The sequence below is a fragment of the Azolla caroliniana genome, unplaced genomic scaffold, assembly GCF_043228905.1.
Source record: "Azolla caroliniana isolate FFs.n. ecotype wild unplaced genomic scaffold, voAzoCaro1.0.p SCAF_21, whole genome shotgun sequence".
NCBI lineage: Eukaryota > Viridiplantae > Streptophyta > Polypodiopsida > Salviniales > Salviniaceae > Azolla > Azolla caroliniana.
In genome coordinates, this window is record NW_028230456.1 from 11,804,552 (window position 1) to 11,876,640 (window position 72,089).

The following is a 72,089-nucleotide window of genomic DNA, read 5'->3' on the forward strand; positions in this document are numbered from 1 at the left end:
TCAAGAGTTTGAGTTTGACATTATACATCGACCAGGAGCACAACACGCGATTGCTGACTATCTCAGTCGGCTTGAGTCTGGAGAAGAAGCGGTTGGGGTTAAAGATGATTTTCCAGATACTCAATTATTTCGGGTGGAGGCCGTAAAAGCACATGAAGTGAATGAGGAAAAAGAGGATGAATGGATTTCCGAAATGACGATATTTCTATCAACAGGAATTCCGGCCGAACACATGACGACAGATGAAAGAAAAAGAATTGCAGTACGAAGTCGGAATTTTTGTTTATTTAATGACATGTTGTATCATAAAGGAGCGGATGGAATATGGCGAAGGGCAGTACGAAAATTTGAAAAATCAGCCATATTAACAGAGTCACATTGTGGAATTGCTGGCGGTCATTACGCAGGAGAAGCAACAGCCAGAAAAATATGGAATAGCGGGTTATGGTGGCCAACGGTGATGAAAGATGCTAACGAATACTGTAAGAAATGCGATTTGTGTCAAAGAATGGGGCAACCAACCGAAAAGGATCGAATGCCTTTTCAACCGGTTTTACCTCTTGAGCCATTTCAGAAATGGGGCTTAGATTTTGTTGGCCCATTCAAACCAGCAGCTGCAAGAACCGGTAATCGATATATCATAATTGCGACTGACTATTGCACAAAATGGGTTGAAGCAAAAGCTCTCAGGGACAATACGGCAGCATCCACAGCAAAATTCCTGTATGAGTATATATGGTGTCGATTCGGTTGCCCAATAGAATTGGTAAGCGATCAAGGCACTCATTTTATTAACAAGTTAATTAACGAATTAACCAATTACTATGCCGTAGTTCATAAGAAAAGTACGCCGTACTATCCCCAAGCTAACGGATTGGCAGAATCGACAAATAAAACAATTCAAACAATTTTAAAGAAGATAGTAAATGAAAATCGTACTGATTGGGATCAAAAGTTAAATAGTGCATTATGGGCATATCGTACTTCGTACAAAACATCCATTAAATCAACACCTTTCCGAATGGCATTCGGACTCGAAGCCGTTATGCCAATCGAATTTCAAATTCCGACACTTCGTATCCAAGCAACGAATAAGTTAAATGAAATAGAATCGGAGCAGATACGCAAAGAGGCTTTATTAGTATTAGAAGAAGAAAGGATTCAATCAATGTCAGCACTAGAACACAAGCAGAGACAAATCAAGGCATTCGTAAACCGACATCGAAGGAAATCGGAAGTGCAATTCGAAATTGGGAAACCGGTATTGGTATTCCAGACGAGAATGGGACTTATGCCTGGGAAACTCCGGTATAGATGGACAGGTCCAGTATGGATAATTAATAGTAAAAATGGCACGTACCAACTGGGATCATTAACCGGAGAGGTTTTACCGAAATGGGTAAATGGATTTCGGCTTAAACCGTATTTGGGAGATATGCCGGTAAATCCGTTTATTCAAACGGAAGAGTAAAAAAAAAAAAAAAAATAAAAAAAAAAAAAAAAAAACTAACTAACTCACTCAATAGTTCTTGTCAAAATACAATCTTGCCATAAACAGTATGAATCGACTATAAATAGAAAGAGGAATTGCATGATTATTAGTAACAAGTACAACCACTACACGAAGAGTGAATACTAATTAATTTCTACATTAATAGTAATTACTATTCTTTAAGTCATCATGCATAAATTAATATCTTTAAAACATATTTCTGTATCGTCTGTATCGCCAAAACAACGGAAACGAGTACAGATATCGAAACAGTCTGAGCCTCCTTCGTGCCCTGGATCGCCCAAACTCTGTTTTTCTGATTTTCATCGCTACAGAAACTGTGCAGATCTGCAACTGTCATCGACAAGTGATTCAGAACAAGGAAACACAGAAGTCATGCCGATTCCTGTATCTGAAGAACTGCGATTGTGGCTTCATGAGAGAAACTTACAAGGTTTCATCAAAATAGCAGAAGCGGAACCTCATCCGCAGGCGGAAGAATTGGTACAACAAATAGACATCACCAAAATCACAACAAAGAAAATACGAAATGCATTACAGATGCCAAGAGGAGGTTTTGAGGCAGTTAAAAAACCTTCATCAGAAGCACTCCAATCGTATTTCGGGGAATACTCACCCTCGGCAAAAGCATATCAGACTTATGGAGGTCGGGATGAGTTTTTTCATGAAGTGGCGAGGTTTTTACTAGAGGTGGGATTTGTCAGTCCTCGTTTTTATTGTATGCCGAAAAAAAGGGTTGGGTTTATTATAGCCGCATATGAAAAAGAGGATTTCAACTGGCCACTATTGTCGGGGGAAGCTCTGAGAGAGCAGCTACAAGGGGTAAAAACAGGAAAACCGATGAAGCAAATTTTTGGCCGTTGGTTATCAGTATTGTTTCCGATTCAAGAATCGGAAACTCCTGTTCAGTTAAGAAGACCACCGATAATACAAGCACCACGAAGACACCGACAGCTAGTACATGAAGAATGGATAGAAGAAGAATCGGCACATGCCGATAATATACAAACAAATATGTCTCAGTCGGAACCACCTAGACCAGAGTATTCCGAAAACAGACAACCAGAAACAGTTGACAATTTGAGAAACAAGCAACAGCCAACAGAAAATCGACAAAGAACAAGGATTAAACAAAAGGCTAATCGGCAATTCCAACCAGAAAACAGCGAGGGATCAGCACCAAAAAGGCAACGCACAAATGAAAACTCGAATACGCCTGTGGTAACAGAAGTACTAAAACCAGGAGATGAGAGCATTTCGACACAACCTCACCAAGGACAATCTTCAAAAGTAGCCATTCGGGAAGCACATGGATACTTGGATATCCCACCAGCAGCACATGAATTAGCGGCCATTTTGCAGTTCGGAACTTCATACGAACTGGTTGAATGGTTGGCTAAAAGACTGACAGAAGTATCAGAACGGCTGGCTCAAGAACATAATGACCGAATAATGATACAGAAAGCTTTACGAGGAGTGTTGGAACCTCAAGAAAAAGCAGAGATAGAGAAAATAGGCCGGAAAAGAAGTGCACAGCATAGAGGGGAGGCTATTGAAATGCCACCATTACATGAAGCACTGGTCGAAATTCATAAAGAATATGAAACGGCACGCAAAGCAGCCAGTGATATGGCTGAAAGATACAAAAGTGTATCAGCATCGGCGGAGGTGCTGAAACATCAGTTTTGTAACATACAAGCAGAAAATAAAGAACTAAAGGAAAGTCTAAACAAATGGGAAACACAGGCACGGCTTATGGTGTCGGAATCAGAATGGCAACAGAAATTAGAGGATACTGAGAAAGCACGACAAGCAGAAACAACAAGGGCTAACAATGCAGTATTTCGAACTATAGAATTAGAAAAACAAATAGAAACCATTCAGAATGGTCAATACAAAGCTCTCGAAGAAAAAAATCAAGTAATAAACGAATTACAGAAAAATCTAGAAGAAGCTAAGACGGCCAATCATACATATACCGAACAAATTGAAGAATTCGAAAGGTATATAGTGTCACAGGAAAGTCAATTGACAGAAAAACAGCAGAGTCTTGAAGAAGTCAACAGAAGAATGACGGAACAACAGGAGGAATGGAGTAGAGAGAAATCGGCATTCGAACAACAACTGGACGAAATTCGGAAGATAGCGGAACAAAGACGGCTGGATATATATGTAGTCGAATCCAAATTAATGAGAGCTGAAAGTGAGAACCGAACCACTATTACGGATTTACAGAAAGAGTTGCAAACCGCCCAGTACGTCGCAAGCATCACTAGGGACAAAGTGCAGCACATCATAGGTAAACATCGAAACCTAGCAAAGAAACTGATCGATGAATCCCTTGCGCAAGGATGGAAGTTATGGACAGCACAAGCGGCGGAATTACAGATATTGCGTGCCGACAAAACTAACCGTCAGGTACAAGGTGCAGGTTTTTTTAAAATGGCACAAAAGGATATTGACAATATCCAAGAGGATATCATGAAAGATATGGATGAAATTGCGGCATTTTACAGAGAAGAAATTCAACGTATTATGCAAGAATTCGACAAAAATGATATAGGCACTTCCGTCCAGTTGGATAAAATTGAAGCCGAAAGAACCAGCAAGACTCCTGGTATTCAAGCTGCCGGAAGAAGTGAACCAGAGCAGCCAACCGAATCACAACCTGCTCCGAAGGAGGACTGTGACACAGACGAAGATGAAGAAGAAGATATAGGTGGAATACATCCAAGGCCAGATGAACCTTCGATTTTTGATATTCTGAACGATTCGGATGAAGAGCTACAGGAATAGGCGTGGGTTCGCCGGACAAGGTCCTGGCCCACGTGCGTGCCAAGTGTTACCCGGACCCGGACAGTCAGTTTTACCGAACAGGTGGGAAAGCGTCGAAAAACAGAGTCGGTTCGGATCGACTGTTCGGATCAATGACTCAGCAGTAAAACGAAGAGAACTAAGTTAGTTAGATAATTTTGTAAATCTTGTTAGAGAGTAGGAATAGTTCTTGATGAGAAAAGACCTTCGGTATACCTATAAAAGGGAACCAAAGGCATTGTAAGAGAGGTCGTTTTATTTAGTAATATAAGTTTAAGTTAGGAATATCTGGTACGAATTCTGTGTGTCTCTGTTGTCTATGATCTTAAGTGCAAGCTTCCTAATTTATAGCTAAATAACGATCACGATAATTACCGATTAATATAGCAATTCCGTTCGTAAAACACAATTCCTTGTTAGAACGTTGAGTAGCGACGTTCACTCTTCTGTATCGGTAGTAGTTAGTAATTAGCCGATTAACACCTGTTCGCCTCGACCTCCAATCATGCCGACTTAGCCTTCGCCCGGATCGGTCTTGGCCGATCGAGTTCCGGTTTGGTCGGCTCCCTTTCGTAATTGTAACCGGCCGGTACATGTTTGTCCGCACAAATCCGGCCTTGCCGACTCTTCTTCGGTTCGGGCCCGGTTGACTGGACCCCGCTCCAATCTTCTTCCACCTCGTCTTCCAGTCGTGTCGGATTATCGACCGGTTCATTTTCCAGTTGGGTCGGTTCCCAACTCTCTCCTCCTTGTCGTTCCCGACCTCTCCGTCGGTCCTCTTGTATATCCCCGTTACGGGCCTCGCACCCTCATCTTCGCACGTGTTCGCTTCGGGCCATGCCTCCTCACGGCCACCGTCCTTCTCTCCAGTCTTATGTTGGCATTCGAGCGCAACCGCCGTAGTCTCCGGCTCCGATGTGGGTAAGGACCCGGCACCGCCGCTCGTTGTGTCCGTAGCTGCTTCCGTTCGGACGTCGTTGTCTGCGGCTAACCTGCCTCCGATTATGCAAGCCTCAATTATGCTTGCCGCCTCCCCTTCGTCATCGTTTCTGCCAATCGCCTTCCCACTTGATGTTTTGGGCCGCTGTGTCCCGAATCCGTAGTTACCGGCCTCCATGGCCGTCCCTTCACCGCAAGGCAAGAGGGTCGCTTGCTCCGCACCCTCTCCCATGTTGTCGTCGTACGCTCTTTCAGCCTCCGTATAGGCCCCCGTCTTCTACGTCTAGGGAGGCTTCTTCGTCCGCATCCTCCGATCGCCTCCGGCCCGACTCCATAACAAGCCCTTCTTCGGCTCCGATTTTCGCCTTCACAAGCTCGCATGCCTCCCGTATTAGCACCTCTAGGTCGAGCTCCTCCGAACCGTTTTGCGTTGAGCTCTCTTCTGGTGGTAGTGCGTACTCACTCGCCGTTCTCTCTTCTCCGCCGCTCGCGGGCCGTGTTGTGGCCGACCGCCTCGCATCATGTTGCCGGCACACCCACCGATCGAACTCATGTCGACCTCTTCCTTCCGGTTCCGTGTACCCATACGCCTCCAATAGGGCTCCCTCAAAGGACACCCACGACTCATGAGCTTCTCGTAGCTCCTTGACCTCCTTGTGCACTGATACGGCCGCCACTCAAGGAAAATACTCTAGATGCATCGCCTCGTCTACACCCCCTTTCTCCATCTCGGCCTTGTAGGCTCCCAAAATTTTTAGGACCTCATTCCCATTGAACCGTCCGACTCGATCGACCACCCTTTCGACGGCTTGTTGAGCCGCATCTCGCTTCACCATCTTCCGTCCGGCTTCCATCACGATCTTTTCCATCATCTCCTCAAAGTCGAAGTCTTCTTCCATCTCCATGCTCCCTTGCCGCCCTTCACGTCGGGTTCACCAAAGATATCGCATTGTTACGCACGTGCGTGTAGAAGGGGCGGGACCACGGGGGTCTTGGACTAGGGAGTGGAGGAGAAAGAATAGGACATGATATGGAGGCTTAGCTCAAGAGGAGAAGAGGAAAGAATAAGACCACGACATAGAAGGAGAGATCGGCGGAGGCAAGATGTTCAACAAGTTATATTAAAACAACGAATGGTTACAACAATGGTGGCCGCCATGGCCGCACCAAACGACAATATCAAAGAAAAACCCTAAAGGAAAACCCAATAAGAAAACCCTAACCAAAACCCTAAAACCGAATAGGAGACCCTCGACCTAAGTGGTATGCCTCTCTCCCTCAAAATAGGCAACCCCTCATAAGTGACCCCTGCCTTCCTTTTATAGCCCAAGGAGGGAGGGACCTTACAATGTGGGATAGAATATTTTTCTCTTATTTCTATGCACCATTTCCTAGTATACATGTGCACATGGTGCACACCACCGATTTGCCTATTCCACCCCGGTTTCCGCCTATGGACGAAAATCTTCACGACAACGAGCTGAAGGAAGGAGTCGGACTGAACCGAAAGGTATCTGGTGTGAACCGGATCCAGGGACATATCTGCAAATATGTTTCTGGTGTGCCTGGGAAGGCTATATTTGTAAATAGTCTTAAAGTCATATAAGTATAAATATGACTTAGGGCAATCACTTCATGATGTTGTTGTTGTTCGTTCTATCATTGTTGTACAATGAGAGAGATACAAAACGAGTTTCTGTTGTAACCGCCGGTTGGCGAAGACATAGAGCTTGTGGTAGTTGCCTTTGAGTCTCCTGTTGTACCTTCTTTCTCATATAGTGATAGTTGGAGTCTGTGGGCTCCCGTGGTTTTTCCCTACTAGGGTTTTCCATGTAAATATCCTGTGTCATCTCTTTTGTGTAAGTGTATGAACCTCCATTTCTGTTTTGTTCTTTCAAAAAGTGTTTGAGTTTCGGTTGTGGTCGAGTGTTATTCCACATAAATTATGAGGTACTATATGTATTTAAATGTTAAATACAGGTACGTAAACAACCACGATCTCAACATGGCTAGGTTGATCCGGCTCTCTCAGGTCTCGACTATCTTGAACCATGTAAGGATCGGAACCGGCCACAACCGGTTTCTCTTATACGTGTTCAGGTGCAAAGAAAACGAGTGAGTTAATGCACAAACAAGAAAAAGAGAATACGAAGAACTCAAAAACAAGACACATATATTTTACATGGAAAACCCGAAAAGAAAAAAACCACGGGGGTCCATAAACCCCGAGAAACAGAATCATTATAATCGAGCGGAAATACAACAGTGAGAATCTCAAGGCAATGACCTATGAGTTCTCCTTCGTCAGATTGATGGCAACAAAGTTACTCACGCTCTTACACACTCTCTCTCTCTCCGTTTCAATTATAGAGGCAACTACCTTCAGTAACTATACAATATTTGATCAACTACATAACATAATGATTGCCCTAGATGTATATATACTAATACAACATTCAGAGCTATTTACAAATATGGCCCACTAAGGGCACATTCTGATTATTTGCAAATATAGTCTCCCGAATCAACTATATAATCAATTTTCGATTTCGATTTTCCCATTGGTTCCATATGATTTCGCATGTACTCTTCCCATCCGGTGGGATCTATCGTCCCAACACTTTGAAGTTGGTGATTTGGTTTGGCTTGTATGCCGAAATATTGCCACCACTTGCTCTTGCACAAAGTTGGACTACAAGAAGTCGGGACCTTTCCTTGAATCATCGAGAAAATCAATCTAATTGTTTTTCGCTTAGAACCACTATTACATTTTAGTATTCTTAATGTCTTTTATGTATCCCTTCTTGAATCTCAACATCTATCTGAACTTTTGAAAGCTATCCTTCTCCTCCCCCACTAATCAAATTGTCGACAAGGGAGAAGAATGAGGTCAACAAGATACTCAACTCTCTCCTCTTTCATCGACAACTTTAATACCCTAATTGTTAAGAGTCTATTACTAATCAATAGACCAAAATAAAGTAAAAGAAGGAAAATAGATTGGATAGAAGAACCCGTTCCACCCGACCACCCCCAAGCTATGATCTAGACATAGCCAACCTACCACTGACGTCCCATACCATTGGATATTAGGATGACTAATACCTTGGAAGAGATTACACGATCGTTGAGACGAAATCGTGGCCCGCACCACCGGTGTCGCGAAAATACGACAAAGACACATGAACTTGAGGTAGGACCCCGGGGCCTCCGACCAGAGGATATCATATTCGTGCATTTATACTTTTAAGAATTAACGGAAATCACAATGTTTGACAAATTTCATTAAGAAAGGAAAAGAAAAATTACAATCTATCCCAAGATTAGGATTACAGAAGTTTAGGTTTAAAGAGATTAATAGATAAGAAAAATTTGGGTTTTTTTAGGGATATGGCCTCCATAACGAAAATTAGGGTTTTTGAGAGATAGCTTCCGTAAGGAAAATTAGAGTTTATGTAAGAGATAGCTTCCGTAAGGAAAATTAGAGTTTATGTGAGAGATAGCTTCCGTAAGGAAAATTAGGTTTTATGGCTTCGATCAGAAAATTAGGGTTTTTTCCCCAAAAAATGGCTTTGATCCCCTAAGGACCATTAGGATCTATGGATTATCGAGAGATAACTTTTCTCCTCCCTTCTCGCCCTTGCATGAAGGAACTCCAATTTCCATCTTGAGTTCAATTGCATGCATCCACATGACCTTTACTTTACATAAAGTTTGACTTTAGTTGCACGCGTTCACATAACCTTTACTTTAGTTTACTTTAGTTTACTTTAGTTTACTTTAGTTTACTTTAGTTTACTTTAGTTCGGCCACATGATCCTATCATCTGTAAAGTTCGGCCCGTGCATCCGGCCCGATCCGTCCGGTTCCGTCGCCAAAACCATTATGTGGTATGTTAGTTAAACCACATCCATCTATCTGAATAATTTAGCCCAAGCACCTTGAACATTCTGTGCTTCACACACAGACATGAAGTAATAGGTTCTGGCTCTCCTTATATACTATGGGATCCGATGTTGTCCTATCTATGTAGGATATCTCATAATTTTGTATTCCTCTTCTTCTCAAACTTCACACTCACATAACTTGATACTTAGTTATTCGTTTCATGTGTAGTAAAATGTGTTTGGAAGCTCTTGAAGACATCTATCTTTCCATATAAAACTATTTTAAGCTAATCTTAAACAATTATTTTACTATTTTTCATATCGTGTGTGAAGAACCACATGACACCGATATCTAAGACAACAACCTTCCGACATAATGTCCTTATGAGGGTAGCTAAGCCTCATATTTGTACCTTTTCCTAGGCCCCTTGAATAGATGTGCCTTTCTAAAAGGCTCTCCATTCATTGGTTGTCCAAATCATGATAGTGCATACACCTATCATTCCTTCTATCCAATCACATTAGTGCCCTTTTTTACATTAGTGAACATACCCTTCACTTCTGTAAATATTACTGACCTACCCTCACCTACGTTATGTGTACATAACATACTCCCCTACTTGAAAAGATTGCACTCTTGCAATATAAAGTGAGGAAAGTGTGCCTTAAGAGTATGCTCGTGTTCCCATGTGGCATCATCAATAGGTTTAACCATCCATTTGATTTTGAATAGCCGAATCTCTCTAGAACGCAAACGTTTAGTATGAGAATCAAGAATTCGTTCAGGAACATGGGGTTTGTAAGAAAAATCCTCTAATGTTACAAGATCCTGGATTGTGATGGTGTTATCACCAGAACCTAAAAATGGTTTTAGACGACTGACGTGAAAAACAGGATGAAAACCAACATTACTGGGTAAGGCAAGGTGATAAGTAGATGACCCAACTCGCTTAAGGATTTCAAATGGGCCGCAATATTGTGGGGAAAACATAGCACACTTGCCCGTAGAGAATGACGTAGAGTCAGTAAGGACACGCAAAAAAACTTTTTCACCAATAGTAAATGTACGAGGATGTCTATCTTGATCAGCATAAAATCGATCACGATCTTGAGCTATCTGGACATTTTCTTTGGCAATATGCAACATTTGGTTCATGTCTTGCAAGAGTGTCACTGGATTGCTTACGTTTCCCAATGAACTTGACATTCAGAGTTTTGGCGAACTCAATTTATTGTGGTCTTTCTTGGAAGTCCTATGGTACCAAAGTACAATGTTGACGGCTTCCTCGAAAGTTGTGGGGTCCAAGTCATGGACAATCCAATGGTAATCCCCATTGGGAATACCATTCAAAAACAAGCATCAAACCATTTCTCACCCGTAAGTCCCGATTTTTGGATATGGGTCCGAGCATGATGCGCATAATCCTCAAGAGAGGTATATGGCTTGCTCGACAACGTGAGCAAGTTTTGTGCTTGTTCAGTTTGAGAAGGTGGCTGCAAGAACTGTTCCTTAAAAACATCGACAAAACCTTCCCAAGTTGTGGGTAAGTTCTTTGCAATCCTTAGGTCGCGCCACTAAGTAGCCGCTCGGCCACCTAACTCACGACCAACATAACCAATTTTTACAGCATCGGGCTTGGGATGGAGCTCAAAGTGAGACTCCCAACAACCAAGCCAAGTGTTAATGGCCTCCTTAGTTCTTTCTTGCTTATGTCCCTTGAATGGCGTGACTATGAAAGAAGGTTCACCTTCTTTCTTGGACTCAATAGTCAATTCTTGGAATTTCTTTTCCAAAGCCATATTGGCTTGCCTCATTTTGGCCAATTGATTCAAGGTAGTAGTGAGCAATTGCTCAATAGTGATCTCAGCTTGTGTGCAAGATGCAGATTGGAGTTGAGAGATCTCGGTCAGAGAGATCACTCCAACAATGTTCAAAACTTGTTCCATGATGCAAGGTGTGTGTACGCAATATAAATAAGAAGGTTCGGAAAATACACAAGCAAAATGAATGCTTGAAATTTTGATTGGAAGAACTTTATCCAAGAAAGCATCTCACATCTTTACCCCTCTAGACATATGAGATGTGATTCGAGATCCGATAACTATGGTAACATTATGGTGTTTTAAAAACCATGGGGGAAAACATAGCAAAGATGTATTTCTCGAATCTCTATCTTGAATAATCATGGCGGCTCCCCGAGGCTCAACCATGGTTTGAACATCAATGTAATTTCCTAGTTAGCCTTATATTAAAATGCCAACTCAGCATGTATTGATATGGTCGAGAATGTGTATTACGTGCAAAAACAAGTGCACTCGCAAGTAATATTCTAGTCTTGCATGTAGCAAGCAAATGTAATGAAAAAAATAGAAAAATAAGTCACTACCTATAAGAATCAAGAAGTGACAAAAACAAGTTCAAAACCATGCGTTGTCCACTAAACAAAAATATCACAAATAAATGGATGGTGCGAGGTATGCACATATCCATCCCAGTATGGTGGTTGTAATTTGCACAATTGTGACATAAGACACAAATTGATACAAGTGGTGGTGTTGTGCGCAAAGATGTAGTACTCAAATCTATGAGTAAAACATCAATAGGGGAACTCATGTGATTTTACTCGAGTTGTAAGCCTCGATAATATGAGTTAAACCTAGATGACCCGTTGGAAAAAATCGTTCAAAAAACAACATGATGCCCACTCAATACAAAAAATAGTCTACACAAAAGCGTTACATCATAGGTAAACGCATGTAAATACTTTAAACATGAAAAAGAAGGGGGAAAATAGAGTTAATTGTGGGTGGGTAAATGACAATTAGAAGAAAATCGTACAAAGGTGAAACGACAATTTGTGTAATTAGAAACCCTAGGGTAATCAATTAGGTGTATGGAACATTAAGCATGCCTTAAGGTAATAAACCCTAGGGTAATCGACATGCACCTCCTCAAGACCACCACATCCCATAGAATCGTCCAAGTGATGGCTCAATAGAGAGTAGAGTGGCACAAGTAGGCGACATACACCTCGTTAAGACCACAACATCCCATAGAATCAGCCAAATGATGGCTCAATAGAGAGTAGAGTGGCACAGGTAGGCAACATACACCTTGTTAAGACCACAACATCCCATAGAATCGACCAAATGATGGCTCAATAAAGGGAAGGGTGTCATACTCAACATCATATGCAAAGGTGCCATGAGGTGAGCATGTGCGATTAGGGAAAGAATAATTATTACCGTAAGAGATGGCTCAAGAGAAGGGGGAGTGGGAGATACATCACAATATGCAAAAGGGCCATGAGTTGAGCGTGTGCGATTAGTGCAAACACGCTCAACACAATGCGTAAGTAGATTAACATCGTATCATGGTAGAAAGAAAAAAGAAAAGAAAAGAAAACGTAATACCACTTCCATATGACCAAGAAGAAAGCATCATAGAAAAGAAAAGAGAGATCGAGAAAGAAGAATACCGGGTTAAGAATGTTGTTTTGATCCTGTGAAATGAGCCTTGTTAGATCCCCATTGCTCACACGCAAAAAAAATCAAAACAACCAAAAAAAAAGTTAGTAAATGCTTTGATACCACTGTTAAGAGTCTATTACTAATCAATAGACTAAAATAAAGTAAAAGAAGGAAAATAGATTGGATAGAAGACCCCGTTCCACCCGACCACCCCCAAGCTATGATCTAGACATAACCAACCTACCACCGACGTCCCATATCACCAGATATTAGGATGACTAATACCTTTGAAGAGATTACACAATCATCGAGATGAAAACCTCGCCCACACCACCGGTGTCTAAGACAACAGTCTTCCGACATAATGTCCTAGGCCCCTTGAATAGATGTGCCTTTCTAAAAGGATCTCCATTCATTGGTTGTCCAAATCATGATAGTGCATGCACCTATCTTTGTTTCTATCCAATCACATTAGTCCCCTTTTTAACATTAGCGAACATACCCTTCACTTCTGTAAATATTAGTGAGCTACCCTCACCTACGTTATGTGTACATAACACTATTGGAATAGGTACCCCATCTCAGAAGCAACATGGGAGTAAGCAATGGCATTGATATAGTCCACGATTTTCATATGTGATATCCACATGAACCGAAACCAAGACAAAATTTGGGGGGTCAACCTTACAAGGAGGATAATGTCACAAACAAGTCTAATGGAACCTCCAAACTTCCATGTCATAACCAATGCATATCTACAAGATACTTCTATAATAAGATACTTATGCATTAAGAGGTTTTTCATTCTAGAAATCTCTAGAAAGTTCTAGAAACTTTTGAAGTATGTACTCTAAAAATTATAAAAGAATAGTGTGTGTGGAAGCGTAACAGACACAACTGTGTAACACAGATGATGAAGAGAAGGTTTAATGGAAAGCTTTGAACACGACACAATGTATGAAGGAGAGATAGAGAATGAGCAGAACACACAAAACTTAGATTCAAAAATAACTCTCAGTCACTCTATACAAGATGCGCTCAATCGGCGCTTTTTATACAAGTCCTTATGGACAGACAGAAGTACTGTCAGAGTACTGACACATACTTCAATGCTCATTAATGAGCCTCCTACACTAACTACCAAAATTATTCCTTACGAGGAATAATGCTCTAACGGCCTCTCGACTTACGCACCGTTACGGCCTTTGTGCGTACGGTTTTACGCACCTAGTCTACGCACTGGGTTACGCACCCGTTTACGCACCCAATGTTGAGCTTGTATCTCAACACTCCCCCTCAACCTCAACTTGAGGTTTCGCCTGCTCTTCTAGATCTTTGCTACGGCTTCTCCTGGCTTCACGCACTCCTCGACCCGTTCGAATCCGCACGCCTCGACCCTTCCGGTCGGCTTGTCTGCTCGTGTGGCCCTTCTCAGCTCCCTTGTTGTCATGGTGATGGTGCTTCTTCCGCTGCCCTTTCCTACGCTTGGCCCTTAGTTGATTCAGCATGTCCAAATCGAACATTTCGATTGAATCGGTCACTTCCGATTCATTTCCGCTCACGTCTGAATTGGTTGTCTCCAATTCATCTTCAGTCTTTAGGCCTTTAACAGTGTCAGACCACGTCTTGCTCTTGGCCTTATCTCCCCTTTTTTTGGCTATATTTGGCCCTTCCCTGCTATTACGGCCCCTGTATCATCTTCGGCATCTTCGGCATCTTCGGCCGACCCGAAATCGAATTCTTCATCCGACTCGGCATCGCGGTGATCAGTTCCGCTGCGATGATCACTTCTGCTCCTTTCAAGTTCACGTTCCTGGTTTTGTCTCCCCCTCAAGTTCGGCGTGTCGGGGTGGCGCAACCCAAGCGCATCCGAGAATTGCCATAACTTGTCGAGACCTAGCGGTTTGGTGAATACATCTGCAATCTGCCAACCTATCGGAACATACGCTAGTTCGACTTCACCAAAAAGGACACGCTCACGGACAAAATGGTAATGCACCTCAATGTACTTGGTCCGAGCGTGAAATACAGGGTTATTCGCAAGTTGGATGTTGTTGAGGTTATCGCAATAGATCGTCGTTAGAGCGGACACCTCCACATGCAGATCCTATAATAGCCATTTTGGCCAAATGACTTCACACGTAGTGACAGTCGTCCCTCGATATTCAGCCTCCGTGCTCGACAGTGCTACTATCGGCTACTCTTTACTGCTCCATGCGATCGCCGCACTTCCCATTGAGAATGCGTATCCGGATGTGGATCTACGATCGTTGGCATTTCTGGCCCAATCGGCATCCGTGTAGCCAACTAACTGTTCGGGTACGCCTGCCCAATACAACAACGCCATGTCTTTAGTGCCATTGACATATCGCAGTATCCTTTGCACGCACTGAAAGTGTTCGGTCATGGGCTGCGACATAAATTGACTAATCAGGCCGACCAAGTACTTGAGATCCGGCCGAGTGATCGTCAAATAGATTAGGCTTCCAACAATCTGTCGGAACCGTGTCAGGTCGCACGCCTTTCTTGAATCTCGGGGAAGCTTGACGTTTCTATCCAGAGGGGTCGAGATGGGCTGACAATCTGCCATCCCGAACCTGAAGAGCATATTTAGCGTGTAATGATGTTGGCTAATCAATATGCCTTCGGGGGTGCGGATCACTTCGATCCTAAGGAAGTAATGAAGGTCTCCAAGATCCTTCATGTCGAATGATGCTGCAAGCTGAGACTTTACGCTGCCAATTTCATCCACGTCGGCACCGGCAATGACTAAATCATCAACATATATAAAAGACAAACCGGTCCTTATCGACCTTGCCAAACGACCAATGAAGAGTCCGACTTCGTTGGCGCAACCCCCATCTTACGCAACCGTTGCGTAATCTTGGTGTTCCAAGTTCGCAGAGCTTGTTTAAGTCCGTATAATGACTTCTTCAATCGCCACACTGCCGAAGTGTTCTGTTCGGATAAGAATACAAGGGGTTGTACCATGTACACCTGTTCCTCGAGGTCACCTTGCAGGAACGCATTCTTCACATCCATCTGATGTAGATGCCACCCCTTCGCCGTTGCTACGACTAGCAAAACACGCACAGTGGTCACCTTCACGACCGGCGCGAAGGTCTCGTTGTAATCCACGTCATGCTTCTACGCGTAGCCTTTTGCAAGTAATCGGGCCTTGTAGCAGTTGACAGAGCCGTCGGTGTTGTACTTGACCTTATACACCCATCTACATCTGATCGGCTTCACACCCTTCTATGCGTCAACCAGCAAACCAAAAAGCTTCTATTCCATTACACGCAAAGCTCAACTTGCTCTCGTCTGTTTTTCTGTTTTTCTGTTTTTCTGTTTTTCTATTTTTTCTGTTTTCTGTTCTTACTTCTCTCACTCTTACTTACTACACTTTCTTTTTACCTAGGATTATAAGTGACTTATATATGCAGCTAATTAGCTGCCAGTAGCTAATTAGCTGTCTGTAGCTAAATAACTGTGCATAGCTAAATAGTTGTTTCACCTTTATGTCCTCTAGTAGCTAATTAGCTAATACCTACTATAGCTTATTTCTCAATAAGTATCACATACCTTTGTTGAGCATCTCAACAATTATACCCGTATCTCTTTACGGGGTTCTTTAGACGGGTAGATCGGTGTAATTCGTGATTACCCGATTTCACGGCCCTCTCGGCCGACTTCGACCTCTTCCGCAAAGGTTCCTTTTCGATTGGCCCGAAGTCAAATTCGCTCTGATCTGACTTGGCATTGTCGAACTCGTACTCCGACATCTTCTTCTTCCCCTTCTCTCTGCGCGTAAACCGTCTCCTCGGTTCCTTACATGGGGACAACATGGCTAAGTCTCCACTACTTGCCCGCTCTTCACATGGTTGACCATCTCGGCTCAACCCCTCACTCAGCACAATTAGCCAAAATGAGATCAGACTCTCTCCCAGAGCTCTGATTTCCTCATCACGCGATGGCATCTCAGCCTCGCTGACCTCTTCTTCAGGATTCGAAGTGGAGTCATTGGGTACTGGCGGCGAAGACAAGTACCACGAAGCGGACTCATCGAACACAACATCTCGACTTACACGAGCTTGTTTGGTTCAGGGGTTATTGCACTTATAACCCTTTTGTTCGTCCGAGTAGCCTACCAAGATACACACACTTCTCGGCTTTAGCGTCCAACTTCCTCCATTTCTCCTTCGGCACATGCACATACGCGATGCTACCGAAAACCCTTAAGTGTACCAAGTTTGGCTTCTTGCCAAAGTACAACTCATGTGGCGACACTCCTCCATTGGCAGAAGTTTGATTCTACAAGTAAACAACCATCCTTATGGCTTCAGCCCAATAGAACTTCAGTAGATGCTTCTCTTCAAGCATCGCCCTGCCGCCTCTTCGATTGTCCGTTTTGCTGCGGCGTGTATCCACACAAGAATTCACGTCAAATTCCCTCCTTCTGTAGATAACTCGTGAACTGGTTGGAAAAGTACTCCTTCCCACCATCGGACCGTAGGCTCTTGATCTTACGCCTAGTTTCCATTTCCGCAAGTCTCTTTACTTTCGGGAAACATGCGAAGACTTCGCTCTTTTTCGCAATCAAGCACGCCCAAGTGTGCCGAGAGAAGTCATAGATGAAAGTCACGAAATATCGACTTCCACCGAGACTCATGTTCTATGTTGGTCCCCATATATCCAAATGGATCACATCGAGCGTATTTCGACTCGGGTTATGCTCATTGGGCAATGGAAGTCGGTGATGCTTTCCCAACTGGCAGGCTTCGCAGACTTGGCCCTTTCAGCCACTGAATTTCGGCAAATTGAAAACAATGTTTTTCGTCTTCATTTCTCGAAGCTTCGGGAAATTGAAGTGGCTGAACCGCTTGTGCCATAGGTCGATATTTTATTTGACCTTTTGGCCTTTCACAATCATAACGGTGCCTACGTCGTTGGTCTCGAGGATAAACATCCTCCCTTCACGGCGCCCTTGCGCGATTATCGTGCCTTCCTCTTCTATAAAGCACCCAAGATGCGAGAATCAAACTTGCATCCCCTAGTCAATGATCTGGCCAACCGACACCAGGTTCTTGGTTATTGTCGGGACGTGTAGCACGTTCATGAGCTTCCTTTTTTGTCCAAGGTGATTGACAGGAACTTACCGACATGTTCGATGGTATGTGGAGTGTCGTCTCCAGTTTTGACCACTCCTTGTTTTTCCGGTCTCTCCAGGTACGAGAACCATTCCTCGTGACTCGTCATATGATTTGACGCTCTGGAATCAACATACCACACCTCATTTAACCTCGAGATGTTCATGGCCATTGAATTAGCTTTGTGTTTCATTATGAAGGTTGGGCCCGATCCATTTTCGACTCATTCAAAGCCTTCCGCATAGTGTGACCTTTGACGCTAGCTTCGGCTCGATCCAACTTTGTCGGAATCGGCTCGTTTCTTCCAGCCCTCATTCTCCCTGTGACCTTCCTTGCCATAGTACCAACAATTCGTCGCGGCCTTCTCTTGTTGATTTCTGGCGCCACCATGACTCCCCGTGCTTCCGAAGGGTTCAGAACTGCTTCCAGCATTTTGATTATGCCGCACGTTCTGCTCTTTTCGGCCGCCTCCATTGCGCACCGATACTCCATGACCACAAGGGCCTATCTTCCTCCGTGTACATCATTTTGTTGTTGGCGGGCGTACTTGTCGATGCACCCGTGTGATTTTTCTCTACGAGCAACATTGATTGAAGCTCGAAGAACAATGACATATTCTCCCTTGTGTAGACCGCCATTCGGAAAGCTCCGAACTTGGACGCTAACCCTCAAAGGCACACCTACACCATTTCATCTTCCTTGACATTCACGTTGATGGAGGCGAGAGAATCACAAATTTCCTTGATCTGGGCCGTGTAATTGGCCACAGACAGATCTTTCTGTCAGACATTGTTGAGCTCCTGTCTCAGCTGCAGCTTCCTGGTTGTTGTTCTCATGGCGAAAATCCTCTTGAGATTCGCCCACACATCCTTTGGCATCTTCGCATCCCGAATGTAGCTCAAGAGTTGGTCACTCACACAAGATGCAAGGCAGTATAGAACTCTGCTTGTCGCCTGTTCCCAGGTCGGGAAGTCTCTGTGTGTCAATTTGGTTGTTGTGTCGTTAGCTCCATCAACATAACTCCAATAGCCGTACCCAAGCAGGTACCGGTGCATCTTGTACGACCAAGATGCATAGTTTCTTCTTGTAAATAAATGGAGCCAGTGGTGTAATGCAGGGAAAGATAATTGTGTGTGTGTGTGTGTGTGTGTGTGTGTGTGTGTGTGTGTGTGTGTGTGTGTGTGTGTGTGTGTGTGTGTGTGTGTGTGTGTGTGTGTGTGTGTGTGTATGCACCTAAGGCAAAACAGAGAGAGAGAGAGAGAGCTTAAGACAGAGATAAAAGACTCTATATTACATTAACCAAAATGCTTCCAACAGTAACTAAGTTACAAGGGGTTGGTTTAAATACAAACTAAACTAGGGCAAGGGCCCTTTCTATTATTTACAAGACTAGCTTGGTATGTCCATGAGCTAGTGTGAAACCTATTACTATGGGAAGTTGAGTTCGACTCTCAACACGCCCCTTCGAACACAACTTCCATCTATCGAAAGGTTGTTTCGGTTCGGTCTTCGGAATCGGGCTTCCGGCGTTCGTAATCCTCGAACTAGATTGTTCGACTTTTCAGCTTCATGCTTGGTTCGATTAATCTATGAGTTGCGTACTCGGTCAATTTTGTACAGTGCGTGTGTCGCCTGCAGTACTCCCCCTTAAGCTTGGCGATGTGGATGTCGTGAGACAAGGTTCAATGTGAATTTCCTGAGCTTGTCGACTCCTAAGGCCTTCGTAAAAATATCACCAATCTAGAGGTGCATACTGATATGTTGTAGATCAATGTCTCTGGCTTGTACGTGCTCGCGGATGAAGTGGTAGTGCACTTCAATGTGTTTAGTCCGCACGTGGAAGATGGGGTTTCGAGTGAGGTAGATGTTGCTCATGTTGTCACAGAAGAGGTGAATTGGATCTGTAATGGATACGCCCAAATCCTTCAATATGCGCTTGAGTCATACGGCTTCGCATGCGGCGACTGTCGCGCCCTTGTATTCGGCTTCTATGCTCGACAGTGCAATTGTTGGCTGCATCTTACTGCTCCAGGAGATCATTCCGCTGCCGAGGGAGAAGACAAATCCAGATGTAGATCATCTATCCTCTTTGTAGCCTATCTAGTCCACGTCTGTGTATCCTTCAGTCGAATGGTCGTATTTAACTTATACATAATGTCATAATCCATCGTAGTACTGACATACCGGAGTATCCTCTGAGCGCAATTGAGATGAAGGTTTCGCGTATTCTACATAAATTGGCTAAGCAAGCCGGCCGAATAACTGAGATCAGGTCGCGTAATGGTGAGATCGATTAAGTTGCCCATTAGTTGACGATACTGAGTTGACTCGCACACGGCTATGCCTAAATCGGCATCCATCTTCAGATTACGATCCAGAGGGGTGGACATAGGTTTGCATTCGGTCATTCCGAACTTGTAGAGCAAGTTGAGAACGTAGTGCCGTTGCGAGATCATTATTCCGACTGGTGTCCGAATTACTTCAATGCCTAGGAAGGAATGGAGCTCGTGCAGATCTTTCTTTTGAATCTGCCGGAGAGAAGTGATTTGACTTTGTTAATCTCGGCAAGATCATTTCCTCTGATGACCAAATCATCCACGTAAAGGATTATGACAATCGGGCTATCTGACATTCGAAATCTGATCTAATGAAGATACTACGTGATCTTCGACTGCCACACACGGAGTGGTTGTTTGAGGCCGTATAGTGGCTTCTTGAGGCGGCACACGGCGTTCAGATGATTGCACGATTCAAAACCAGGTGATTGGATCATGTACACCTCCTCTTCCAATTCTCCTTGAAGAAAGGTGTTCTTGACGTCCATCTGGTGGAGGTGTCACCCTTTTGCTGTCGCGATTGCAATTACGGTCCACATAGTTGTCATCTTTGCCACCGGAGCAAAGGTCTCTTCGTAGTCTACATCGTGCATTTACGCATAACCTTTCGCAATGAGTCGTGCTTTAAAGAGATTTACGGAATCGTCGGCATTGAGTTTCACTTTGTAAATCCATCAACAGCCAATCTCTTTCTTGTGTGGCGTGTGAGGGACGAGATCCCATGTCTCATTTTTGCATAACGCTTCCATTTCCTCATTCATCGCATTGACCCATCGCAAATCCTTTACGGCTTCAAAAAGCGTCTCCGGCTCTCGTTGTCATGTTGTTACGCTCTCGCGTAGGAAACTAGGGCGGGACCACGAAGGCCTTGGACCGAGGAGTGCAAGAAACAAGGGGAGAGAGGAGAGCGCAAGCGTCAAACCGGCGGACGCCGGCTTCCAGCAAGCAGCGCTTACCGGCCAAATGGATCACGACCGCGTGTACAGAACGAACAAAGATGCACACCCACCAGACAGTGAAAGGGGAAAACATGCAGAAACACAGAGAGACGATGAACTAGAGAACTAATTCCAACTAGAAAGGGTTACAATGCCCGTGAGATTGCAACCGGCACGCCAGTAGCAAACCCAACACACAACACACTTGCACGCACACACTGGAGCCTCTGCCAGAAGCACTCGGGATTTCCTCGAAGTAGGGGCAACCATTCCAGAAACCTATAGAGAACAACGATAGAGAAGAAGAAAGCTCGGTCCGCATCCCGATAACACTCCGTCCTCGCCAAAACATTGTCGCTAGATTCCACACTTGCATGTCGGATCCAGGCGGGACCACCGGGGTCATGGACCAGGAGAGAGGAGGCTATCGGAGGCTCGAGTCCTTGGGATCTTGCCGCACTGCCAATTTCTTCTCGTCTGCGACCGATAACCGTCCGCGGAGTGAGAAGACGCGCACTCATCTTCACTGCCCTTCAGTTCGTATGTACAAGAGCCCAAAACAGGCACGGGTCACGGCCTGGTTAACCATGCCCGCGCACACGCACGCACACATATACACCCGGTTTTGACCGGCTCTTCGGCACCAATTAGAACTCAGCCTCACGCACATGATGTCGGTTCCGCACAGAGAGGGAAAGAGGGAGCTTGCACCCCGAGACCGGTCGGGGAGCATCTGGGCTCAGACGCGCGACGGGATCCTCGTGCGGGGCACGCCCCTTTTCTTGAACGACCACCTCTTTGTTCCGAACCGCCTACCAGGAGTGTTCAGCTCGTCGTCTCCTGTGGGTTTCGTACGCTAGAGAAGAGGGAGCTTGCTACCAGACAACCGAGTGCACAGTTCACCACGAACGATAGCGAAGACACCTTAACACCCGCACACACACACAGACGCACACGAACTCACATCTTCAACAGAACGGAAGACCTTCAAAAAGGACACACAGAAACCCTTACAGAAACAGAGAAAACAGAACAAGACGAAAGGAAGAAGAAACAGAAGTAGAACAGAAATTGTTGTGTTATGTTACATAGGAACAACAATGGAACCCGCAAAGGGGAACTCTATGAACCCTAAAGCATACAAATCAGGACAGAGCCTAAAGAGAGAGAAAGAGTAAAATAGGAACCCAAGCGAAAAACTGGGAACGGAACCCAAAAGAAATGGGAACCCCTATACAAAGGGCGCGCCCTCCCTTTTATAGAACAAGGTGAGGGTCGCGTGGAATGTGAGATAAACCCACGATACATGGGATTCTCTGTCTCGTAATTATTGCCATTCAGCACCATAAAGGCCCCCCTTCCGTATACAAATTTACAAGGATGGGTGCACACGTTGCACCTCGCCGATCCCTCCAATATCTCCCGGTTTCTCACTATGTGCCGGAAACTTCACGACAACGTGATAGTTGTTTCAGCCTTCGCCCCTCTCTTTTATAAGCTGCAGGGGAGGGCTGTCACATCCTGAATACATCATCTTTATTCTCTGTCCCCTCAGACAGAGATACGCATCGATTTCCTAGCTAATAAATGTGTACTACCTAGTATATTTACATCAACCAACCTATTCCTAATTATGTACAACTTATCAATACTTGTGCCCGCGCGTAAGGGTCGGTTCATGCACCTTTTACACTGATTCCGCCTAAGGCCGGTTTTCTCCATGACATCCACCCCCACCAAACCGCGCATCCACCGGTATGCGCCAGATTAGATCCTTTGCCGGAGAAGACCGGCCCGCGCTCACCCTTCGCTCTCCGAATCGTTGTCTGCTCCGGCCCAGTCGTTGTCGTGGCCTGCACTTGCCGGGTTCGGTTCACCTTCGTGTCGCTTCTTGAAGGCCTTGATCCTCTTCCCAGCTATCGGCACCGCTATCCATGTCCCATCGAGCTCTGCGAGATGGTAAGTGCCGTTGCCGTTTGTGCTCGTTACGGCATAGGGCCCGAACCACCTCCTCGCGAACTTCTGCACTGCCTTGTGTTGGTTGTCGAGGCTATTGTCGTACACCAGCACCTAGTCGCCTTCTTCGATCTTCTATGGTCGTAGCCGGTGCGTTCTGTCGAACCAGCCCTTGTTCTTCGTCCTTGCCGCGTGCAACTTCGTCTTCGCCTGCTCCACGTCCTCTAGTCTTCGCTCGAGCTGTCGAATTTGCGCCGCCAACAGCTCTTCCCGGCTCATCTCGTCTCTCCAATCTATCGCCGCCCACGAGGATATCTTCCGCTCCATCAACATGATCGGCTTTTGCCCATACATCAGCTCTGCCGCCATGAACCCGGTTACCGAACTATGCATAGTTCGGTTCGGCCACAATGCGTAAGGTAGAAATCGCGGCCAATTCCCGACTTGCCCTTTGCATGCCCGTACTAACGCCTTCACAATCGGCCCGTGCCCGCTCTCTACCTTCTCGTTCGCCTCCGGATTGTACGCCATAGTGAGGGAAAGCTTAACCCCTAGCCGGTTGAACAGCTCGTCGGCTTCATGCGCATCCAGCTCCCCCCGATTAGCCACGATCTTCCCCACACACCCGTATCGACACACCACCTCTTCAATTAGGAATTGGCACATGGTTGCAGTCGTCTTGTTCGGCAATGCGCGCCCCTCCACTTGATTCGTCAAGTCCTCTAGCGCTAGCACTAGGTACTGCATCTGCCCTACCCCCATCGGCATCGTCACGAAGTCCACCATCCATTTGAAGTGGATGATTGGTCAGGTGTAGCTCGTCTTGATGTCGAATCGTGGAGTGCATCTGGCAATTCTCGCAAGTCGTTACGAACTTATGAACGTCCCGGTACAATCCCGGCCACCAATACTTCTCCTTCAGCTTTTCGAACGTGGCCCACGTCCCACGATGTCCGGTCCAAGGACTCTCGTTATACGCTGTTAGCAACACCTCCTGCTCTTCCTTCTTCGCCACTACCCGGAGTGGGACGCCGCCTCGCTTCTTCAGGTGTTTCCATATGCTTTTGTCTTGTAGGAAGAACCGGTACACTTTCTTCCGGATCCGATTAGCCTCTTCTCTCGTCCATGTCACCGTTTTTAGGAACTTGCCAATCCGGAACCACTCCCCGTTGTACTCGCCCTCGTCAAACTCATTAAGCATCGGAGTGCTCCCCTCCCTCGTCGTCACGTAAGCCGACTCGAAGATATCCACGCTGACTTCTTCGTCCTCCGAAACCATGTTGTCTTCGTCATCAAACCGCGCTCTCGAAAGAATGTCGGCCATGGCATTGTCCTTCCCGGAGATGTACGCGATCCACCTGAGCATCGCCAGGTCCAGTGTCGCGCATCTGGAAACCATACCGAGGATCGGTAGGCAATCCATCTCGATTATTACCTCCGTCCCGATCAAGTAGTCTTTGTAGCCCTTGACCGCCAAAACGATACACCAGAGTTCGCGTTTAACCTAGGCGTATCCTCGTTGTCGCTCGCTAAGTACTTTCGCTCCAAACCGGATGGGGAACCTCGTGCCATCCTCGTCCTCCTGGTTGATCACCCATCCTATCCCAGTCGGGCTTGTGTCTACTGTCACGTAAATCCTGACCTCCTTACCATAAACCACTTTTCAGAGTGTCGGTGCCGCGGTAAGCATTTCTTTCAATCTCCGGACCGACTCTGTATGTTCCCCGATCCACTCGAACTTGCGCCCTTTCTTCAACAACCTGTAGAGCGGCTCCGCGACGTGTGCGTAGTTCGGAATCCAGATGTGGTAGAACGCACACGCGCCCAAGAACCTTCGGACTTCCGTAACCGACTTGCAGTCTTCCTTCATTGAGGAGATGGCGTCTACCTTTGCCGGGGATGGTTTCCGGCCATAAGGCTCCGAAGAAGGTGAGCCGCGCGCCCTCCAGCCTTTGTAGCACCTTCTCGCATTTGCCGATGTGGTCCACAACGAATTTCCGGCAACTGTCAGGTCCAACCGATTCGTCCATATCTTCCACCGGATACCCTTTGATCGGGATGTCGTCCAAGAACGGCATGGTGATGTCCGGGATGCAATCCTTCCGCACTTTGTTCATTGCATTCACCATGTGCACCACCAAGTTGGTCCCTCCTTGCGGAAGGGTACACATCCGCACTAGACCGAGAGTAGTCCGCATCGTTGTAATGTTCCTGCTCTCTACGGCTAGTTGGAATTGGTCGTACCTCGAGTACAGATCCTCGACTGAATAAATTGACCTTCTGGCGAAGGCCTCTGCAAACTCGTCAATGGTCGGCCCGATTCGTGCATTCCAAATGCTCACCTTGTTGACTAGTTGTAGGTCCTGAATAAAGCGCAATGTGCGGTTCTTCTTCGGCATGGTAAACCACCGATTCGAATATGGGGCGCTCAACAGCTCGAGGATGCCCATCTCCACCATCTGCTTCACCAGCTCCATCAACTTCGGGATGTGAGCTCTGGGTACCGGAATTGGCTTGAGATTCCACGGCACATGTGGTACCGTGAAGATAACCATTGGCTCAATGATCATCAGGTCTACGCACCCGATCTCCTCCGATGAGAATGTGAAGACCTTCCCGTGCCTCCCGAGCATTCTCCAAAACCGTTCCTCCTCCGCCAGTAGTAGAAAGCCACCCCCACCGACCTTCAACTCCCATAGCGTTTTGTCGGTGAACCGGTGTCCTATGCCGGCCGGATCCCGTAAACTTGGGTCCAATGTGACTTCTTTCATCCGTTCCTCGTTGCCCTCCGGCAAGGGTGCCGCGACTGGCCTCACCTTCCGGTCCACAATCTTGTACCTCGTATCCACTCGGGTCGTGTGATCCAACTCGACCCTTTTTCCGAAATCAGCAATGGCTTCATACATCCTTTCCGAACAAACCGGAATCATCCGGTCTTCACAAGCGCCTTCCTTAATTCTCCCAAGGTGTCATCCAAAGAGACCGCCTCCATGGCGCTGCCAATCTCCTCGTCAGGGCCAAGGACTCCACACACCCTAAGACGTTCCTCTGCCTGCTTCTTTTCTCAGCCACTAATGCCGGTTATCATACAACCTCTGTTGTCGGAGAACCAAAATTTCCTACCTATGGTACATGTGTGGGGTTCCTCCAAGGTGTCTGGACTATCGCGGCCCCACGCCTTGATAGCCCTTTCTAAAAATCCCCTCGGTTATCGCCGCTGAGGGTCTCGCGGTTACGCTCATGGTTCGGTCACACTGTCAAAAATTGGACGGAGTGTCGCCCATCTTGGCTCCTCATGCATGCGTATGCCAAACCGTTATCCATCACCTTTGTCTCCATGCGTGCCACCGTAATATATAGTTCGTCGAGTATCACCGGGTCCAAGGATGTCTCCTGCGCGAAGAAGTGTTGGTCAATCTTGACATCACCGATTTTCACACATACATTCAGGCAGGCCCCGTGCAACTCCTCCATGGCGCGTGTCGCCGCGCATATCTTCCACCCGTGCTTGGTGTTGATCAACCACTTTCCCTTCATCACGTTGATTTCGGATCCGTGGTACATCAACGCCACCACCGGCTCCTAAACGTCCCCGATCCGAACGGGGGTCTCCATAGTGGCTCTAGCCCAATGCAACCTCAAATAGTGGCTTTCCGCCAACTCGTCTTCCAGGTGCGTTGTTCACACCTCCACGGGCTTCTCCGGTTCCGGCTCCGTCGAGAACCATTTCCACTTCACCAAGTCCACGATGAAATCGTGGAACTCCTCCTTTGCAATTCCGAGCACCTCCCTCAGTGACAGCTCCACCTTGCTGTCAAGGATTCATTCTTCAAGGACCTTTCGCAAGTCCGCTGTCCTCTCTATCTCGGTGCCCAGCCGGTAACTGGCCTGCTTCATCCGATCTTGCAGACCAGAACGTAGTATCGGCATCCGCCGATTGTCGGCGTTTGAGCCGGTCCCCATACATCTGAGTGTATGACGTCAAGGAGGCCTTTGCTTGTGGAGCTCTCCTTCGGGAATGGGAGTCGATGTTGTTTGCCGACGGTCGACTCGTTTCGATTCGAAGGCCGGAAGTCCGATTACGACTCCCTTTGATTGCATTCCGTGAAGCCGTTGGAGGTTTACGTGGCCGATTCTCTTGTGCCACAACTTGATGTTTGTCTCGGTCTTGAGACCTTTGGTGTACATGGCAGATTTTACCTCGTTCGAGCCGAGGATGAACACGTGGCTGTCTCTCCGTCCCTTGGCTATGAGTCGGTCGTCTTTCTCGATGAAGCAACCTTCATTGTTGAAGCGGACTTGCATGCCTTGCTCCATGATTTGGCTGACCGAGACCAAATTCTTTGTTATTGTGGGCACATGCAAGACATTCTTGATGCAGGTTTGCTCGCCTTCTTTCCCGAATGGGACATCGCCGATGTGCCGAATGGGATGCGGAGTGTCGTCTCCGGTCTCTATGTAGCCAGGTCGATCCGGCGTTCGCAAGTTACGAAACCACTCTTGGTGCGATGTCATGTGGTGCAAGGCACCGGAGTCTATGAACCACGCGTGTTCGGAGTTGGAGGTGCTTGCGGAGTTTGCGGGATCGGAGGTCATCATAGAGTTCGCTCTATGCCTCATCACGAAGAGTCTGTCGTAGTCCGCGTATTCTACGTTCGCGGCGAAATTTGTGCGTTGCCAGCTTGTTGAAGCCGACTCGCTTCGTCTTTTTCGGCACTCCTCTTCGCGATGGCCGATTTTGCCACAATAGTTGCACATAGGTGGTGTCGTTCGCTGACCTTGTTCGGTGTGGAAGCTCCCCCTTCTTGTGAAGGTTCCTCGATGGCTTCCGTTTCCTTGCCGAAATTGTGAATTCCCTTCGTGGGATAGGTCGAATTGACCTCTTCCGCTTCGACCTCGTCTATGGGCACCATCCGTATCGGAGAAGAGCATTTTTCCTTCCGATGTGTTGGTCTTTGATTGAACGTGGTTTTCTTTGACCAATAGCATTGATTGGAGGTTGAAGAACGAGGGAGGGGTATCTCTCGCCAAGATTGTCGTTCTCAACGGGTTGAATCGTTGTGCGAGACCGCCCAAGCATACTTGCACCATCTCGTCTTCGTCGATGTTGACAATGATGAAGCCAAGCGAGTCGCAAATGCTCTTGATCTTGGCGGTGTAGTCCATCCGGACATTTCTTTTTGTCGTATGTTGTTCAACTCTTGCCGGAGTTGAAGCTTGCGCGCGGATGTGTCTACGACGAAAATCTTCTTGAGATTTTCCCACGCCTCTTTGGGCGTCTTGGCGTCACGAATGTGGCTAAGCATGTGGTCATTTACACATGTTGCCAAGCAATACATTACCCGAGTCGCGCCTTGTTCCCACGTTGGGTAGTTGGCATGTGTGATTTCGGGTTTTTTTTCTTGTGCGTCGTTGATGTAGCTCCAATACCCTTGGCCGACAAGGTATTGATTCATCTTGTACTCCCAAGATGAATAGTTGCTTCGGTCTAGCTTTTCGCTAGGGAGTGAGCTTCCCATTTGTGTGTTCATGTTGTTTGTTGTGTCTTCCATTTTGTTTTTCTTCTCTTGGTCGCGTACACGTCCTTCGTAGTGGCACTACGGTAGCGGATAGCGAATAGTCGGGATTTGTCGTCGGCGTCTCAAACACACAATCACGAATAAGCGGTGGGCTTAGTGGATTTCCTAAACCACGCACTCTGATACCATGTTAAGTAATTAGGTAATTAACTAGGGTTAATTAGAGACTAATTTTATGGTTACGTTAGGCAACGGAAGATTAGTATGATATGCGCTTGAGAGTGTGTGAGAGGAAGAGAGAGAGAGAGAGAGGAAGTTACACTTATGAGCACGAAGATAAATGGGGGATGATTGACTATATTGAAAAGTGTCATCAACATACAAAAATACCCACAATGAGGTATATATACAACCCATGTGTAAAGGTGCACATGTGTGGGTAGAACATAGGTACTTATGTGTAAGTCCTACATTAAATGTACTAAGGAGTGGAGGATCTAGAATATCCCACTTAAGTACAAGGTCCTATTTAAAGGCTTAAGGTCAACACATTAACTAGATTCAATCTAGATAACTACTAAGTTACATATGTTGACTAACTAGATTAAACTAATTGAGCTTGATATCTCAACACTCACATTCCGCTCTTTCGGCAATGAATGTCGGTGTTGCTTTCTGAACTGGCACATTTCGCATACGCCCACAATCTCCTTCGCGGTAAAGTTCGGGAATCCGATTACGACTCCTTTCGATTGCATGTTCTAAAGCTTCTGGAGATTGATGTGATCAATTCTCTTGTAACACAAGTTTATGTTGGTTTCGACTTTGAGGCCCTTTGCAAACATGGCCGATTTTACCTCGTTCAATTCGAGGACAAACATACGACCTTCACAACAGTCGTGAGCTACGACTTGATCTCCTCTTTCGATAAAGCACCCATCATTGTTGAATCATACCTGCATTCCTTGTTCGAAAATTTGGCCGATCGAAACCAGGTTTTTCGTGATGGTAGGGACATGCAGTACGTTCTTGAGATAGGTTTGTTTGCCATTGTTTCCAAATGGGACATTCCCGATATGTTGTATTGGATGAGTCATGTCATCGCCTGTCTTGACATATCCAGGTCGTTCGGGTTTTTGTAATTCCCGAAACCAATCTTCATGAGACGTCATGTGGTTGGATGCTCCCGAGTCAACAAACCATACGTTATTTGAGGCGGAGGCACTATTGAGGCCTGTGCTGACATTGAGTGTGCTTCGGGCCTCATTACAAACATTCCGCCACGATCACCGTAGTCGGAATTTGTGGCATAATTTGTAAACATTCCGCTACGATTGTCGTAGTTGAAATTCAATGCGTAGTTCGTGAGTTGTCGGCTAGTTGAAGCCGAGTCTCGTACCTTTTTTCGGCACTCCTCTTCATAGTGGCCGTGTTTTCCACAGTACCCGCATTCGATCGGGGTATTACGATTGCTCGGTCCAGCGTGATGACTCCCCCTTCTGCCGAACTCTCTGGGACCGTTCCTGTCCGCTTGCCATTGGTGGGAGTTACGCTCTTGAGTCTGCTGACCATTACGGTCTTGTTCGAATCGACCTCTATTTCCATGACCAAAATTTCTTCTATCATCCGACTGGGAGTAGAGCATATGACCCTCTTGTGCGTTGCTCCTTTGTCAAGCATGATTTTCCTCAACCAATAATATTGATTGGAGATCGAAAAATGAAGGAGGGTTCTCCCTTGCAAGGATGGCCGATCTAATCAAGCCAAAATAGGGTGTTAAGCCGCCGAGGCATATTTGCACCATCTCGTCATCGTCGATTAAGACATTAATCGAACCGAAAGCATCGCACAGCTCCTTGATCTTTAAGGTATAGCATGTGATCGACATGTCCCTTTGTTGCATGTTGTTTAGCTCTTGTCGAAGTTGGAGATTTCGTGCAGCCGTGTTGGCCGCAAAAATCTTCTTGAGGTTTCCCCAAGCTTCTTTCGGTGTTTTCGAATCTCGATTATAGCCAAGCATATAATCATGAACGCATGATGCAAGGCAATACAACACACGGCTTGCGGCCTACTCCTAAGCAGGATAGTCAGCGTGTGTTGGGTTGGGTTGAGTTTCGTCAGCTCCTTCAATGTAGCTCCAGTAACCTTGTCCAACAATGTATTGATGCAACTTGTATTCCCAAGATGCGAAGTTCGTTCTGTCAAGCTTCTCGGTAGGAAGAGTGCTTCCTATCTGAGTGTTCATTATGTCGATTTCTTCTCTGTTGATGAGCCAGTTCTGTTGATCGTCGGCGTGTACCACAACATAGTTGAATAGATTTGATTAAGCAACCACATGCTCTTATACCATGTAAATCAATGGAGCTAGTGGTGTAATGCAATGGAAGATAATTGAGAGAGAGAGAGAGAGAGAGAGAGAGTGTGTGTGTGTGTGTGTGTGTGTGTGTGTGTGTGTGTGTGTTTGTGTATGCACGTAAAGCAAAACAGAGAGAGAGAGAGAGAGAGAGAGAGAGAGAGAGAGAGGGAGAGCATAAGACAAAGATAAAAGATTGTATATTACATTAACCAAAATGCTTCCAACAGTAACTAAGTTACAAGGGGTTGGTTTAAATACCAACTAAACTAGGGCAAGGGCCCTTTCTACTATTTACAAGACTAGCCTGGTATGTCCATGAGCTAGTGTGAAACCTATTACTATAGGAAGTTGAGTTCAACTCTGAGCACTTCTGTCCAGCTTCTCTGTAGGAAGCGAGCTAGCCATCCCTCTATCCATTCTTATTTCTCTTCAGTTCTTCACGGTGATGTTTGTCTGTTTGTTGGCCGCAGAGGATTTCAACTCTTGCGCTCTGATACCATGTAAAAGAATAGCATGTGTGGAAGCGTAACAGACACAACCGTGTAACACAAATGACGAAGAGAAGGTTTAATGGAAAGCTTTGAACACGACACAACGTATCCAAGCGAGACAAAGAATGCGAGAGAGAGTGACTAGAACACACAAAAACTTAGATTCAAAAATAACTCTTAGTCACTCTATACAAGATGCGCTCAATCGGCGCTTTTTATACAAGTCCTTATGGATAGACAGAAGTACTATCAAAATACTGACACATACTTCAATGCTCATTAATGAGCCTCCTACACTAACTCCCAAAATTATTCCTTACGAGGAATAATGCTCTAACGGCCTCTCCGCTTACGCACCATTACGGCCTTTGTGCATACGGTTTTACGCACCTAGTCTATGCATTGGGTTACGCACCCGTTTATGCACCCAATGTTGAGCTTGTATCGCAACAAAAATCTTTAGAGTTCTAAAAACTTCGTGAGCATGCATGCACTTGTAGTGCTTAGGAACATGTATAAATACAATTGTTTATCTTGATCTTAATCAAGGTTGTTGAGAATCAAACTCCACTTCCCTAGTGTGGGAACACACCTTAGGAATAGTTAAGTGTGTGAACACCCCACCACTCTATATCATAACTAGTGTGTCATAGAAGTTAGTCCTATGACACATAGTTACTAGGTAGTTAAGTCTCCACCTCCTTCCCAAGAGGTGGTGGTAGTGAGAGAACATAGAGAGAAGGTAACTAGATAGGCACCTTCTCCTTTTCTTTGTAACTGCGTTGTTGGTTGTTCACTTGTTGTTATTACAGTTTTTTTTGTTTTCTGTATACTTTGTGTTATCTTGTTGTTAATACAAATTTTCTTGTTTTCTGTACTCTCTCTCTCTCGCACGCACACACACACATCTCTTCCATTGCACAGAATCATGCCTGGTTCTTTACATGGTATTAGAGCGATTGGTAGCTTGATCCAAGCCCATCCACATCTGTTGTGCTTACGTCGACGTTCAAAAAGAACCGGTCGATCGTTGTAGTGGCAATCCTGCACAGTTCGTAGCACAAGGAAGAAGAAATCACAAGTCAACCATCATGAACACCCAGATGGGCAGGTCTCTTCCAAGTGAAAAGTTGGACAAAAACAATTTTGCAACTTGGGAGTACAAGATGCACCAACACCTTGTCAACTATTGGAGCTACATTGAGGGAGTACAAGAAACGCAGCTCAACCCAACACACGCCATCAACTACCCAACATGGGAGCAATGTACAAGGACAACACATGCTCTATTTGAACTTGGATGGAGGAAGGGGACACACCTATGGAAGAAGAGGCCAATTGGGCCAAGGCCAACACAACCAAGGACAACCCCATGAACACAACTTCTACTACCGATAAGACATAGCAAACATGCAAGGAGGAGCGTCTGGTAGAAGGGGGAGCCATCATGTTGCACAATGCCGACAAAACAACTCCATCCAATGTGGCTCTTGTCATGGCAAAATCAGCCACTATAAAGCCAAATGTCAAAAGAAGAAAAGTGAGTCGGTTTTCAAAAGCCAACAACTTACCAACTTCACCTCAAATTCTAACTTGTCTTCGTGTGAATCACTCAATGTTGGCTTATAGTGAAGCACTAGGAATTGGCTTCCTATAAAGCACTCAGGTGTCTCCACATCACTCCATATGTATTTGGACTGTTGCCATGGGAACAGATATGGCACAATAATTCATGTGTACACGACATGATCCGTGGCCTAGTTTACATAGCTTAGCTCTGTTTAGTGTGTACAGAAAGACAAAGAGAAGCAATTAGTTTATGAACAATGGACCCACCCATACATTGGTTATTCCTTGACTATTGTCTAGTGTCATTGGTTTACATCACATATTTAGCATCAGTGAGCCTCATTATAACTCAGCAGCTCAGGAAGATATTAAAACATGACAATTTCAGTAACTGCATCAATATATTCAAAAAGATAAACCTTATAGGAGATCAATATACAATCACTACACTACGCAATTCTTTCTATCTCAACATATTATTTGCTTTCTGTAACTGTGTAGTCGGTCAGTAAAACTCTTAATTGTCATAACATTTTTTGTGTTAACATGCTACAATATCCATAATCCTATATAGGATATCAAATAAATTTCTATGCTAATAAGCTTCGACTAATGCAAAATTTGAAGCCTTGCAAATAATGCAAGGAATATACACAATCCACATAACAAAGATCAAGAACCTCTCAATACACAACAAATATCGCAGCAGCATGAGTAACAAAAATATGAGTTATTACCCTTTTCACTCTTAAAAATGATATATAAAGCATAATCTGTCATTGAAAAAGATCAGCTTGTACATCAACTAGCCAATGCAAGATCTTCTTTATACCTTTTTAACCACGAACCTTCAGCAATGCTTACCATCTCATCTGAAGATGAGTTTGTCAGTATTTCATCATCTTCTTCATTTGTATCTGATTTGTTTTCTTTCTCTTCTTTGCTCATCAGCTGCCCATGCCTTTGAAAAAGTACCTGCCTTTTTTTTCGTTTCCAAGACTTGCCTTCTGATGTACAGACATTAGAAACAGAGTTCAAGTTGCCTTCACCAGCTTTGCCCTCGTTTTCACCAGTTGTATCCAAGAAGAAGAGACTTTCAGCTTCACGAAATGTAACTCCTAGATCAAGAGGATATTCAAGCCCATCGGTTTCTAGCTTCTTTATCGTCTTGCCTTTCATAGATTGAGAACTATGACCAAAGTTGACCTCAACTAAACCTTGCAACTCCGTCTCCCCAAGTTGTAGAAGCCAACCTTAAGATCAAACATAAATATTGAGCTGGAATGTATGCAATGTAACCCATATTTATGTGATGAAAAACAAAACAAGAAAATGAAATGGTATCAAGCATGTATGCATGACCATTGGAGGTTCCAGCCAGCAGGTGACGAGTTAATTGGACACCAAGCTCAATTTAACCCTGAGCTTGAAAAAAACATTTATGCAGCATAACAACAAATGGCCTATCTTTCAAATGAAAGTCATCCTTCCTTAGTGATGACTTGAAAGAGGAAGTTCATATAGAACAACCTTCAGATTTTGAGATTTCAGCAAAAAAACATGGACTATGGGTTACTCAGCATTGTATGGCTTAAAGCAATCTCCCAAAGCTTGGTATAATAAATTTGATGCATTCTTTCTCTCTCTTGGATTTCAGCACTGCTATGCTGATTTGTTATGCTTGATCATATTATATGTTCATGACCTTCTAATTACACGGTCCCTTGGTCTAAATTAGAGCAGCTCTGCACTAACCTTAAAACCACATTTGAAATGACTGATTTAGGACGTCTCCATTGTTGGGAATAAAGGGCCATCGTGCCTTCTATTAGTGCACGAGTGTGAACGCACTCATAGCACACTTTTGACTTGTATATACATAACATCTAAAAAACCAAAAAAGAGGTACACTCTTTGTACTTAAGACAGCATGCATCTCTCTCTCACTCAGACTCTCCCTCTATTTTTGACCTAAACCCTAATCCTCGTGCTGCCTTCAAACTGGTATCAGAGCAGAGTTTAGGGTTTCTGTAGAGCAGGTCCCGTTTTTTGCAGTGCAGGTTTGGTCCTCCATTTGGGCTAAGAAATCATGACTAGCAACAGTGAAAGTAGCCACCTTATGCACATCAAGAAGCTTGAGGGTGCACATAACTTTGCGGTTTGGAAAAAGCAATACTACAACATCCTGTTGCAAAAGAAGCATGCAAAGCCTATAAAAGTCAAAGGGATAAAGCCTACAAATACGGACCAAGATGATTGGCAAGAGTTGAACGAGCTTGCACGCTCGACTATTGAGTTGTCAATCTTTGATGCCTTGCTTTTTAATATCGAAGGTTTGGACTCTGCCTATTCTATATGGACTAGACTAGAGGAACTGTATGCCCAAAAGACGACAACTAGCAAAGTTTATTGGCTTAAGAAACTTATGGATTTGCGTATGACAGAGGGCACACCCATGTAACTCACCTGAGTAAGTTCAATTCCATTTTCAGCCAACTGGTTGCCTTGAAATTCATCATTGATGATGAGTTTAAGGCCACATTTTTACTTTGCACCTTGCCAAAAAGTTGGGATACTTTCAGGACTACTATGAGCAATTCAAATGCGATGCTTCTTTATGCCGATGTAGAGCGTTCTCTACTCATGGAAGAGATGAGTCGGCAAAATAATGCATCCAATAAGTCCTCTAGTGCGTTGCATGAGGGGTTGGTCACAACAAAGAGGCAAACCTAATAGTTATGGCCGTAGTAAATCATGTGGTAAAGATGTAGAATGCCATCACTGTGGCAAAAAGGGTCACTTTAAACGTGATTGTTTCAAATGGAAGAAAGAGAAAGGAAAGGGCAAGAAGATAGATGATTTCATTGAAGAAAATGAGAGACATTCAACCAAGGAAAGGCAATACTAAAATTGAAGAGGTGAATGTTGTCACTCATGATAGTGATAGTGGAAATGATGTACTCTTTGTTTCATCATGCCATAGAGAACATGCTTTACTTGCAGATACGGATGGTGACATGCACACTTGGATACTCGATTCCAGTGCTTCTTTTCACGTCACCCCTCATCATGAGTGGTTTTCAGATTACACAGGGGGTCGACATGGTGTTGTCCATCTTGGGGAAAACTATGCATGTGCAATTACAGTTTCAGCATGGTTTTGCTTTCACACTTCAGCATGTACGGCATGTACCTCAGGTCAAGAAGAGCTTGATTAGCACAGGACAGCTAGATGATGATGGATTTCACACAACCTTTGGTGATGGGAAATGGAAGATTTGTAAGGGATCTAGAGTTATTGCCAAGGGTAGTAAAAGTGATACTTGGTATCCTCTTCATGTATCTAGTGTGAGTGATCATGTTGTTTCCATAACCGAGCAGCCTAGTGTTTCTTTGTGGCATGGCCAGTTGGGACACATGAGTGAATCTGGTATGAAAGTATTGTCTCGTTTGGGTTACTTGCCATATCTTCGTTATGCTGATTTTGAACATTGTGATCATTGCATTTATGGTAAACATGTACAAACATCTCATAAAAAGTCTCTTTCGCTGAAGTCGCCCCCGCTTGAGTTAGTACATTCAGATGTATGTCAGATGCCAAGGCTATCATTAGGAGGAAAGAAATACTTAGTCACTTTTGTCGATGATGCTACACGGAAGGTATGGGTTTACCCTATTCGTAGCAAGGATGAAGTGCTCAACAAGTTTCGAACATTTTTGGCATTAGTTGAGAATCAAATTGATAAGACACTTGAGTGTCTTCGCTTTGACAATGGTGGGGAATATGTGTCCAAGGCTTTTCAAGCATTTTGTGACAGCAAAGGGATAAAGAGGGAACTCACTGCCCCTTATAATCCACCCCAAAATGGAGTTGCAGAGCATATGAATCGGACTATTCAAGATAAGGTCCATACTATGTTGTCTCATGGTGCATTACCCCATGGTTTTTGGGCAGAGGCTGTTATGACAGCTATTCACTTGATTAATCGGTCACCTAACAGGTCTTTGGGAGGGGGAATACCCCAAGAAGTGTGGTCAGGCAAGCCACCTTCATATGCTCACTTGAGAGTGTTTGGCTGTGAGGCTTTTGTGCACATTCGTAAAGAAGAACGCAACAAACTTGAGCCAAAGTCCTGCAAATGTATTTTCCTAGGATACGGTGACGAGGGTGAAATGGGGTATAGATTGTGGGATCCCGAGAAAAGAAAAATAGTACGCAGCAATGATGTTATCTTCCGGTAAAATTGCATGCATAAACAACCCGAAAAGACTGAGGAAGTGCGTAGGGTTGTATTCTGAGAAGAAATACCTTTTAGACAGGAAAATGTGCCCACTGTACAGCAGCAAACATCTGTTGTAAACTTACCTGCAAATGCAGAAAATGAGGTTGGAAATGATCAGCCAGCCTTTGCCAATAATGATGAGCCCCCAAATGTGCAGGAACAGCTAGAACAGCAAGCTGTGAATGCTGATTTGCAGGCTGAAATGCCTGGACTGCAAATTGAAAATGATGATTTGCAGGCTCAACAGCTACCAAACAATGAGCATTGGGTTAGGAAATCGTCTAGAGTTACTAGACAGCCTGACAGATTTGTTCCTGATGCAAATAGTGTGGATGATTATGTCATTGCGACTGATTGTGGCGAACCGTCTTGCTTCAAGGAAGCAATGGACAGACAAGACAACAAGAAATGGTATAACGCCATGTTGTCAGAGATGGAATCTCTTGAGAAAAATGACACTTGGAATTTGGTGCAGTTGCCTAAAGGTAAGAAAACACTTCCATGCAAATGGGTTTATAAAATGAAGGTCATTTCTGATTCCTCGCCAAAGTACAAAGCAAGATTGGTTGCAAAAGGATACAAGCAGGAATATGGAGTTGATTTTGATGAGATCTTCTCGCCAGTAGTCAAGATGACTACATTAAGAATCATTTTGGGCTTCGTTGCAGCTGAAGATATGGAGCTCATACAGATGGATGTGAAGATCGCCTTTTTACATGGCGATCTGCATGAAGACATATATATGCAGCAGCCTGAAGGTTTTGTGGCTAAAGGCAAAGAGAAGATGGTTTGTAAGCTCAAAAGGAGTTTCTATGGGTTGAAACAAGCACCAAGAGAATGGTATCATAAATTTGATGCATTTATGCAGTCTCAAGGTTTTCGTAGAAGTCAAGTGGACCACTGCTTGTACACCACGAAGGCAGGAGATGGCAGCCTGATTATCTTGGTTTTGTATGTTGATGATATGTTGATTTCTAGCAAGGATATTCATGCCTTAGATTCATTGAAGCAAAGCCTTCATGGCAGCTTTGTTATGAAGGATCTTGGTGATGCAAATCACATCCTTAGCATGCGAATACTCCGAAACCGATCAAAAGGGGTACTCTTTCTATCTCAGCAGGAGTATATCTCTAAGGTTTTGCAGTGTTTCAATATGGAGGGGGAGAAAACAATTGGGGTTCCATTGCCTCCATATTTGAAACTCAGTGCAGAAGACAGCCCTACTACATCTGATGATGAGAAGGCTGAAATGGCTAAGGTTCCATATGCTTCTGCCGTTGGAAGTTTGATATATGTGATGGTTGCTACACGCCCTGATATTGCCTTTGCAGTGGGAGTGGTTAGTAGGTACATGGCAAATCCTGGCAAAAAGCATTGGGAAGCGGTGAAAGGTATTATGAGATACCTCAAAGGCACAAAGGACTTGGGCATTTCCTTTGGAAAGCAAAAGGCATCTATCGTTAGTTTTACGGATGCGGACTATGCGGGACACGCAGACTGCAGGAAGTCTACTTCTGGGTATGTGTTTACTTTCACAAGAGGAGCAGTCTCTTGGATCTCCAGACTACAGAAGTGTGTTGCATTGTCTACTACAGAGGCAGAGTATGTTGCTGCCACTGAGGCATGCAAAGAGGCTTTATGGCTTTCATATCTAGTGAGAGATCTTGGCATTACAGAGTTACCTATTCTTCATTGTGACAGCCAGAGTGCTATCATGCTAGCTCGGAAACCAGTCTTTCATGCAAAGACGAGGCACATAGAGGTGAAGTATCACTTCATCAGAGATGTACTTGACAGCAAGAACATTGAGCTTGTCAAAGTACATACAAATAATAATCCTGAAGATCTTCTCACGAAGGGTCTTCCAGCTGAGCGATTTGCTCATTGCCGACAGATGATGGGAGTTGGATAGATGTATGTAGTTCAGCTTTGTACATACTTGGACTTATCTGATTTTCTTTTTTTTTCTCTCATGGCACATTGCCTTTAGGTGGGAGGTTGTTGGGAATAAAAGGCAATCATGCCTTTTATTAGTGCACAAGTGTGAACGCACTCGTAGCACACTTTTGACTTGTATATACATAATATCTAAAAAACCAAAAAAGAGGTACACTCTTTGTACCCAAGACAGCGTGCATCTCTCTCTCTCCCTCTCTATTTTTGACCTAAACCCTAATCCTCGTGCTGCCTTCATCCATTACTTATTAGGTATGGAGGACTATCAATCACATGGAGGGATAGTTATTTCTTCCCTTTGCGACAGCAAACTAGAATAAATATAACTGAAAATCAGGTACTAAGGAATCCAGATACCTAGGAACTTTGGAAAAGGCTGAGACATCTGGCCTTTGAAAAACCTCCAAAATGGATTGCTCAAAGATAGAGAGATCTCCAAATTTTGGGAGGCAGCTTCAGTGCCAGGTAATAATGTCCTTTATTTTTCGGTGACAAGGGTTGGCAAGACCGTGACCTACATGCTCAGCTCATTGCCATTGCTTGATCTATTTTACTCTCTTCCGAGTGTCTTCATCAAGACTGAACTTGTATAGTCCTTGATTGACTTGTTGGATGAGAAATGGTGCTGCCTCAACAACTTCTCCATGTCTTGTAAACTGTTTTCATGACATCAGTGTGAATCTCCTGTACCTTTTCTTCGGGAGCTCCCAAATCATTGGATACCGGTCATTGATCGGAATAAGAGCCTTATTTAGTAATGGGGCTGCTCCCAACTCCATCCAGATTATATCATGGAGCACCTATATTTTGCTCCTTTTCATGTGGACAAAATCATTGGACGAAAGATCTCTCCAAATATATCCAATTAAGTCCCCTATGAAATCTCAGTCCAAAAAGTCATCCTATAGAGAAGAGTTGGGGTTACAAGTGTATTAAACAATCGCAATCTTGTTTGTGGTTCTTAAACTGGATATGAGAAATTTATCTTCAAGGGCACCAAAGGCTGCGGCATATACACAAGAAACTTGAGCACAAGCAGCCTTCCGTAGGGAGAACCGAAGCATAGTAAATCTTAGTCCTAGATACATAATAGAATCATGTGTATGCCACTTGTAACTCTAGTTGACTCGATATCTCATCTACATAAAGACAGATGAGAGTGAGTGACAATTGGCATCCTTGTTTTACTCCAATAGTGCTAGCCACAAACAATGTCTGACAATTCCAGTCAGAGTACATAGATTCCCCTATTTCATATCTACTAGGACTACAAACGCTCTGGTAGCTTATAGTTAGTCCCCTAAAAATGCCTCAAATCATTAGCTTTTAGGTTATCTATTTCGAGTAATCACCACTCAAGGATGTCTCCATCTCTAGCAAATCCAGACAAGTTCTGACACCATTGTCTCTAAAAACTCTTTAGCAGTGACTCCCACCATGACAAGGATGTCGACAACCATCACTCTCAAAATTTACACAAAGATATGAGACAGTAAATTCATAGTAAAAGTCGAAGCAAACAGCCAAAGGAAATAGGAAGGATTCACGAAGAGAAAAACAAACGACAACATCAGCAATAAGTGTTGGAGGGTGGCAGCTCCAGACCTGCACTCTCTTTCATCATTATTATCTCTATTCTACATTCTCTCTCTTCCTAGATTCTTCTCTCTCTAGAATTTGCAACTCTTTCAATCCATTCTCTCTCTAGAATTTGCAACTCTTTCAATCCCTTCTCTCTCTAGAATCTGCAACGCTTTAAATACCTTTTCTCTCTTCCACTTTTTCAAAGATATTCCCACTCATTCCTAGTTTTTTGTAGCTATTTGGTAGTACAAGTGTCACTTCACTACCAAACAACCATTTCACCCACTTTCCCCAATTTTGTATAAATAGGCTATAGCTGCCTCTTTTGTAAAGACTTTTACTTTTGTTGCTACTTAAAAACAAGATCTACTCTTTGGCTGTGTCTCTACTCTTTGCAACCATTTTTTCTACTGCTGTCTAACAGCCTTCTCACAGCTTCGCTGTGTCTATTTTGTTCTAACTGTTCTGCTGCTGCTATTAACAGCTTTTCTCACAAGAAGAGCAGAAGGAAAAAGATTTTGCCAAGCAGCAGCAAGAGGAACGAGAGGGAGGAACACAGGAGGGAGAGACAAAGCTTCACACACAAAATTGATTTTTTTTCCACATTGCAGGCTCACATTACAGGTGGAACGTAAACATGCTGGGGATTTCAAGTTTAGACCTCGTGAAACATGTCATGGTGAGAATTAGCACTGAGATCTCTAAGCTCTTTGAGAACCTTTCTCTATATTCTAATGATACAGCCAGTAGTAGAAAAAGTAATTTGAGCATTCACAATTTATGGTTTTATCATATGTTTGTTTTGGTTTACCATGCAACCAGATAATGACAACTGAGTTTGGAGGTCAACTAGTTTTGGTCTTCCTCGTGACAAATAGCTGGGCAATGTCCTAATAATGGGTATGGTAATTCCTTTCAAAAGGCTTGAAGCAAGTAGAGATTGACAGTTCTATCTTTTCAATACCATTCTGTACACGTGCAATGGATCACATTGTAAATTGAATTTTTCTCATTGGTCAATTCAGCCTCATACACAAGCATCTTGCTCTATAAGGAAACACATATTCAAATAAAATTACACAGAATATAAATATGCAAGTAGTCTTTTCTTATCCTTTGAAGTGTTCATCTATAAGGAAACACATATTCATATAAAATTACACAGAAATATGCCATCGATGTTATTTACATTGAAAAAAATAGCCAAAAAAGAAAAGATGATCAAGACTGACCAATTAGAGCTCGATCACTTTGCAGAATATTCTCTAATAGTTTCTTTGTTGTTTGCCCAGACTTCAATTTCTCCACTAATCCATACGGGACATTAATGTTCCTTGCTAGCTCTTCTACATTATCTTGACTATCACCGTTCGATCTACAAATGAAAATTAGAATTTCACGCAATCAAGAATATGTTAGGAATCAAAATGCACACACCTAAATGGTGTAGAAACTGCAAATTGCATGAAGCATAAAACAAACTCAAAAGCTAAGTCTTACACTATTCCAACAGTCTTTTTCAGACAAAAGGTTCATTCTACTATAAAACTAGCAATTTGAACCAAAAACACAAATGAGTAAACATAAATGGAAACGGTTATGAGAAAAGCTGAGTCCAACATCCAATGGAAATGCCCAACTCAGATATCTTTATTAGACACAAATGTTCACAAATATTCCTTGGATTCATAATGAGTAAAGGCTCCTTTATTAAAAAAGTCAATAAGTTCAGTAAAAAGACATTAAAACAAATTTTTATTATTTTTTATGCTTTTAGAAAAAACTGCAGAAGGCATGGTAAATACCCAAAACACCATAAAAGCTCTACAATAGGCAAATCCTATCATGAAAATGAGCATAATAAATCTTCAATAGTGAGCAATGAAGACTAAATAGTAATCATGTCCGTGATTTTGGATCACAAGTGGAGGATATTCAAATGACAAATTGAATGCCACTAATGGCATAGCAATTGAAGAATGAAGCATAAAAAAATGGAAGATTCAAGTCCTAAGAGAGTTATGCTAGGGATTTGGCTATTATTATAATTTGGCAAAGCCCATATATGCAATTTGAGGATAAATCTTTACAGAGAGGATAAGGCACTCCTAAAAGAGGAATAGAGATAGGCATAAAGAAAAAAAGCAACAGGAGAAAAATACAACAATAGGAGAGAAGAAAACGCAATGACAAGATAAAGAGGCAATGCTAAGAGTGGAGAGCGTTTTCTTTAATACTTGTTGCATTATTTCTAAAGGATGAGCGGGCCTATAAAGTAGGGGATTGTGTTCTATGGTGACAGAGGAAGAAAAGGAGCCATCATAAGTTTATTTAGGAGGTTGGACGAGGTTACAACAAAGCAACGAAGTAGAGGTCTTGTTGTGTTGATGGTCTCATTGTCTTCCTCTTGAGAAATTATATCTTCCCATCTTAGAGAACATTGAAAACAACATAGAAGTATATTTGGACGTGGAGGATGTTTCTGTACTATATAAATCATATTAAAATTGAAAAACCTGCATATCTATCATAGACGTTACGTTTATAATTACTCCAAGACTAATTTCAGCCACTTAGATTCTATATTTTATACTTATGAAATAGGGTCTGATGGTACTGAAACCGGATGCTATCAATCCTTTGTTTAGTGCATTAGCAATACAGATAGTATAAAATCAAGCCAATATCTATACGAGACACACAAGATAAGAATAACAGTGGTATGCAAATCACCTTCCATTTTGTGTATAAATCAAACCAAGATCCATATGAGAAACACAAGGTGAAAATAATGGTAACACCATGCATGCAAAAGGTCTTAGCATGCTAGAAACTCTACAATAGCATAAGGTTAAGCTAATTATGAAGTACAAATGAGAAATGGTATCCTTGTTTGAAAGCAACATATTCATAACTATTCTGTAATATGGATAGGGATAGTTGGGAGTCACCAAACTTGTCACCACTAAAAGAACAGGGTGTATGCAATTTCTAGAAAAAGAAATGCCACAACAATTAAGTAGAAATTAGTCTCAGAGGATGACACTTGGTCCAACCTGCATATGTCACCCCTTCCAAATATTCATAATGTGCGTAGGAATGTGAGGAGTTTTGTAAACAAATCACGATGAAAGTGAAACAGAATTTTTAAATGCCTTATTAACAAATACATTAATAATTTCCCTGCAAATATTAAATAAGTGTATACTTGTGTGCACTAAAACTATATCATAATGTATTGAAGATCCATTTTTGCTATTATGATGTCTCGAGATTGAAGCATTAGGTTTAAAAGATGCATGAATATGTACAACTTTAGAGAAATTGTATTATTGCCAGAATTATTTATAGATATTGAAGTTTGAGAGATTGATCAAGGCTTCAAGAGAGGTTCATAATTACTTCTTATAATTACTGAGGGTTAAATTTGAGATTGAGAATGAGAATCCAAAGGATCTTTCGAGACTAATCTGCAAAATGCATCCTTAACAAACTGTTTACTCTATCGGAGGGCCAAGCTCCTATAAGTCCTTTCATGTAATTACAGTAATGTATCATAATACAAGTTACCACTGTAAATTTGATAATGAGTATGATGATACTTCAACTCAAATAACTCAATCATTATGACCTGGTGTAAATTATTAGTGGTCAGGGAAGATATGATTGGATCCATCACCCACTTCAGTTTCATAACGAGGAACACACAATTCAGTTTACTATTCATTAATTTTGCAACCATTTTTACCACTCACTCAGTTGCCACAAAAGGGGCCCCACCATAAACATAGGAAAGATTAAGGCCATGATCTTCAACACATCCATGCCTCTCAATATCTTTGATTTTTGTGTTTCGGTATATTTTTCTGACTTAACAGTGAGAACCATGGTCCAAGGCCCCCAGGGGTTGGATAGAGCGATCACTCCAACTCGCCCACAAGCTATCTTCACCCTATCAGGAGGGCAAGTTGAAGTAATGGATTCGTATGTATATCTAAGAGTCCCATTACAAGTACAAGGGCACTTCTCTATGACCCAAGCTACTAGGAGTCAGCAACAGCTTGGCTCAAGCCTGAACTGAGCCATTAAACTGTTTTTAAACGTTTTGGCGGTTCAGTTCACTTGAGGCTTGAGCTTCCTTAACCGGTTTGAGCTTGGCTTGGGATGTCTCAAGCTGAACCAAACCTTTTTGGGCTAAACCGGTTAAGGTTAATAATCAGTTTGGCTTACCCGGTTTAGGAGCTGGTTCAGTTCAAGTTTGAAAACTCCCAAACCAGTTTGGTTTGGACAACGCCAAACCAGTCAAGACGAAACCGAACCATTGCGGATTCCTACAAGCCACCAAGGATCAACTCACTCAAGGACATGTAACTCTAGCTATGTTAGAACAGGCAGTGTCACAAAGCACACTTCCGAGAGTCCTGTACCAAAGTATGGTATTTGACACCATGGTCACCCCTGCCCTCATGTACGGTGCAGCCATATGCGCTCCATGCCTGCCCATGTACATGTCAGCACAAATAGAACGTTCTCTAGTCATAATAGCACAGACGACACATTGCAAAGCATATATCCCATACAAGAGCATCCATGCTGAATTGATGAAGGGGACAAGGTACTCTGGCAGCACCTATCGCACCTCTAAGCACACTTCCGAGAGTCCTGTACCAAAGTATGGTATTTGACACCATGGTCACCCCTGCCCTCATGTACGGTGCAGCCATATGCGCTCCATGCCTGCCCATGTACATGTCAGCACAAATAGAACGTTCTCTAGTCATAATAGCACAGACGACACATTGCAAAGCATATATCCCATACAAGAGCATCCATGCTGAATTGATGAAGGGGACAAGGTACTCTGGCAGCACCTATCGCACCTCTAAGCACACTTCCGAGAGTCCTGTACCAAAGTATGGTATTTGACACCATGGTCACCCCTGCCCTCATGTACGGTGCAGCCATATGCGCTCCATGCCTGCCCATGTACATGTCAGCACAAATAGAACGTTCTCTAGTCATAATAGCACAGACGACACATTGCAAAGCATATATCCCATACAAGAGCATCCATGCTGAATTGATGAAGGGGACAAGGTACTCTGGCAGCACCTATCGCACCTCTATATCCAAAAGACTTGGCTCACACAAAGGAAGCCACTTCCGCCAAAGATGGCCTCCTACAAAGATCATTTCATGAACTTTACAAAGGATTTATCCATATAGAAACTGAGGTACACAGGCATCTACAAGTAATGCTCACAAAACAATGTCAATTCAAAGTTTCCTCCCACCAACTACTGTTCAAGGCAGGATGAGAACTTTGCATACTAGACTTGAAAGATTTTGCGAATTATTTGAAGAGATTAGAGGCAAAGAACATATTTGAATAGGTAAACACATTGGATATAAGTATGCCAGTGTCTACGTGGATTTCACTATTTGAGTAATGATGGAGAAGACCGACCCCCAACAAATTTGCCACATATAGCTCAAGCTTCAAAATCATAGGGAGCAAACCCTTATAATAGGATGCAAAATACAACTGGAATCGCATATCACTTGATTTCTTCTGTGTTACGTATCTCCATTAACAGTGTGTCAAGAAGTCACCATAGAACGAGCAATGGAATGCTGATGACAACAGAGACCACAAGTACTAGGATATAAGGCACATGGGTCATACCATCACCAGATCATTGCTTGCCATGTCTGACCTGTACAAGTACACCTCTAATGCACTTTTTAAACTTTGTCAAAGCCTTGTTTCACCATATGCGTTGAGATCACGATAATGGAGCTTTAGGAAACTCTATCTCTCTCATGTGCCACTTAGCACTCATGCTTTAGCTTCAATTATACAAACAAGTTTTTGTTCTTATCAAAGTTATATCAAAAAAATCTACAAGTTACAATTACTATCCTAAAATACAATACTTCATAATGTCAAGATAAGGGGTTTAAAACCAGTTGCCTCCATTTATTTATGATTGTATAAAACTTTGCCTATGATTCTCTCCTTTGTTACACTCCTTTGATAGCATAGTACCTTCATTATGATGAATATTATACGAATGAACCTAAACATACTCATTATTTCATCTGATCAGTATATATTTAGGTTCACCTTTTCTCAGAAGCCATCTTGCGTGCAACCATGATTTTCTTGAAAAACGTGTGTATCTTTGATTCGGTAGCTTCAGATATAACATCTTTAATGGACACCACCTTACCAGTGATAATTATGGCTTTGAACAGCAAGAAATGAATGAGCTCAATTTCCTGGCCATCCTGATAAAGGAAAACACAGTTTATGTCATTCCAGATTTTTATTACATTTTGCCTTCAGTGAAAAACTCGATGCTACTTACCAAAATGTCCCAAGCACACGAGTTGGAAAGTAATGCATCCAGAATCAGATCTTTACCTGAATAAAGTCAGCAAAGATAAATGTATTGAGTCATGTCCTTTACTTGAAGTATATAAGCACTAACTCTGAATGTTACACTGGGCATGCTTGTACTTTAAAAGACCGAAGCATTCAGTTTATAAAGGATAAGGTATGATTTATAGCTCAGCACTTTCAAAAGACTACGGCTTCTAAATTCTAGAACGAAGTGCAGATCACTGTCTATGAATTTCCAAGTTTGAGGTCTCATTGAAACAAGATACTGCAGATCTTTGGCATAGGTATGCATTCCAGGAAAAAAAGAGATGGTCTTTGCTCCATGTGGCTTATAGAAGGGGCACACAGGATATTTTTTCTTCATCTGCTTTATATATACCCACACACACCCCCCTAGAAGGCCATCCTACTTATCAAAGTCCTTCCACAACACCAGTGTAGTGCGCACAGAAATAGCAGTTTACTAACAAAGTTGAAGAGTACCTTTATCTACCATTGCCAAACCATTCACTGCAACAGTTCCCATCGTTCTACTAAGTTCCTCAATGTAAGGTTTTTTAGACTTATCTCGAGTAAGTCTGTTTTCTCTCCTGTAGATCACTTCTAAGATCATTTGTAGCAATACAAAGTGAATTTTCACAGCCTCAGACAGAATGTCAACCTCTGCAATCTGAGACTCCTCCAGTTTCTCAGTAAACTCTGTAGAGACAAGGGGAAACATGAGCTTCAATTCCCCTGCTTCTAATTGTGTTTCTATTTTCTCAATGTTGACCTTGATATTCAAGGCTTCAAAAATAAAGGAGAACCCATCCCGCAAATCTGTAACAGAAAGATTCTCGACTTCATCCGTCCCTTCCTGTTTATCTTTATTTCTCACTACAGATATGAAGCCTAGAACCTCCCTTACAATGGAACGCAAGAGCTTGAGTCTGTCGATGGTCACACTGCTGCTTGAACATTGCTGCAACGAGTGCATAAACACAGGGACGAGCGGAGCAAAGCCCAGGATGGCAGTCGAAGAACTGGCATGGCCGACAATGAGTGACTTGAGACATGTCAGTAAGACTCTGGCAGCCTCTTCTGAGTGATTACCTTTTTCACTCACCGGAGGAGGAAGGTTTATAAGTTCAAGGGCTGCCATGCTCCAAATCATGTGAGCAGGAGGGGAGTAGTGGGGTTGTTGACGGAGATGAAGCACAGGGAACCGTGTCCTGAAGTTCTCCTGTGGCACACTATTCTTCACAAAAGACACCAGTAGGGAAGGAGACATGAAGCTGAAGAATTTGTGGTCTGTGAGCCATGCAGACAGCTTATCTAGAAGCCTATTCTTGAGAGTATCAGGTGGAGAACAGTCCCGGATCGCTTCTTGCAAAGCAGCTATAAAGTGGGGATGCTCAAGGTCGTGGTGGAGGAATGTGGATGTCTTGTCATCGTGGTTGTGGTGGCAGGGGAGGAGTGCCGTGTGCAGGAACTCCTTCAGCTCGGCGGCACTCATGGAGAGAAGCCAAGAGGACGAGATGCTTCCATCGCGGAGAAGCTCAGCAGCCAAAAACCTCATGAATTTCTTCTTCTTCTTCTTCTTCTTCTTCATGCCATCCAGCGGCGCCCGCCTCCCCATCCCCTTCTCCTTCTCCTTCTCCTTCTCCTTCTCCTTCTCCTTCTCCGTGGTGATGATGGTGTCGCTGCACTTCACCGCAGTCTCCATGTCTGCTTTTCCACCCCCTCTGTTTCTCGTGTGTGTGTGTGTGTGTGTGTGTGTGTCTGTCTCTCTCTCCTCCTCCCTCTGCCACCTCAATCCAATCCCAAAGGTTTAGGGTTTAGGGTTAAGAAAGGACGTATTGTCTCTGTTGCAGAAGAAGAAGAAGAGAGACGGACTCCATTGCAGCCACCAAAGGAGACGAGAGAGCCCTAGGAGAGGAGGGTTTTCATTCACAACTCTCTCTCTCTCTCTCTTATACCATGTCTGATTTTCAGAAGCTATGGGTTGAATGGAAGCTCATAACAATATCTATGATTTGATATGATCTACAAAGATAACTTCTGCAATCAACTAACTCAAGCTATGTATGTATATGCAAGATTTCAAACTTATACCTCTCTTAGGTTTCGTCTATATAATGACAAACACTCACAAGGGAGCCACAAAGTACGATCCATAATGTATTCTGTTGAGAAGGTAATCTCTTGTATTGAGAAAATGTAACAAAAAGGTGTTTCTCAAGACACTATACCATTACTTTGCAGCGTGAAATCATACAATAGTCTAGTATTCATCAAGCAAATGCATGCTAAGATAATTAAGAAAGGATTCGACAAAGATCTTCTTGTTGGCAATTGGATTGATTGAAGTAGCACGTCAAGTTTTTGACAACTTGCCATTCAAAGATGTGATCCTATGGACTGCACTAATAATTGGTTATGTAGAACATGACCATGGTGAGGAAGCACTAAACCTCATGAAGGAGATGCAAACACATAATATCTTGTCAAATACATTTGTACTTAGTTCTGGCTTGAAAGTTTGTGGTGATACTCAAGATGCTGAGAATGGGGAAATTTGAGGAAGTGCTCAATCATTTCTATCAAATGAAAGATTCATGGCTAGCCATTGTCTTAAAAAAGACAAGTTGGGAAAAAATTTCGCTTCTCTATTTCGTATTTTGTATTTAATATGCCTTTGTAAAACTAATGGAAGAATATGTTGTTTGGAAAAAAAGTATGATCCATAATGAGTTGAGATCACCAAAGATGATTGATATTAATGCAAGCTTAGCTTGAAGCCCAACAACTTGGCCTTCTCCTTCCTGCGCTCGTTGCATGCCTAAGCCATGCTACCTTCACCTCCCTTAGGCACGCCTCGAGTCTCGTATCTCTCTCATTGCTTCCGACCCGCTTCTTGTCAACCAAAAGCCTTGTAATTCTGGTAGGCTGCTTCAGCGAGATTGGTCCTCTCCTCAATTGGGTCGCCTCATCCTATCACTTCTCAAACTCACTTCTCCTTTCTTGAGCCCCACACTTTAGAAGCTTTCGAGGACAAGTGACCAAAATCCGGTGCCCCTTTCTTTGCTAACGCTCGTCTCACCTCCTACTTGGATATTGGCCGAGGCCAAGTAGTGGATGGCCTCCACGTGTCGTGCTTTGACTTCCTCCATGAGCCTTTTCATTCCACCACATCCGGTGTTCATCTCCACGGGCCTCCGCGTCTCACTAGCATGCACCCAACTATTCCACAAGTACACCACATTGTTCTTCAGAGCCTCGGCGAAGTTCGCACAATCCTTCCATATGTGGTTGTTGTTGTCGCACCACATACACCTCTATATGTAAGAGGGGGGGGGGGGGGAGGCGCCGTCTCTTCAAGCTTGGGCAATCTTTGTAAGCTCGTCCATAGCCCTTCAACAATGTTTGCCAAGGTCAGCGGGCCTGTGTCGGTTCGTCTCCTTGTTTCTTCGGCTCGAGTGGGCACTTCAATGGTTCCGCTTCTGGTGGCCTAGCCGCACGACAACCCTTCATCATTCCACTCTCACCTCTTGTCAAAGAGGCTATAAACCCTTTTTACCATGGCCCAAATGGTTGTGATCCCTTCATCCATCTCTAGGAGGAGACCCACTTTCTCTTGGTCTCGTGCGTCGACTGTTTTTATGAATAGTAGGACTTTGTTCGTGTCGAGCACCATCCTATCTAATGCTGAGAGTCGGGCGAAACGCTTCTCAAACTCCTGAAGGAGCACTGTCATGTTCCTTCCTTTCTCGGGGAGCTCGACCCATTCCATAAGCTTCTTCTTCGAAATCCGGAGTGAGTCATCAACGACGTACCTTGCGAGGAGGCAGTCCTTGAACTCTGACCAATTACGACAGTCGGCCTCAATTTCGAGAACCTCAGCGTGGATACTCGGTGTTACTACTTGAATGAATCATGTCAGTCACTTGCCCTTCGGGATGTCCCTCATGAACATCTCAGCTTTGTAGGCCTCCACATAGCTTATGACTTTTTTCCCATTAAATCCACCCGATGCGCTAACTATTGTTTCGATGGCCCGGTTAAGGCTAGCGGAGCTCTCCTGCGCATTCACGAGGCGGTTTACGGCGGACTCACCTTCCCTCATATTGGATCTCCCTTGTTGCCCTTTCACGTCGGGTTCATCAAAGATGTCGCGATTATCCGCGTCTACGGGTCGGATTGGGCAGGACCATATGCGTCATGGACTAGGGAGTCGGAGGGTGGAGGTCTTGTTCGCTATGGGCACTAGACGAATGGGTTTTTGTCTTGGTTGGTTGTCGACCAGGTCAGCTTTGGTTCGTTCGGCCAGCTCGATTATTGCTTGGTTGGCTTGTTCAGTCAGACCGACTCATCTTGGTCGGCCAACTCGTATATGGCCAATTTGCTCGGCCTGATCGGGTCTGCTCGTCCAGACCCTCATGTGTCGATCAACTAGGTGGTTGATCAACACCGACTATACTCTAATCAACAGCTTTCGGCAAGTGCACTTCGTGAAGCCGACAACTGTCAAGCTAGCCAAGCCATAGGGAATTGCACAATGACTCTACCTCAGTGACGGGGACCACGGTACATGGAGGAGACGACAACTCCAATGCTCCCTCCTCTAAGTTCCGGGGAAGGTCACGCAGATGGAGCTTGCAACGACATGAGCATCCTAAGGCTTGACCTGAACCAGACCTCTAGATGGCTAGTCACAACAAATCACGGTCCCTCATAGACACAACGATACCAACCCCCTTCTTTCCGATGGTTCCAGAGGAAAACAAATAGAGCGTTTAGCATTGAATATAGTGAGCTCACGGACTCGCAACGGCGAGTGCGGGCTGAAGACTAACTTAGGCTGAACCTCTGGATGCCGAGCACGCGGACTTCTTGCGGTGAACGAAGGCCTAGGACTAACGTTGTGAAGTCCACTTGTGACAGAAGGCACGTATGAGCGTGAAGAAAACACAAACGAGAGAGAGAGAGAGAGAACAATCTATTAAATTGGCATACCCCAAAACAACAAGAGAGCTAATAGACATCAACCCGCCCCTTTTTATAGTTCTCAAGGGAAGGGAGCATCATTACAACATTGTCGCAGAAAACCGCGTTTATGTGTCGGAACGGAGTGGGACCACCAGGGTCTTGAACGAAGGAGCTGGTAAGAGAAAGTGAGAAGGAGGAAAGACTATCTGAATTGGTCTCCGATTGCCTTTGTCGGCACACAGACTTCGCTATGTAACTGATCCAGACCAACCACTAGAAGCTGGATGGTGAGCACACGGGCTCGACATGTATACTATTGCGGACCTGTTGGTGGATAACAAGAGATGAGCACACGGTGTCGCGAAGTTTCACGTGTGTGTGTTACTTGGGCGGGACCACGGGGGTCTTGAACTAGGGAGTACGAAGGGATAGAGAAGACCTAGGGTTTGCTTTATGACAATACTACTTCCCGACCCCTTCCTGAGCAAGGTCTCGTTGCCCCATTTGTGGGGCCGATGGCTTTCGTTGATCACGACTCGTCGAGTTATCGAGATCACCACATGAGCCAAGTGATCAAACATGTACAAGCAAAGATGAGCACACAAGATGAACACACAAGGGGACGATAACACAAACACGAATGCACGTACGTCTTCATGAGGAGGAGAGGTGCATGGGCACACTCGAACGCTCCCTCGTCACAAGACGTCGAACGTACAAGGAAAGGGACGAGAATACTAACACAAATGCTTGTACGTCTTTACGAGGAGGAGAGGTGCATGGGCATGCCCGAACGCTCCCTTGTCACAAGACTTCGAACGTACAAGGAAGACACAAAACACACGCACAAATGCTCGTACGCCTTTATGAGGAGGAGAGGTGCATGGGCAAGCCCGAACACTCCGTCGTCACAAGATGACCGAACACACAAGGAAGACACAAACACACACACAAATGCTCGTACGTCTTTATGAGGAGGAGAGGTGCATGGGCGCCCGAAACTCTCCCTCCTCACAAGATGGTCGAACGTACAAGGAAGACACAAACACACGCACTCGTACGCCTTTATGAGGAGGAGAGGTGCATGGGCACACCCGAAATGCTCCCTCGTCACAAGACGACCAAACGTACAAGGAAGACACAAATGCTCGTACGCCTTTATGAGGAGGAGAGGTGGATGGGCACGCCCGGAACGCTCCCTCATCACAAGACGATTGAACGTACAAGGGGACGAGAACAAAGAAAGAAAGAAAACACGAATGATATTGGCTAAAGAAATAAATATGTGTTCGATTCCAACGCAAGAGGGCCCTTTATAAAATAGGGTTTGATTACTGTGAATGTTAATGTGCGGAAGCGTCAGACAAAACCGGCTCAGCCGGATAGCAACAAAAAATGAGATGAAGGTTTAATGGAAAAGCTTAAAACACAGAGGAGATAGAGAGAGCAGAACATAAAACTATATTCAAAAATTAACTCTAAAACTCTGTACATACAACGTGCTAAACAACACTATTTATACAAATCCATAAAGGACTAACAAAAGTACTGACAGGTACTTCAATGCTCACACGTGCAACTGACACTAACTGCGAGACAATGATTACCTAGTAGTCTAGGCTACTACTAGGCTTCTGGTTCCCGCTCGAATCCAGCTCCCCGATCTGGCTGGTTGTTTCCGGATACCGATCCGGCTCATCCGGATGTTGATCCGACTCATGCTTATTCAACCGATCCGGATCCGGTTGAGCTTGCTCGCTCAACACTCCCCCTCAAGCTCAACTTGAGGTCGGATTGTGGTGTTAGTGTCCGTGGTAGCCAGTTCTTCTACCCAACTCCTTTTGGCGTTGCTCCGCCTCACGTTCCTCGTTAGGTCCGGTCTTGTTTGCCGCGACCCTTCTGGTTCTACGCACCTCGACCTCCTCGGTCGGCTTGTCTGCTCAACAGGCCCATTTCAGCTCCCTCGCTGCTGCGACTCCGGTGCTTGTCGACCCGTCGGTTCCTTCGTGTTGGCATCGACTTCCGCTGCGTCCATGTCCGTTTCGCTTTTAGTTGATCCTACTTCTCCGAATCTTGAACCAATTCGGTTTCCTTTGATTCGTTCCAGCTCTTGTCTGAGTCGATGTTCTCCAACTCGTCTTCCAGTTTCAGGCCCTTCACCACACCAGACCACATCTCGGTCTTGGCCGTTTTCTTCCGGTCGGCTCTGTCCTTCTTGACTCTGTCACCACTGCCACTTGTTCCGACCTTTTCGGATGTGCCAACTCCTTCGGTCGGCTTGGCTTCCTTTTTCCTCTTGGCTCCCCCTTTGTTGGTTCTTTCTTCCTCTCCGGCTCCTTGTCTGGTGCCATCCGTTCCCTTTCCTTTTCTCCCCCTCAAGTGCGGCATGTCGGGATGCTGAACACCAAGCATTTCGGTGAAGTGCTACAACTTGTCCAATCCGAGTGGTTTGGTGAAGATATCGACAATTTGTCGATCCGTCTGAACATATCGAAGTTCTACTTCACTGCTCAAAACCTGCTCACACACAAAGTGATAGTGAACTTCTATGTGCTTCGTCTGAGCATGGAACACGGGGTTCTTGGCGAGCTGAATGTTGCTCATGTTGTCACAATAGAGCAGGATCGGGGTCGAGACCTCAAACTGCAGGTCTTGCAGTAGTCGCCGAAGCGAGATGGCTTCACAAGTGGCATTGGTAACGCCCCGGTATTCAGCCTCAGTGCTCGATAGAGCCACTGTTGGCTGCTTTTTGCTGCTCCACGCAACAACCGGGCTACCCAGAGAAAACATGTAACCGGAGGTGGATCGGCGATCCGATGCATCACCGGCCCAGTTGGCATCTGTATATCCGACTAGTTCTTCGGTTATACCATGCCGGTCTAACAATCCCCGGTCCTTCGCGCCGCTCACATACCGGAATATCCGGTGTGCGCACTGAAGGTGCTTGACGGTCGGCTTCTGCATGAACTAGCTGATCACTCTGACCGTGTAACTGAGGTTGGGTCGAGTGATTGTCAAGTATATCAGGCTTCCGACGATTTGTCGGAACCATTTCTCATTGCAGGTCAGTTGGAGTTGGGACAGAGCTTCTAGTTTCGGTCCAGGGGTGTGGAGACAAGTTGGCACTCCGTCATACCGAACTTGTACAACATATTCAACACATAGTGTCGTTGTGAGAGCAATATGCCGTCGGGGGTTCGGATCACCTCGATCCCAAGAAAATAATGAAGGTCCTCCAGGTCCTTCATTTCAAATGCGTCTGACAACTGGGACTTTACTCAACCGATTTCATTGAGTCCGGGTTCGGTGATGACTAAATCATAAACATAAAGTAGGATGCAAACCGGACCGTCCGGACCTTGCCGGATGAACAACTACGAGTCGGATTTAGAGGTCACAAACCCCATCTTACGCAACCGATGCGTGATCTTCGCATTCCAAGCTCGGGGGGCTTGTTTCAAACCGTAAAGCGACTTCTTGAGCCGGCACACCGCTGACTTGTCCATCTTTGACTGAAAACCGGGAGGTTGGATCATATAGACCCATTCTTCAAGGTCACCTTGAAGAAACACATTCTTCACGTCCATCTGGTGAATATTCCACCCCCTTGCCGCATCAACCGCCAGTACCACACTAACCATCGTCATCTTCGCTACCGGGGCGAAGGTCTCGTCGTAATCAAATCCCTGAGTCTGTGCGTATCCCTTCGCCACTAATTGGACCTTGTACCGATGAACCGAACCGTCGGCATTGTACTTTACCTTGTACACCCATTTGCAACCGATCGGTTTATAGTGTCGAGGAGGGTTGACGAGGTCCCATGTGTCGTTGGCATCTAGTGCCCGCATTTCTTCCTCCATAGCGGCACGCCAATTTGCCTCCTTTGTCGCTTCTGCGTAGCTCTCCGGCTCACGCACTTCCCCCACCTTAGTCATAAACGCATAATGATGCGCCATGTACTCATTGTACCCATACCGCGTAACGGGGTTCTTCAGGCGGGAAGACCGACGTAACTTTGTATTACCTGGTTTGGGGCCCTTCTTGGCCAGGTCGGACTTTGTTCCCGAAGATCCACCTTCATCCTTTCCGGAGTCGGATTCGCTTTGATCTGACTCAACGTTGCCGATTTCATATTCCCCTTCTTCTTCCCCTTCTCTTTCCGCGTTGTCGCGTTATTACACGCGTGTGTGTAGAAGGGGCGGGACCACGGGGGTCTCGGATGAGGGAGAAAGGGATGCCGAGAACACCGACTTCGGACACAACCCGGAGGCAACCGAACACGAGAGAGAGAGAGAGAGAGAGAGAGAGAGAGCATGCGCGCGACACCGACTCTCGTAACAATGTGGGATAAATCCCTTATTACATGGGATCCTTTGTCCCGAATTAACCATTGCCCGGTGCCATGATGGCGCCCCTATCATTTACACGATTTGTACAAGGGTGAGTGCACATGCTCCACCCCGCCGATTCCTCTTATATTCCCCGGTTTCTCACCATGGCTCGTAATCTTTATGACATCCGCCCCCACCAAACCGCACGTCCATAGGTACGTGCCAAATTCGGGGAAAGGTGAAAGATTTCAGAATGTGAGGAACCGGTCTTCCGTAATCCATCGGTCTTGCCGGTTTGAACCGTCGGCTCCAGTTCTTCCTCGCGCTCGTTCGACTTGTCACTAAGTCCTTGCCGTGACCCCTCCTACACGCGTGCTCCCTTGTTGGCCCTTCTCTCGACCGCCTGCACGCTTCATGTTCCTCTAGATATGCGGTGTCCCTCGTTCGAGCACTTGTGATGGCCCGCTTAGCCTTCGTAGACCTTCGTGTCATCTTGGTTGCCATCCCTTGTCGTCTGTCGCCTTCGTCCCCTCGCCGCCACCTTCCTTCTCCTTGGTCTCACGTTGCCACGTCGGCTTGAACTGCCAAGGTCTTAGGAATCAGTGTGGAGGATCCTTCTCTGGCGTTCTACGTGAGATCACATGAACCGGAAACCATCCATCACGCCTATACTCCCTTTTGGCACCTCCGTGTGCTGGCATTCCCTCCTCGTTGTTCGGCACTGCCGTGCCAACTCCTGTTACCCTTTCTGCACGCGTTGTCGGCCCTTGCCCGGCCAGATTGTGCATCGCCTTCCTCTCCGCATACCGGTGTCCTCCGTGTCCGAGGAACACCCCGTAGTAGGTCGCTTGGCTCCCTTTCGTCTCGTGCTGCTGCGACCGGTTCGAAGCCTTCTGCTTGCCGTCGTCCCCTCGCCCCCACCAGCTTGTCATCTCGGGCTTGGCTTGCCACGCCAATCATTGCCACTCCGACTGAGCCGTTGAGATCTCCGAATCGGGTGTGGAGGATCCTTCTCCGGCCCGTGATATCATTTCCGGTCTTTGACCCGTGCTATCCGTTGCGCGCCTGTTACCTCGTTCCTGGCACTGCCGTGTGCTGTCTTTTGTTGTCGTTGTTCGGCACCGCCCGTGCCGAACACCATCCCGTACTCGTGCTTCAAACCGGACCTTAATGACCACATGCACGTCTCTCGATCCGCGCCCGGGTGTGCCCATCCGGCGTGGCACACCGCTCCTCGCTCACCCTTTACCGGCTCCCATCCGAACCCGTAACCGGCCGGTAAGGGTTTCGCCCCTGTCAACTCTGGTCTTGCCGTCTCCCGTCTTACCGACTCCTTGGTTGTCGGGTCCCATTTCCTGCCACCACCATCCTTCTCCCTAGTCTTACGTCTCCTCGCCGGCTTGCACTACCAACGTCTCCGGAGCCGATGTGAGGACCCCATAGGACCGGGTCTTCATTTTTTGCTTGCAGAAATCCGGGTCTTTTGCTCTCTGCATCCGAATCAGTTGTATTGGCCGTGACCTCCGCGTCCTCGCCGCCACCGTCTGTCTCCTAGGTCTTCCGTCGGTCCTCGGATGCAACCACCTAAGTCTCGGGAACGAGTGTGGAGGACCCATACTTGAGTCAACCGCCTCTTCCGTTTCTCCCCGTCGTTGTTGATCCCTTCCTTACACTTCCCTACCATCTTCCTTCTCTTTTAGACTGACATTGCCTTGTTGGCTTGAACTGTTGAAGTCTCCGGTCAAGATGTGGGGTAACCGATTTCGTACCGTCCTCCGGCGACTCGTCCCAGGCCACCGACCCTTTTAGTGGTGTCGGTGGATAACATCTGCTCTGTGATCAACCAAGCCCGCATGGGCTTGATTCTCCAATGTCCGGAGTTTCGGCACCGATGCCGATCCCGCCGGATTCGCTTTGAACCCTTGATCACCTTCCTTTCGATTCCCGACCTTCGCCCGGTCGGTCTTTCTCCCCATGTAAAAGAGGGCAGCTCGTTCCGCACCCTCTCCCATATCGACACCGTCATGCCGATTCTGGCCCTGATCGAACAATCCACGACCGGATCATGCTCCAACCGAATCGGAGTGCCGCGTGGTTCAGTCCCTGGTCGGGTCGTTCCCTGGTTCTTTCTTTGACCTTCTCGCGGGCCATTTCCCATCCATCTTTGTTGGCATCGTGCCAGGACTCCTCGATACCATCATCCATCTCCTCAGTCTCACGTGGGTGTAAGGGCCCGAATGCCGAGTTCTCTGGAATTGGTTCCGAGGGCTCTTGTCTGTTCCTTCCCCGTATCGTTTCGTCGGTGATTCTCGGTCTCACGCCGCTGCCTTCCTCCTCTTGGGACTCACGTGGGCACTCGGGCCCAACTGCCATCGTCTTGGGAGCAAGTGTGGGAAGACGCGTAGAATCGCCCGTTCTATTGACGCCCTTGTCCGTAGCCACCGGCTCCTCGTGGTCGGTGGTTGTCTTCTTACCGATCGCGCAAGCCCCGCCTGGGCTGGCTTCTCCAATGTCCAGAGTTTCGGGGTGAAGTGCCTGAAACCGCCGGTCCCAACGTTCCGATTCTATGATTGGTACCTGGGCCTTGTCCTTGGCCATTCTATCTCTGCAAGCACCCTCTCCCGTGGTACCGTGGTATCGATCTTCTGCCATCTCGTGAGGCAAGTCCATCTCCCTGGCGCCGGCTTGCGGCCTCGTTCTTTCCTCTTCCTCGAGCATTGCCTCGAGAGCTATGTACACCTTCGCAATCCTAGTCGTGAAGCCGAGCCTTGTCGACTCTCTTTTCCGTTCGACCTCTTCCCGCTATGATTGCGAGCCGTCGTGCGCCTTCCTCCTAGCCTTCTCGGCTCGTTCGTCATCTAGCTGTTGGCATACCCTTCTGACCTTCGACTAGTCCTCCGTAAGGCCATTCGCTCCATCCTCGTCTCTGAGCTCAATCCCGATGGCCTCCCGTTCCGCTCGGTTGATCGACCTGATGAACAACAAGACTTTGTCCACCCCCACCAAACCTTACTCCCGCTTCAGGAGCCGAGCAAGTTGTCGCTCGAACTCTCGGAACGCCTTCGTTGCACCTCAGTGGGTCTTCGCCGATACCACACACGTGTCGAAGTCGTGTCGTCCCCGGCTCTTCTGCCGTCCTCCATATGCCTACAGGAGCGCCTCTTCGAAGGCATCCCATGAACTATGAGCTTGTCAGAGCTCCTTCACTTCTGCATGCATACAGACGGCAACGACCTGACAAAAGAACTCCAGCCTCAACGCCTCGTCTACATCTCGCTCCTCCATTTTTGTGTTGTAGGCTTCCAAGTAGAATGGGACTTTGTCCCCGTTGAAACGGCCGACTTTTTCGACCACTCGCTCAACAACTTGCGGCGCCGTCTCTCTTCTTGTTGTTGCTCGTCCAAACTCCCTCACCGCTTCGACAAAAAGTTGCGCAAAGTCGTCTTCTTCCAACTCCATTCTCCCTTGCCGCCCTTTCATGTCGGGTTCACCAAAGATGTTGCGTTATTACGCGTGTGCGTGTAGAAGGGGCGGGACCACGAGGGTCTCGGACGAGGGAGAAAGGGATGCTGAGAAAACCGACTCTGGACACGACCCGGAGGCAACCGAACACGAGAGAGAGAGAGAGAGAGAGAGAGAGAGAGAGAGAGAGAGAGAGAGAGAGAGAGAGAGAGAGAGAGCATGCGCCCGACACCGACTCGTATACACGGAAAACAAAGGGCTAAGCTCCTGACACCTCCGAATACACCAATATGCACAAACTGATATGATTATATGTATATTACGAATGGAAAAGATACAACCCCGGCTTCGAGCTGGGCTACGCTCAGAAGAAAAGAAGTTAACCTAATAGATTTGCCGCCATAGTTGCGGCGCTCAACTTCTCAAGAAGGAGAAGAAGAAGAAAAGAAAACAGGAAGTTACTAACCCTAGGAACTCTTAACAAGAGGAAGACCCTCTACAAAATGGTATACCCTTAAGACTAAAAAATGGGCAACCCTTTTACAAGGGGCACTCTTTTCCTTTTATAGGACAATGAGAGGGATGCGTAACAATGTGGGATAAATCCCTTATTACATGGGATCCTTTGTCCCGAATTAACCATTGCCCGGTGCCATGATGGCGCCCCTATCATTTACACGATTTGTACAAGGGTGAGTGCACATGCTCCACCCCGCCAATTCCTCCGATATTCCCCGGTTTCTTACCATGGCTCGAAATCTTCACGACAGTGTGAATCGTCTCCTTGGTTCGTTGCGCGGGGAGAGCACTGAAGAGTCTCCAGTACTCGTCAGTTCCTCATCTGATTGGTCATCCTGACTCAACCGCTCATTCGGTCCACTTAGCCACAATGAGATTGGACTCTCTTCTAGAGTGCCGAAGTCTTCATCTTCTACCTGGACCTCCTTGTGCTCACTAGTCTCATCTTCCGAAATCGGGTCTTCGTTGGGAGTTGGAGTCGGTAAGGAGTACCATGATGCCGTCTCATCAAACTCGACATCTCGGCTTACTCGAGCCTGCTTAGTCCGGGGGTTATAACACTTATACCCCTTTTGCTCATGCGAGTAACCGACTAGAATGCACTTCTCTGATTTTGGATCCAGCTTCCTCTACTTCTCATATGGTACATGTACATATGCTATGCTACCGAATATCCGAAGGTGTCTCAAATTCGGCTTTCGCCCGAAATACAACTCATGTGCTAACACCTGGTCAGCGATCCGGTTTTGGATGTAGACGGCCGTTCGGACTGCCTCGGCCCAATAGAAATGGGGCATGCTCTTCTCCTCCAGCATTGCCCTTGCCGCATCGACAATCGACCGGTTCTTCCTTTTGGCCACACCATTTTGCTCTGGTGTGTACCTGCAACTGAATTCTCTCATGTAAAGAATCGGGTATGATTCTTGTGTAGTGCAATAGGAGTGAACTGTGTGTGTGTATGAGAGAGAGAGAGAGAGAGAGAGAGAGAGAGAGAGACAAGAAGTAAGACATAGAGAATACACAAAGTAAAGTGTATTAACAAAGGAGAAAGACTCGACATTATACAAGGTGGGAGGAGGGGGGAATGTGAAAGCTCATAAGTTATGTGTCATAGAATATGATTCTATGACTCATACTAAATGCTAGAATACAAAGTGGTGACATAGTTGTGACTCTTGACCGTTGGAGTGTCTATTCACTCTCAAGGTGAGTTCACACACTAGACCAAGTTGAGCTTGATTCTCAACACACCCCCTCAAGCTCAAGTCGGGTCGGTATTCGAAATACGCTTCGACTCGCGTTCCGGAGTCTGTGTCGACTTGCGTCGACTCACATTTATGCGTAGTTGCGGAATCCGTGCTCCAGCTTGCGTTGTGCGTAGTTGCGAAGTCTGTGCTTCGGCTTGTGTCTTTCTTCGCGGCTTTGCGCGGTAGATTGGATCTTCGCGGCTTCGCGGCTTCGCGGCTTCGTTGCGCAGTTGTAGAATCCATGCGTTGTCGCGAAGTTTCGCGCGTGCGTGTAGAAGGGCGGGACCATAGGGGTCTCGGACGAGGGAAGGAAGGAAGCCGAGAAGAGGATTCTGGACGCGTCCCGGAAGCAACCGAACGAGAGAGAGAAAGAGAGGGAGATAGAGAGGGAGCGCGCGATTGATTCCGACTCACGCACGCACGCACACACACACACGTCGACCCGACTCACGCCCTTATGTACAGGAAACGCAGGAAAGGGGAAGCACTCGACACCAACAGAGACACAAATATACAAAGACAGACGCAAATGTATGTATTACAAGGGAAAGAATATAAGGCTTCGAGCCGGACCAAGCTAGGGTAGGTTACAACAGCAGTCTACAGCCAAGCTGCCGTCCGGGGAGCTCTCGGGCTCGTCACGCAGAGCGGGGTCTTGCATAGGAGACTGAGCAGAAACAACCCTCAACAGTCCACCCACACCGCGAAGAAGAGGAAGCAAAAGTAGAAGAACTAACCCTAAATCTAACGGTATACCCTACTAATACAAAATGGGCAACCCCCTCGAAGAGGAGCGCTCCCTTCCTTTTTTAGAACAAGGAGAGGGATGCGTTACAATGTGGGATAAATCCTGACTTAACTACTATTCGGTGCCATAAAGGCGCCCTCGTTATTCACACTAAATGTACAAGGGTGAGCGCACATGCTGCACCTCGCCGATGTAGCCAACATTTCCTGGTTTCCGCCTTTGGCCGAAATTCTTCACGACAGCGTTACTGCGTATTGTCTTGCGCGGTTGCGGAATCCACATGTTATTGCGTAGTGTCTTCAATACTCCCCCTCAAGCTTGGCAGGTAAGGGATCGTTAATCCGAGATCGGTCAAGAATTGCCCTAGCTTGTCGGCTCCTAAGGCTTTAGTGAAGATGTCAGCCGTTTTGAAGATTTGTGATAATGTGTTGTAGGTCGACATCGCCAGCTAGAACGCGCTCGCGGATGAAGTGATAATGCACTTCGATGTGCTTTGTCCGCGCGTGGAACACCGGTTTCCGAAACAGATGGATACTGCTCATGTTGTTGCAGTAAAGGGAAGTCGTATCCTTGATGGGTACGCCCAGATCCTTGAGTATCCTTTTGAGCCATACGGCTTCACAAGCGGCCATAGCTGCGCCCATGTATTCCGCCTCTGTGCTCGAAAGAGCGACAGTTGGTTGCTTTTTGCTGCTCCAGGATATTGCTCCGCTGCCGAGGGAAAAAACAAATCCGGAGGTTGATCTTCTATCGGATTTGTAGCCAGCCCAATCGGCGTCGGTGTACCCCTCGAGTCGTATTGGCATCGTAGTCTTGTAGAGGATGACACAATCAATTGTGTCGCTCACGTATCGTAGAACTTGCTTAGCGCAATCCAAGTGAGTATCACACGGTGTTTGCATGAATTGGCTAAGGAGACCGACCGGATAACTGAGATCGGGTCGAGTGATCGTGAGGTAGATGAGACTCCTGATGAGTTGCCGATACTGAGTTGGCTCACACGCTTTGGTGCCGGAGTTCGCATCTAGTTTGAGATTGCGATCGAGCGGGGTTATCGCGGATTTGCACTCAACCATCCCGAACTTGTATAACAAGTTAAGGATATAGTGTTGTTGAGAGATCATGATTCCGGCTAGAGTCCAAATTACCTCGATGCCGAGGAAGTAGTGGAGCTCCTTCATGTCTGTCATCTCAAACTTGTCGGAAAGGAGGGATTTGACCTTATTGATTTCAACGAGATGCTCACCTCCAATGACTAGGTCATCCATATATAAGATGATGATGATTGGACTTACGGAATTGCTTCGTATGTAGAGGGAGTTGTCCGATTTTGACATACGAAAGTTGATTTGATGAAGATATTGCGTTATCTTCAAATGCCAAGCATGTGGTGCTTGCTTGAGACCGTAGAGTGGCTTCTTGAGTCGGCATACAACTTTCGGATGGGTGCTCGAGTTGAAGCCGGGTGGTTGTATCATGTACACCTCCTCTTCTAATTCGCCTTGTAGAAAGGCGTTCTTGACGTCCATTTGATGGAGGTGCCACCCTTTCGCCGTGGCAAGCGCAATTACGGTCCGTACTGTCGTCATCTTTGCCACCGGGGCAAAGGTATCTTCGTAGTCAACTCCGTGTGTTTGTGCGTAGCCTTTCGTTACGAGTCGTGCTTTGTAACGGTTGACGGAACCGTCGGCGTTGTACTTCACTTTGTAAATCCATCTGCATCCGATCGCCTTTTTGTGTGGTGAGGTGGGAACGAGATCCCACGTCTTGTTCTTGTGTAGTGCTTGCATCTCCTCATTCATGGCTTTGATCCATCGCGGATCCTTGGGTGCTTCGGAAAATTTTTCCGGCTCGCATACTGTTGTCACCTTCATCATAAAGGCATAGTGATATGCCATGTAGTCGTTGTAGCCGAATCGGCTAACCGGATTCTTCTCACGGGTGGAGCGGCGGAGCTTTTCATTTGCAGAGATGAGGGCTTTATTAGCTCCGAATGGTACATTGAAGCTGCCGAACTCACTGTCGAGTGAGTTGACTCATTGTCATCGAAGCGATCGTCTTCGTATTCCGACATTTTCGCCTTGCCTTTGTCCATCTTCGGGCTAGGTCGTGATGTGCTTTGATCGGTCAAAAGCTCTTGTGGTCCGCTCAGTCGGGTCATGATCGGACTTTCTTCGAACATGCGAGATCTTCATCCTCTATCTCTTGTTCGGCGGATTCCGGGTCGAGCGGAGTCGGAGCCGAAGTTGTCTCTGGTGTGTACCAGGATGCGGACTCGTCAAAAATGATGTCTCGACTTACTCGAGATTTTCGAGTTGAGGGGTTGTAGCACTTGCACCCCTTTTGCTCTAGTGAGTATCCTACGAAGATACATTTCTCTGACTTCGGGTCAAGCTTTTGACGCTTCTCGTCGGGGATGTGCACGAACTCTATCGCGCCGAATATCCGGGTGTGCAATAAGTATGGCTTCTTTCCAATGTATTTTTCGTGCGGAGTGACCTCGTGCACGCTAGATGTTGTGCACCGGTTCATTAGGTAGACGACCTTATTTGCAGCTTCGGTCCAATATGACTTGGGCATATGCTTCTCGTTCATCATGGCCCGCGCTACTTCGAGGATGTGCCGATTTTTGCGCTCGGCTACTCCGTTTTGTTGCGGAGTGTGTCGACAAGTGAATTCTCGCTGAATTCCTTCCTTTCGGAGATACGCCGTGAAATCGTCCGAGAAGTACTCCTTGCCGCCATCCGATCGAAGGCATAGTACATGTCGGCCCGTGGCTTTCTCGACTTCATTCTTGAATTTTTGGAAGTGTTCGAACACTTTGCTCTTTTGCCGCATCAGGTAGATCCAAGTGTGCCTAGAGAAGTCGTCGATGAAGAGCACGTAATATCGGCATCCGCCGAATGTAATCGTCTGCGCTAGTCCCCATACGTCGGAATGGACTACGTCGAGTAGTCCTTTGCTCACGTTCCGCTCTTTCGGGAATGGGTGTTGGTGTTGCTTGCCGAATTGGCATGCTTCGCATACACCTTCAATCTCCTTCTCTTTGGATGTCGGGAGTACGATGACGACTCCTTTCGATTTCATTGCTTTGAGTTTGTTTAGATTGATGTGGTTGATTCGCTTGTGCCATAGATCTATGTCGGAGTCGGCTTTTGTGCTTTTTGCGAACATGGTAGATTTCATCCCGTGTGAATCGAGAATGAACATCCGGCCCTCTCTTCTTCCGCGCGCGATGATTCAACGTTCTTTTTCAATGAAGCACCCTTCTTGGTCGAATCGTACTTGCATCCCTTGCTCAACCATTTGGCCGATTGAGACCAAATTCTTGGTGATGGTGGGAACATGCAAGACATTTTTAATGTATGTTTGCTTACCTTCTTTTCTGAATGGAACATTGCCGATGTGCCAAATCGGGTGCACAGTGTCATCTCCGGTTTCAAAATAACCAGGTCGCTCCGGATCTCGAAGTTCGAGAAACCATTCTTTATGAGATGTCATATGGTTTGAGGCTCCAGAGTCAACAAACCATACGTCCTCCGGATTGAGAGCACTAGTTGAGGTAGAGGCCGACATAGAGTTTGCTCTATGTTTCATCATGAACATTTCACCACAGTCGGAGTTGTGTGCATACATTCCGCCACGATCTTCGTAGTCGGAGTTGTGCCCGTACATTCTTCTATACTCTTCGTCGTCGGAATTGTGCGCGTAATTCGTGAGTTGTCGGCTGGTGGAAGCCGATTCACGCATCTTCTTTCGGCGCTCTTCTTCGTGGTGGCCGAGCTTTCCACAATATCCGCATTCGGTTGCGTTTTGACGGCTCAGGCCGGAGTGGAAGCTCCCCCTTCTTGCGAAGGTTCCTCGTTGGCTTCCGTTTTGCAGTCGAAATTGGGAGTTGTTGTCGTAGGTCGGACCTCGTCTGCCTTGTCCTTGGCCGAATTGGCCTCTCGCTCGTCCGCGTCGTCTTCCTCTGTTCGAGTGCGTGTAGAGCATGTGGCCTTCCGACTCGTTGCTTCTTGTACGCAGGTGGTTTTCTTCGACCAATAGCATTGATTGGAGCTTGAAGAAGGAGGGGGATTTCTCCCTTGCTAGAACGGTGGTTTGCATCGTGTCGAACCGTGGTGCGAGGCCGCTGAGGCATATTTGCACCATCTCATCATAATTGATACTTACACTTATCGAGCCTAGTGAGTCGAAAAGCTCCTTGATCTTCAAGGTGTATGTCGTGATGGACATGTCCCTTTGTTGAATGTTGTTCAACTCTTGGTGGAGTTGAAGTCTTCTTGCGGTTGTGTTCGCGGCAAAAATCTTTCTTAGATTTTCCCATGCCTCCTTCGGCGCCTTGGCTTCGCGAATGTAGCTGAGCATGTGATCGTGAACACATGTCGCCAAGCAATACATCACGCGGCTTGCGGCTTGCTCCCATGTCGCGTATCCGGAATTCGCTTCGGCGGTTCGGTCTTCGTGCTCTCCTTTGATGTAGCTCCAATAGCCTTGTCCGACAAGGTATTGGTGCATCTTGTACTCCCAGGATGCGAAGTTGTTTCGATCCAACTTCTCGGTAGGGAGAGCGCTCCCCATTTGAGTATTCATTATGTCGATTCTTCTTCTTCTTCTCTCTTCGAAAGCGAGCTATGTAGCGAAGCTACGATAGCGATGAGCCAGTTCTTCTTGAACGTCGGTGTAGAGCTCAACACACGCAAATGGGCTAGATGGAGCTACCAAATCGCTTTGATATCACGTAAAGAATCGGGTATGATTCTTGTGTAGCGGAATAGGTGTGAATTGTGTGTGTGTATGAGAGAGAGAGAGAGAGAGAGTGAGAGACGAAGAGTAAGACAAAGAGAATACACAAAGTAAAGTATATTAACAAAGGTGAAAGACTCGACATTATACAAGGTGGGAGGAGGGTGATTTATATAATCACCCTCTCTCTTCATTAACTACAAGACTCATGGAGCATGGGGAATGGGCGATGAGCTGGTTCTTGGTCGTCGGCGTGGAGCACAACACACGATCACGATGAGGCGAATGTGCTAGATCAAGCTACCAAATCGCTTTGATACCAAGTAAAGAATTGGGTATGATTCTTGTGTAGCGGAATATATATGAACTGTGTGTGTGTATGAGAGAGAGAGAGAGAGAGAGAGAGAGAGAGAGAGAGAGACAAGGAGTAAGACACAGAGAATACACAAGGTAAAGTATATTAACAAAGGAGAAAGATTCAACGTCATACAAGGTGGGAGGAGGGTGCTTTATATAGTCACCCTCTCTCTTCATTAACTACAAGACTCATGGAGCATGGGGAATGTGAAAGCTCATAAGTTATGTGTCATAGAATATGATTCTATGACTCATACTAAATGCTAGAATACAAAGTGGTGACATAGTTGTGACTCTTGACCGTTGGAGTGTCTATTCACTCTCAAGGCGAGTTCACACACTAGACCAAGTTGAGCTTGATTCTCAACATCTCCGAATTCCGTTTTGTTGCAGATAACTATTGAATTGGCCGGAAAAGTATTCTTTCCCGCCATCCAACCGCAGGCACTTGATCCGTTCAACTAAGCTTTGAAGGTTCCAGAAACACTCGAAGACTTCGCTCTTCCTCTTGATGAGGTAGATCCACGTGTGCCTGCTCTAGTCGTCGATGAAGGAGACGAAATACCGACTCCCGTCAAGACTAACGTTTTGTGCCGGTCCCCATACATCCGAATGAATTAAATCGAGCTTGTTATGGCTCCGGTTTCGATCAGTGGGGAATGGAAGTCGATATTGCTTCCCGAGTTGGCAGGCTTCACAAATTTCAGCCTTCTGGCTGCTAAATTTCGGCAAACCAAAAACGACTTGTTTCGATTGCAGGTCTTGAAGCCTCCAATAATTGATGTGGCCGATCCGCTTGTGCCATAGGTCGATGTCCGATTCGACCTTCTACCCTTTTGCAAACATAGCGGTGCCGACATCATTAGTGTTGAGGATGAACATCCTCCCGTCTTTGCGCCCTTGCGCAATTATCCGGCCCTCTTCCTCGATGAAGCACCCTAGGTGCGTAAACCGCACCTCCATCCCTTGGTCGACAATTTGCCCAACTCACATGTTGGGATTTCGGTCCCTCCGGATGGGATGTCCGGAGATGAATGACGGCAAGCCCGGTTGCGGTTACGGTGCCGGATGATGAAGACCCCGGCTACGGAGCCGGATGATGAAGACCCCGGCTACGGTGCCGGATGATGAAGACCCCGGCTACGGAGCCGGATGATGAATACCCCGGCTACGGAGCCGGATGCTGAAGACCCCGGTTACGGAGCCGGATGACGAATGTACCCGGAGGGAGATCCGGATGCGGGGACATATTTGTGAATATGTTTGCCAAGAGCCCTTGAGGCTATATTTGTAAATAGCCCGAAAGTCATATGTGTATAAATATGACTTAGGGCAAACAGTTTATGTTTTTTTTTGTTGCTCATTTTTCTGTTTTCCACTAAGAGGGAGCGAAGTGAGAGCAGCCGAGAGAGAGTGAGAGAGAAAGAGGAAGGAAGAGGTCGACGCCTCTGTGTAATACCGCCGCCTGTGGCGAGGACAGTGAGCTCAAGGTCGTCGCCTTGCAGCTCGCCATTGTACATTCCCGCGTATAGTGATAGTTGGAGTCTTGCACTCCCGTGGTTTTTCCCATTTAGGGTTTTCCACGTAAAACATCCAGTGTACCCTTCTCTCTATTGTTTTCGTGCATTGTTGTATTTCCCGTTTTCTGTGAATCGATCCAGTTCCTCGGTTGTGGCCGAGCACGGAATTTCGACAAAGTGGTATCAGAGCGACGGTAACACAGAAAATGGAAGGCGGCAGCAGCGGGCAGCCGGGGATGATGGTGCTGAATGCGCAGAACTACGCCGACTGGAAGATAAAGATGGAGGATCTGCTCATTGTTCGGGACCTGTATGAACCGATCGACAGGTCGGAAATACCCAAGGGGGTACTTGAGACGGAGTGGAGGCTTCTGAACCGGAAAGCCGTTGCAACCATTCGGCAATACGTCGACGTGAGCGTTCTACAACACGTGGCGAACGACACCAACGCATATGAGATGTGGAGGAAGCTGTCGGGCCTCTACGAGAGGAAGAATGCGTTGAACCGAACCTCCCTGATGAGAAAGATAGTGAACCTCAAGTATCGGGACGGCGAGAGTATGGTGGAACACGTAAGCACGTTCATGGGATTCGTGAACCAGCTTGCGGCGATCAAGTTCCCGTTGGAGGATGCAATGCAAGCCATCATTCTGATGTGTACATTGCCGGAAAGCTGGGAGAACTTGGTGGTGACTCTCAGCACCTCCTGCACCGAAGATAACTTGTCTCTACAAACGGTAAAGACAAGCATTTTGAACGAAGAAGCGCGTCGGAGAGATAAAGAACCGGCCTCCGACTCGAAGGCGCTGCTTACCGAATCGGATCGGGGAAGACAATGGAACCGGAGTCCGCAAAGACGGGAGAAGTCGGGGACCCGGTCGCAGTCAAGAGGAAGGCCCACATGCTTCCACTGTGGGAAGCCGGGGCACTTCCGGAAGAATTGTCGGCATTACCGAAAGGACAACGGAGCCGACGACACCGATTCGAAGAAGTCACCGGAGAGAAACGGTGCATACCGGGGAGCCACGGACCGGAGAGGTCCGGATCGGCGAGGGCAGGACCGGAAAGGAACGACGGCACTCGCGGCAAGTGAAGAAGAGATAATGCTCATTACCGAAGAGAGGGAGCTGAACCTTGCCGGTGTAGAGATGACCTGGGTGGTCGATTCCGGAGCGTCGTTCCACCTGACCCCGGAGAAGAAATACTTCTCATCCTACACAGCCGGTGAGCATGGCTGTGTCCGGATGGGAAATGAAGGCACATGCCGGATTGCCGGCATAGGAGACGTGTGGCTGATGACATCAACCGGATGCAAGATGCTGCTGAAGGATGTGCGACACGTTCCGGAAGTCCGATTGAACCTGATCTCGGCCGGGAGGCTAGATGATGAAGGCTACACGGGTAGCATCCGGAACGGTGTCATGAAGTTCAGCAAGGGGAGCCTGATAGTGGCTCGGGCCCGGAAGGTCAACACACTGTACCTGATGAACTCCCGGCTATGTCCGGAAGAGCTGAATGTGGCAGCCGACACTGCCGGTGAGCTGTGGCACAAAAGACTGTGCCACATGAGTGAGAAGGGGATGAAGAGGCTTGCAGAAGACAACCTTATCCCAGTGAAGCATGTGCACCTGGAAAAGTGCACCGATTGCCTGGCCGGTAAGCAGAACCGAACCTCCTTCCACTCAAGGCCACCGACGAGACGTAGCGCACCATTGGAGTTGGTGCACACCGATGTGTGTCAGGTAGAAACGAAGTCACATGGCGGAGCCCAGTACTTCGTAACATTCATAGATGATCATAGCCGAAGACTGTGGACGGCACCGATGAAGACAAAGGACCAAGTGTTGTCCGTCTTCAAAGAACTCCACGCGAGAGTGGAAAGAGAATCCGGCAAGAAGCTGAAAGCGATACGAGCGGATAACGGAGGGGAATACCGGGGGCAGTTCCAGGAGTACTGTCGCTCGAAGGGGATCCGGCTCGAGTTTACTGTGCCGAAGACGCCGGAACTGAACGGGCTGGCCGAGAGGATGAACCGGACCATAATGGAGAGGGTCCGGAGTATGCTGGCGCATGCGAAATTACCCAAGGGGTTTTGGGCTGAGGCAATGTCGACGGCGACGTATGTGATAAATAGATCACCCTCAGTACCTTTGGACGGAGACACGCCGCAGAAAGTGTGGACCGGTAAGGAAGTGTCCTACCGGCATCTGAAGGTGTTCGGGTGTCTCGCATACGTGCATGTGGCAAAGGACCGGAGAGGAAAGCTAGATCCAAAGACCCGGCCATGCATATTCCTCGGTTACGGCGACGACGAGTTCGGCTACCGAGTATGGGACCCGGTCGACAAGAAGATATTCAGGAGTCGAGATATCATCTTCATGGAGAACAAGACACTCGCCGACTGGGAGTCGGAGAAGAAGATGAAGAGCTCCAAGTCGACCGGTGAGGATCAACTCTACGAGGAGCAGTCCCGACCGGCAAGGGACCGGTTAGCTCTCGAGGATCCGGCCGAAGACGGTGAAGAAACAGAACCGGCCGAAGAAGATGAAAATGATACCGGAACCGGCCCCGATCCCGAAATGGATTCGGATGAAGAAGAATCGGAAGAACCGGTTACCGAAGCTCCGGAACGGAGATATCCTCTAAGAGAGAGAAGGGCCCCCCGGAGATTTCCGGAACCAGAGCACGTGCTGCTAACCGACGAGGGGGAGCCGGAGAGCTTTGAAGAAGCAAAGCATGACACCCAGAGCCGCAGGTGGTTGAGTGCCATGCAGGACGAGATGGATTCCCTGCATGAGAACCACACATATGAACTTGTGGAGTTGCCGAAAGGAAAGCGGGCACTTCGAAACAAGTGGGTGTTCAAGCTGAAACCGGGAGATGCCGGAAACCCCCCGAGATACAAAGCCAGGATCGTGGTGAAGGGGTTTCAGCAGAAGAAGGGCGTCGACTTCGACGAGATATTTGCCCCGGTAGTGAAGATGACCTCCATCCGGACGGTGCTGAGCATAGCGGCAAGCATGGAC

General features: G+C 46.1%; 1 protein-coding gene across 1 annotated transcript; it reads right to left on the reverse strand.

Moving 5' to 3' along the window:
* Positions 1 to 33,440: 33,440 nt before the first annotated feature.
* On the reverse strand, positions 33,441 to 48,885 carry LOC147850636 (uncharacterized). Its single transcript, XM_087336301.1, has 5 exons — positions 47,649 to 48,885; positions 47,131 to 47,186; positions 46,887 to 47,050; positions 41,992 to 42,134; positions 33,441 to 34,189 (listed from the first exon to the last, which is right to left on the reverse strand). The coding sequence occupies exons 1-5, from the start codon at positions 48,868 to 48,870 to the stop codon at positions 33,738 to 33,740; spliced, it is 2,037 nt and encodes a 678-aa protein (XP_087192427.1). The 5' UTR covers positions 48,871 to 48,885; the 3' UTR covers positions 33,441 to 33,737.
* Between the last annotated feature and the right edge of the window lie 23,204 nt (positions 48,886 to 72,089).

Coding starts and splice junctions, on each gene's coding strand:
- LOC147850636 (XM_087336301.1), bottom strand. CDS start 48,870: ATGGAGACTGCGGTGAAGTGCAGCGACACCATCATCACCACGGAGAAG. Junction 47,187..47,648: donor TTTGGCAATGGTAGATAAAG/GTACTCTTCAAC, acceptor GACTTTATTCAG/GTAAAGATCTGATTCTGGAT. Junction 34,190..41,991: donor AAGTGATCGAGCTCTAATTG/GTCAGTCTTGAT, acceptor TTTGATCTTAAG/GTTGGCTTCTACAACTTGGG.